This window comes from Procambarus clarkii, chromosome 6 (genome assembly GCF_040958095.1).
Source record: "Procambarus clarkii isolate CNS0578487 chromosome 6, FALCON_Pclarkii_2.0, whole genome shotgun sequence".
Lineage (NCBI taxonomy): Eukaryota > Metazoa > Arthropoda > Malacostraca > Decapoda > Cambaridae > Procambarus > Procambarus clarkii.
The window spans coordinates 40,970,555-41,042,643 of record NC_091155.1 but is presented as its reverse complement, the minus strand read 5'-3'; the positions used below and the strand labels follow the sequence as shown (position 1 = coordinate 41,042,643).

At 45.3% G+C, this 72,089-nt stretch overlaps 1 protein-coding gene across 2 annotated transcripts; it reads left to right on the top strand.

Moving 5' to 3' along the window:
* The first annotated feature begins 11,837 nt into the window (after window positions 1-11,837).
* On the top strand, window positions 11,838-46,267 carry LOC123754205 (uncharacterized). 2 transcript variants are annotated; one of them, XR_011223571.1, is made up of 6 exons: window positions 11,838-11,977; window positions 23,977-24,158; window positions 34,285-34,452; window positions 37,336-37,423; window positions 41,914-44,001; window positions 44,034-46,267. XR_011223571.1 is itself a non-coding variant. In XM_069308724.1 (5 exons), exons 2-5 carry the CDS (start codon window positions 23,995-23,997, stop codon window positions 43,054-43,056), a joined length of 1,563 nt encoding a protein of 520 aa, XP_069164825.1. In that variant the 5' UTR covers window positions 11,838-11,977; window positions 23,977-23,994; the 3' UTR covers window positions 43,057-46,267. The 2 variants fall into 2 exon arrangements, 1 of the variants encoding a protein (XP_069164825.1); XM_069308724.1 differs by having other exon boundaries at window positions 41,914-46,267.
* Window positions 46,268-72,089: the final 25,822 nt, after the last annotated feature.

The window sequence follows — 72,089 nt, the reverse complement described above, 5'->3', positions numbered from 1 at the left end:
AATGGTCCCCAGGACATATGCAACTGAAAACTCACACCCCAGAAGTGACTCGAACCCATACTCCCAGAAGCAACGCATCTGGTATGTACAAGACGCCTTAATCCACTTGACCATTTGGTAAAATGCTATGCCCAAGATAACTATCCGAGTGCCGGCGGTGGGGTGGTTCAAATAGCCTCGGCTATCACCTCATTTTGTCCGGTCGTGATGGTCAAGTGGATTAAGGCGTCTTGTACATACCAGATGCGTTGCTTCTGGGAGTATGGGTTCGAGTCACTTCTGGGGTGTGAGTTTTCAGTTGCATATGTCCTGGGGACCATTCAGGCTTGTTCGCATTTGTGTTCCTCACGTGTTGCCCCAAAGAATGAGGTGATTTGGTAAAATGCTATGCCCAAGATAACTATCCGAGTGCCGGCGGTGGGGTGGTTCAAATAGCCTCGGCTATCACCTCATTTTGTCCGGTCGTGATGGTCAAGTGGATTAAGGCGTCTTGTACATACCAGATGCGTTGCTTCTGGGAGTATGGGTTCGAGTCACTTCTGGGGTGTGAGTTTTCAGTTGCATATGTCCTGGGGACCATTCAGGCTTGTTCGCATTTGTGTTCCTCACGTGTTGCCCCAAAGAATGAGGTGATTTGGTAAAATGCTATGCCCAAGATAACTATCCGAGTGCCGGCGGTGGGGTGGTTCAAATAGCCTCGGCTATCACCTCATTTTGTCCGGTCGTGATGGTCAAGTGGATTAAGGCGTCTTGTACATACCAGATGCGTTGCTTCTGGGAGTATGGGTTCGAGTCACTTCTGGGGTGTGAGTTTTCAGTTGCATATGTCCTGGGGACCATTCAGGCTTGTTCGCATTTGTGTTCCTCACGTGTTGCCCCAAAGAATGAGGTGATTTGGTAAAATGCTATGCCCAAGATAACTATCCGAGTGCCGGCGGTGGGGTGGTTCAAATAGCCTCGGCTATCACCTCATTTTGTCCGGTCGTGATGGTCAAGTGGATTAAGGCGTCTTGTACATACCAGATGCGTTGCTTCTGGGAGTATGGGTTCGAGTCACTTCTGGGGTGTGAGTTTTCAGTTGCATATGTCCTGGGGACCATTCAGGCTTGTTCGCATTTGTGTTCCTCACGTGTTGCCCCAAAGAATGAGGTGATTTGGTAAAATGCTATGCCCAAGATAACTATCCGAGTGCCGGCGGTGGGGTGGTTCAAATAGCCTCGGCTATCACCTCATTTTGTCCGGTCGTGATGGTCAAGTGGATTAAGGCGTCTTGTACATACCAGATGCGTTGCTTCTGGGAGTATGGGTTCGAGTCACTTCTGGGGTGTGAGTTTTCAGTTATATATATATATATATATATATATATATATATATATATATATATATATATTATCGGGGTTCACCTCATTAAGAGAGGGGCGAGTAACAGTATACTCAAGGTCATTCACCATAGCCCTGCGGGTCTTCACTCTATCCTCGCGGCACCACTGTACGCCGGGAGGGTATCCCAGTCAATCCCAACCGGCCTCTGATCGAGAAAGAGTGGGAACACAACTTGTTCTCTTAACTATTGTGTGCCCGCCCCGGCATGGGCTCTACTACTAACCACAAGGTCGCCAACTGGTGTTTCCGGTGTCCAGTAACACGTCAGTGGTTTTGTTGAATTGTGGTAACAGTGGCAAGAGCACACTCAATATGTCTGATATCAGGCAGGTATTTACTTCTATCACTATTTGCTTTCAAGTATTATATAGCCACAAGAAATATGGAGGGGATGATATAAACACCAATGTACTTTGTATTTTACTTAAAACTCATTCAAAGACATCACAAGATTATATCAATAAGCAAACAGCTGTTTCAGGCGGAAGTCGCTCGTTCCCACATATAATCATGAACTCGCCAAGCTGGCAATGCTCCCCCTCACATCAATGTCAAAATCAGCTGGGCGACTCCCACCACGCGAATGTTTGTGTATTTGTTTGCCGGTGGCGTGATGCGCCTGTTTCTTTAAATTCTCAAAGATCACTAGAAGTTCGAACACACAATATTTGCGACAATAGCACGTAAATACTTCGCTTCACTGATCTTGAGCTCAATCAAACATTTCTATATTAATGGACACAATAATTCACTATCATGGTATTACACACTGCCCTTCATTTAATGATAACGTATGCAAGTATGCACTGGAGTTCTCAGTAATTCCTTTCGCGGGTGATAACACAATTAATCACTGCACACATGAATGATTATTCAATACACAAGCATAGACTTATATATATATATGGATGAATCATAGACATCAATAATGGTAATAACATAGTTACTGGGCACATAGCCTAACTCCAAATACTGGCATATTTATATATATATACTCTCTCAATAACTGATCATATTAAAGTCTCATGAAAGACATTATCAACACAGTAAATTTATCAATTACTCCGGGTGCCTGCATACACCAATAATAATCATAAATATCGTGGGTACTCTATGTAGTCCCACTCTGCACACTGGTGCCTTACTGTGACATAGGTGAGCCTTGCTCATGACATACAAAATACTCTGGCTAAATAATATAGCTGACTAAAGGGGAATTGGGAGGGAAACTAGAATCACCTACTTCCACCTATCCTCCGGTGAGAGTTGAGTTGTAGCTCCTGGTCCAGGCTCCTGCCTCGTGTAGGGAACGCCCCCACACACACCCTGTCCTGTCCTCCAGGAACTCAATCAACGTCCCACCATAAGCGCGTCGTCTCCGTGCCTTTTCACTGCAGGTCCGTGCTCCTCCTCGACTTCTTGTAGGGTTGGAGTCGGTCTCCCGGCCGTCAACTTCTCCTCCCAGCTACGGCTGCCTGCCTACGTCTCGGCTGCAGTCATTCGGATTCCCGATTAGTGTCTTCTTCACTGCTTCCCAGTGGATTGGCCCAGCCGCTACGTCGTCACTGTGAAGCTATCAGACGTCCCAGACGATACTGCCTAGACTCCACCTGCACAGCACCCGATCCTGGAGCACTTGATGCTCAATATTCCGTCAATTCCCTCTTTGGTCTACACATGGAATGAAGGAAGACCTCTGGCGTACTTGCAGACTACGGGTGACGCGTAAGATCCACGGGAGTGGCGTATTACTGTCAGATTGACAGGATCAACCTTCACACATCCGCCCACCTTGATGTGTCGTGTCAGACTGATTCCCTCCGGAGGATTGGCCCAGCCACTACGTCATCACTGTGAAGCTATCAGCCGTCTCATACGTCGCTGCCTAGACTTCACCTTGCACAACACCTGTCCCTGGAGCACTTGTTGCTCAATATTCTGTCAATTCCTTCTCTGGTCCAACACATGAACGAAGGAAGACCCTACAGGTGATGGCAGACCACGGGTGATGCGTAAATCCTCCGGAGTCGGGGTAAACTGTCCAACTGACAGGACCCCCCAGCGCACGTCCGACCTCCTTGACGTGCTGTCTTAGACTGATGGCGCCGCCGTGGCGCTCTGACCGGACCCCCCTTCCTTCGTGACGTCATATTCGCCACGGGAGGTTTTCATTGGCTCCCTGTGCCACGACGCTGTCGGTGACCAATCTGGTGTCACTGACGTCACACAGTTTTGGCGGCAAAACAGAAGAGCCAGCGCCATATTGGCTTCCTAAAGGGCCTAAACCACAGGCCAAAATACTCTTCTTTGATAAATTTCTCGGCACTCCGAGAACACTACATTCTCCCACATATACCAAACTGATGCTTGCGACGTAGAGAACGCTCGGGTAAAGTGGACATGGCTCTTACAGCAGGCGTGGGAGAAATATAAGGGGGGGAACACCGTCACATACCCCTCCCCTTAAAATAAGAGTCATGTCTGGTTAGTGTATACAGGACAGGGCATCTGCTACTACGTTGTCTTCCCCTCGGATGAGTTTGATTTCCAACCAGTATTCCTGCCGCCAATGCGAGACACTCCTTACGTATCTGTCGACCGTTCTCACGGTCACTCCTGATGTCCATTGTTCCTTTAGCATGGACAGAGGACTTTGCACCTCTCGTCCATACACCAGCTGGAAAGGTGAGAAACCTAACGATCCTAGCACTGCGTTAAGCATGGCAAACAACGCAGGGCATACTGCTTCATCACACTCAGTTCCCTGCTCTGCGCAGAACACTCTCATCAGCATGCCGTCCTGTACGTAACAATGAGTGGCCCTCTCAGGACCAACACGTCCTCCATTTGCCTCATGAACCAATTCGGGGAACTCTATTTGCTGCAACTCTCCAAGACGAGTGCGGTCCACCCCTAGAGAACTGGCGAGGGTCACCTGTACTTCGTCGTCCGGACTGCCTTCGCCCTCCACTCGTTCTCCGGGTCCCATGAAGAGGTGATCGATTTCCGGACTGTCGGACGTCTCCTCGTCAGCCCTATCAAATCCACACCCTCCGTGTCCTTCGCACTGCCTCGGCATCACAGCACAAACCGGGAACGCCGCCGTGGCGATTCCTTTCTCGTCCCCACAGGCGTCTAACACTCCGCCTGTCTCCTCATAGTGCTCTATGCACTCCTCGCCCTTCGCGAGATTCGGGAGGACATATCCTCCACATACGTCATTTCCCAAGATGACTTGTGCCTCCATCTTGGGCATTGATGCACAGACCCCCACCACAAGGGTCTGGCAGCCATAATCAGAATTCAGTCACCTGGTGTAGGGGCATCCTCACTGGGCCTCCCACAGTGGTCACACTTGCCACCCCCACACTGGTACTCTCGTAACCCTCGGGGAACAGGGTTTTGCTCACCAGGATAAAATCTGCCCCAGTGTCTCTTAATATCTTCACCGGGATGGGGTCTGCGTCCCCCATCCTTACGGTTCCCTCACACACGAATGGGTGAACTCTTTTCTCCCTACTCAGTACGGGTTCATCCCGCACCCTCTCGGCCATCTGGTCCTCGACCCTCACGAAAGCAACGTTCCCCCGCTGCTCAGGGTGTCTGCATTCCCGCGCGACGTGTCCGAATATTCCGCAGTTGTAGCAGCGGATCCTTCTTCTTCTGTGGATCTTCCTCGTGCCATTCGTAGACTCCTCCGTTTCGGCAACAACTCTTGAGCTCTCAGCTTGGGACTTCTCTACCGGCTCCACAGCATTCTTTGAGCCTCTCCTGTCTCCACTTGAGAGGTGGGACTCAGGAGAACTCGCTCCTGTCCTCCATCCGTCCGTCCTTCTATATCTTCTACCATATCCGGAGTGTATGGTCGGTCAGTGCCGTCCCTCTTGGTGTGGTCGCAGGGCTTCCTCCAGCATGTCAGCTCTGTCGGCCGCGGCTCTCAGGTCCTTAATATCCGCCTCCTTTACTCTAACCCTGATCTCAGGAGAGAGCACGGACATAAACTTCTCCATGACCATTAGCCTCTTGACCTCTTCAGCCGACCTCGCTCATTCAGACTCCAGCCACTTAAGGAATTTCCTCTCCATGTCCCTCGCCGTCTCCGCATAAGATTTTCCTGGCGAACGGGTATATTCCCTGAATCTCTTCCTGTAACATTCCGGTGTGAGCTTGAAAGAATGGAGCACAGCTCTCTTTACAGCATCGTAGTCGGAGCACTCTCCGAGGTCGAGCATGTTGTAGGCTTCACGAGCTTCACCGGTGAGCCTACTCTGAACCAGCTCCGCCCACTCCGCCCTCATCCACTTCTTCAAGGTAGCGATCTTCTCGAAGTGGTCGAAGAAACCTTCAGCTTCATTTGGTACAAAGACCGGCAGATCTCGCTCCCTCACTCGGCGGTCTTCCTGTTGCGGCGGAGCAGGTGCACCTAGCCCTAGCTCAGCTCGCTTCAGCTCCACCTCCTTCTTAGCTTCTATCTCCTGCCGTCTCAGCCTAGCTTCTCGCTCGCGCTCCTCTCGCCTTAGCTGTGCTTCTCGCTCTTGTTCTTCCCTGTGCAGCCGTGCCTCCCGCTCTTCTTTGCGCTGCTGTGCCTCTCGCTCTTCTTTGCGCTGCTGTGCCTCTAGCTCTTCTTTGCGCTGCTGTGCTTCTGCTTCTCGCTCTTCTTTGCGCTGCTGTGCTTCTGCTTCTCGCTCTTCTTTGCGCTGCTGCGCTTCTGCTTCTCGCTCTTCCCGCTTCAACTGCACTTCCAGCTGCAGCTTCATTATCTCCAGCTTGATGCTGCGCCTGCTACCGCTGGATCCTCTGCTGCTCCCACCAATGCTCAGATGTTCTCCCATACTGGCAGGTGTTTGTGGCCGTTCCTCCCCCAAAGCTTCGTCTCATGCTCTGAGCTGTGCCATGATCTCCAGTCTTCTCTCTCCCACTTTGGAAGATCTCAGCTTTATCCCAAAATGGTCTGCTATTGACTGTAACTGTGCCTTGGTGCACTCCTCTAGCACCTGCTCATCCCTAGTGTCAATGAACCTTGTTACTTTATCATCCTCCATCTTGTGCTATGAGTAATAACCTGTACCTGATACCTAATACCACTGCCAAGTACCACAACTGCAACCTTTATCTTGATCGTTATCCTGGCGAGGTCGCCAATGTCGGGGTTCACCTCATTAAGAGAGGGGCGAGTAACAGTATACTCAAGGTCACTCACCATAGCCCTGCGGGTCTTCACTCTATCCTCGCGGCACCACTGTACGCCGGGAGGGTATCCCAGTCAATCCCAACCGGCCTCTGATCGAGAAAGAGTGGGAACACAACTTGTTCTCTTAACTATTGTGTGCCCGCCCCGGCATGGGCTCTACTACTAACCACAAGGTCGCCAACTGGTGTTTCCGGTGTTCAGTAACACGTCAGTGGTTTTGTTGAATTGTGGTAACAGTGGCAAGAGCACACTCAATATGTCTGATATCAGGCAGGTATTTACTTCTATCACTATTTGCTTTCAAGTATTATATAGCCACAAGAAATATGAAGGGGATGATATAAACACCAATGTACTTTGTATTTTACTTAAAACTCATTCAAAGACATCCCAAGATTATATCAATAAGCAAACAGCTGTTTCAGGCGGAAGTCGCTCGTTCCCACATATAATCATGAACTCGCCAAGCTGGCAATGCTCCCCCTCACATCAATGTCAAAATCAGCTGGGCGACTCCCACCACGCGAATGTTTGTGTATTTGTTTGCCAGTGGCGTGATGCGCCTGTTTCTTTAAATTCTCAAAGATCACTAGAAGTTCGAACACACAATATTTGCGACAATAGCACGTAAATACTTCACTGCACTGATCTTGAGCTCAATCAAACATTTCTATATTAATGGACACAATAATTCACTATCGTGGTATTACACACTGCCCTTCATTTAATGATAATGTATGCAAGTATGCACTGGAGTTCTCAGTAATTCCTTTCGCGGGCGATAACACAATTAATCACTGCACACATGAATGATTATTCAATACACAAGCATAGACTTATATATATATATGGATGAATCATAGACATCAATAATGGTAATAACATTGTTACTGGGCACATAGCCTAACTCCAAATACTGGCATATTTATATATATATACTCTCTCAATAACTGATCATATTAAAGTCTCATGAAAGACATTATCAACACAGTAAATTCATCAATTACTCCGGGTGCCTGCATACACCAATAATAATCATAAATATCGTGGGTACTCTATGTAGTCCCACTCTGCACACTGGTGCCTTACTGTGACATAGGTGAGCCTTGCTCAAGACATACAAAATACTCTGGCTAAATAATATAGCTGACTAAAGGGGAATTGGGAGGGAAACTAGAATCACCTACTTCCACCTATCCTCCGGTGAGAGTTGAGTTGTAGCTCCTGGTCCAGGCTCCTGCCTCGTGTAGGGAACGCCCCCACACACACCCTGTCGTGTCCTCCAGGAACTCAATCAACGTCCCACCATAAGCGCGTCGTCTCCGTGCCTTTTCACTGCAGGTCCGTGCTCCTCCTCGACTTCTTGTAGGGTTGCAGTCGGTCTCCCGGCCGTCAACTTCTCCTCCCAGCTACGGCTGCCTGCCTACATCTCGGCTGCAGTCGTTCGGATTCCCGATTAGTGTCTTCTTCACTGCTTCCCAGTGGATTGGCCCAGCCGCTACGTCGTCACTATGAAGCTATCAGACGTCCCAGACGATACTGCCTAGACTCCACCTGCACAGCACCCGATCCTGGAGCACTTGATGCTCAATATTCCGTCGATTCCCTCTTCGGTCCACACATGGAATGAAGGAAGACCTCTGGCGTACTTGCAGACTACGGGTGACGCGTAAGATCCACGGGAGTGGCGTATTACTGTCAGATTGACAGGATCAACCTTCACACATCCGCCCACCTTGACGTGTCGTGTCAGACTGATTCCCTCCGGAGGATTGGCCCAGCCACTACGTCATCACTGTGAAGCTATCAGCCGTCTCATACGTCGCTGCCTAGACTTCACCTTGCACAACACCTGTCCCTGGAGCACTTGTTGCTCAATATTCTGTCAATTCCTTCTCTGGTCCAACACATGAACGAAGGAAGACCCTACAGGTGATAGCAGACCACGGGTGATGCGTAAATCCTCCGGAGTTGGGGTAATCTGTCCAACTGACAGGACCCCCCCAGCGCATGTCCGACCTCCTTGACGTGCTGTCTTAAGACTGATGGCGCCGCCGTGGTGCTCTGACCGGACCCCCTTCCTTCGTGACGTCATATTCGCCACGGAAGGTTTTCATTGGCTCCCTGTGCCACGACGCTGTCGGTGACCAATCTGGTGTCACTGACGTCACACAGTTTTGGCGGCAAAACAGAAGAGCCAGCGCCATATTGGCTTCCTAAAGGGCCTAAACCACAGGCCAAAATACTCTTCTTTGATAAATTTCTTGGCACTCCGAGAACACTACATTCTCCCACATATACCAAACTGATGCCTGCGATGTAGAGAACGCTCGGGTAAAGTGGACATGACTCTTACAGCAGGCGTGGGAGAAATATAAGGGGGGGGGGGAACACCGTCACAATATATATATATATATATATATATATATATATATATATATATATATATATATATATATATATATATATATATATAAACCTGCTCGGATACAAATGAAACATTGTGTGAAAATTTCAAAGCAATCGGTGAAGAACTTTCGGATATTATAGCGATTTTGAACAAACGAACATTTCCATTTTTATTTGTATAGATTATTATTGTTATTATTATTATTATTATTGTTATTATCATTATTATTATCAAGAGAAATGTTTATTAAAGTTATTAATGTTTATCAGCCTTGAAGTTTGAGAGTGCGAGATGGGGAATCTCAGGAGAACAAAAGGCCCATAGAGTCCCCTCATGTTGATGGTGGTCGCAGGCGGCGGCTAGTTTGTTATGCACCCCATACGTTATGTGAGCCGTAGCGCAAAAATATTTACAGCGGGCACAAAATATTTCAATCACATTAACCATTTTAAAGTCCCAGTGACCCTCAGACGTCACTATAGTGACCCTCAGACGTCACTAGTGACCCTCAGACGTCACTAGTGACCCTCAGACGTCACTATAGTTTTATTTATTTATTTATTTATTTATTTATATATATACAAGAAGGTACATTGGGTTTGTGAGAATACATAGAATAGTACAGTATTTACAATCTTGTAAAGCCACTAGTACGCGCAGCGTTTCGGGCAGGTCCTTAATCTAGCAGATAATTTTAAGTAGGTAATTTCTATCAGAATTGATAAATGAAAACAAATACATTGCAAGAGAAAAATGAGATGAGAGAGCATAGTAAGTATATTAAAGCATATTGTTATATTAAAGCTCTGATTGATTACATTGACAGCTTGATTTTTAATTTAAACAAGATTAATAGACACCATACAGCAGATTGACAGCACATATAAGACAGCAATGATCACAATGGTAAAGATGCTCAGATTGGGTGCATAAAGATTGGGAGATTGGGTAGCAATAGATACAGTGCAATTTTAAGGCAAAAGGTGAAAAACTATGAAGATGAAATTAAGTACTTTTTAGTATTGATTTTGAATGACGTAAAAGTTGGACAGCTTTTCAATTCAATAGGGAGTGAGTTCCATAAACTGGGTCCCTTTATTTGCATAGAGTGTTTACACAGATTAAGTTTAACTCTGGGGATATCAAATAGATATTTATTTCTGGTGTGGTGATAATGGGTCCTATTACATCTGTCCAGGAAGAGTTTCAGAGCAGTATTTGCATTCAGGAACAGGGTTTTGTAAATGTAGTTGACACAAGAGAATTTATGGAGTGAGATTATGTTTAGCATATTTAGAGAGTTAAACAAGGGGGCTAAGTGTTGCCTGAAAGCAGAATTTGATATTATTCTGATAGCAGATTTTTGCTGGGTGATGATGGACTTGAGGTGGTTTGCAGTGGTTGAACCCCATGCACAGATACCATAGTTGACATAAGGATAGATTAGTGCATAATATAGAGAGATGAGAGCAGAGTTAGGTACATAATATCTGATTTTGGAGAGTATACCAACTGTTTTAGAGACTTTCTTAGTTATGTGTTGTATATGGGTACTGAAGTTGAGTCTCTTGTCTAGGAATAGGCCAAGAAACTTTCCATCATTTTTATTGCTAATGTTTACATTGTCTATCTGAAGCTGAATTGCATTTGTAGATTTGCTTCCAAATAAGATGTAGTAGGTCTTTTCTATGTTAAGTGTTAGTTTGTTGGTTGACATCCATAAGTGGACTTTTTTTTAGTTCATTATTAACAACATTATTTAGTGTATGTGGGTTGGGGTTGGAGTAGACGAGGGTAGTATCATCAGCAAACAAAATAGGTTTCAGAATGTTAGAGACATTAGACAGATCATTGATGTATATAAGAAATAGAAGAGGTCCCAGGATGCTGCCCTGTGGCACTCCAACGGTTATTGGTAGAGTGGGAGAGGTTATATTATTGATGGCTACACATTGGTGTCTATTACTAAGATGGGATTGGATATAGTCCAGTGCATGGCCTCGGATTCCATAATGATGGAGTTTACGTAAGAGGTAATCGTGATTAACAGTGTCAAAGGCCTTTCTCAGGTCAATGAAGAGTCCAATCGGAAATAGTGACCCTCAGACGTCACTAGTGACTCTCAGACGTCACTAGTGACCCTCACACGTCACTAGTGACCCTCACACGTCACTAGTGACCCTCACACGTCACTAGTGACCCTCACACGTCACTAGTGACCCTCACACGTCACTAGTGACCGTCACACGTCAGTAGTGACCGTCACACGTCACTAGTGACCCTCACACGTCGGTAGTGACCGTCACACGTCAGTAGTGACCGTCACACGTCAGTAGTGACCCTCACACGTCAGTAGTGACCGTCACACGTCACTAGTGACCCTCACACGTCACTAGTGACCCTCACACGTCACTAGTGACCCTCACACGTCAGTAGTGACCCTCACACAATCTGGAGCATGGTGGGTGGTCCTAGAGCATGGTGGGTGGTCCTAGAGCATGGTGGGTGGTCCTAGAGCATGGTGGGTGGTCCTAGAGCATGGTGGGTGGTCCTAGAGCATGGTGGGGGGTCCTAGAGCATGGTGGGGGGTCCTAGAGCATGGTGGGGGGTCCTAGAGCATGGTGGGTGGTCCTAGAGCATGGTGGGTGGTCCTAGAGCATGGTGGGTGGTCCTAGAGCATGGTGGGTGGTCCTAGAGCATGGTGGGTGGTCCTAGAGCATGGTGGGTGGTCCTAGAGCATGGTGGGTGGTCCTAGAGCATGGTGGGTGGTCCTAGAGCATGGTGGGTGGTCCTAGTGCATCGAGAGAATTTCGCTGCGTACATAGTTCATGTCACTTGAACTCAAGGCTGTGTGTGAGATAACTGTTTACTTCGCAAGAGCATTGTGAGATATCATATCATAAGAAAGGTGTATCACTGGGTTTTCCTATCCATATATGAACGAGAGTTCATTACCCGGTTAGTTATTGCCCGGTCGTCCGTGGCTGTGAAAGGTAAGTTCAAGTATGTTTATTCAGACAAGAAAGAAATACATCTCAAAGGGATAGAGTAGCTTAGGCTATTTCTACTCCCCTTTATATTGCCAACAGCATTTGGTGTTCCCAGGTGGTCACCCATCCAAATACTAACCAAACCTAACGGTGCTTAACTTCGCTGATCGGACGAGGAGAGGTAAGTCTTCTCCCACACCTGAGCTGTCCGGCAGTTGGTGAACAGGCAGACCTGATCCAATCTTCGGACAAAGCACACACACCAGGAACCCAACCACAGTGCCAGACAACACCTGGTCTTCTCACAAGCTCAGAACACATCCCAGTGTCTCCATCTTTTTTTTTTTTTTTTTTTTTGAGATATATACAAGAGTTGTTACATTCTTGTACAGCCACTAGTACGCGTAGCGTTTCGGGCAGGTCCCTGGAATACGATCCCCGCCGCGAAGAATCGTTTTTTCATCCAAGTACACATTTTACTGTTGCGTTAAACAGAGGCTACAGTTAAGGAATTGCGCCCAGTAAATCCTCCCCGGCCAGGATACGAACCCATGACATAGCGCTCGCGGAACGCCAGGCGAGTGTCTTACCACTACACCGCGGAGACTAGTAAGAAACCCCCCATAAAACATGTATCATTAGCTTTGGCTGTGGGTCGTTGGCTGCTACTTGCTGCTCGTGAGCTGTCGGAGCTGCTGTGGGGAATTCTGACTCGTGGGCTTTTATTATTTATTTTAATTATTAATTAATTGATTAATTTAATGAATTCTATCTAATATACAATGGATAATTAATATATGTATCATTTGTTACGATAGTTTAGCGGAATATATGTTTAATTAAGTGGACTATATGACTTTAAATTCTGCCACAAGTCATTTATTTCCCTAAACAAGTTTGGGAGTTATTAATTGTAGCCGATCAATCGAGAACTATCGATTGACAGGAAAATGTATACTAAGTGTTAGTTGAGTAATTTACTGAAGTTAGAGTTCTCAGTCGCCCTATCTGATTGGTAGGCTTCAATTTGGGTCCTAGTGGGACACTTGGCAAACAGCCATGCAGGTATGGGCCTCGTGGCTATGGATGGCGACGAAACGTCCTCACGTGTTGTCACTAGTAGATGTTGAGATTGGTTGTTTGGCAGCCGTGCGGAGCAGTTCTGTTGTTGTTGTTGATTTAGGGGCGACGACGATCGTGGGATCGGATGCGCCTCGGCGTACTCGTTAAGGGTGAATCGCGAAGCCTGGAAAGGTGGAACGCCAAGCCAAATCACAAAACGAGTGACGCCAATCACTAGAAACTAATGTGCCATACGGATAATAAATGCACACTCAGGCAGATGTTTGGGGAGCCCCAGGAGTCCCTCAGGGTGACAAGCACCGGCCCCACTCCACACAGAAAACACCAGGTAGCAAAACCAAAACTCTACCCCCAACCAAAACGCAAAAGTCATCCAGTGTCCTCTGGCAGAGCAAAAGCCGGCCGCCCACCGCGACTGAGGGCACACCAGGAGCCCATCAAGACCCGCCAACCCCCGGCACCTCCTGGCCAAGCCGGCCCCCGAACACCGTCACCCTGCCGGGAGAACCAGCCAGTACACGTCAAAAAAAAAATCTAACAACAATCCTGTGACCCAAGGTGATATGTGCGCCAGGCGTCGTACAATCGGACCCCTGAAAAGGGATGCCAAACGGCAGTAGCAAAGCCAAAACGCGAAAACAAGACGTGATCAGGCAGAGGTGTCCAGACATCCACTCAGCTTCAACGTTGAACCAGGAGTCCGAGCAGTTCTGTTTACATTCGCTCCTCAGTCTTGGCTGGACGTTTGGCGTACACACAGCTGGTGGCGTTTTGTGTGGGCTTTGGCCTGGTGGGCCGGCGGGATAGCGTAGCCTATGCCGCCTGTGACGCGTGTGCACTCAATTGAGCTGGCTTTCTCTGGTGTGGTGGACTACTCGTTGTTGGAGGTAGCTCTACTGGATGTGCTGGGTGTTAATGCTGCAGATGTGTGTGGTGTGCAGCTGGCTGGGGACCGTCGGGCCTTGGTTAAGCTGACTGACGACGCTGCAGTGAACTGGGATGTGGTGGACAAGTTTGCTGAGTTTTACTGTACCTTTGCCTGGTGCGGCGGGTACAGCTTGTGTAACGGACTTATGCGTTCCAGTGACATTTGTATTGGTACAGGGGCTCCCATTTGAGTTCCTGGAGAGCCTGCTCCGCCGGTTCTTTGGGAGATATTGGAGTGTCCTCGCTTGTCAGGCGAATGTGGTAAAGTCTGGCAGTCTCTGTGGCGTCCTGGTTGGTACCCACACGATTACCATGATGCTGAGGAAGGGGATCCCGTCGTGCATGGTGCTACTTGGGTTCAAAGTACAATGTTTTTATGCAGGACAGGAGCGCACATGTTTTCAGTGTGGTATGGCTGAACACCAGGCTGCAAGTTGCCGTAATGGCACCGTCTGGTTGGTCTGTCTTCTGGCAAGAGGATTTCCGCCTCTACATGGCCTTGTGAATCTGGTGGATGATCCTGCCAGGTTGAACCCCCCTCCGCCTCCCCTGCCGGTGATAATGGCGTTATGGGTGTGGTGCGCCCCACCGGTGCTGATGTGCCGGTGCCGGGTCCGGTGTCTGTGGGCCCCCCTGGTGTGGGCGGTAATGCGGTGGTCACGCATGTGGAGGTGTATTCTCCTCCGGTTGCCGTCGCCATAGAAGTTGATGCTTCGGTAGGACGTGACCCTGTTTTATCACCGGTGAATAATGTCACGCCAGATTTTGGTGCGTCTGGAATGGTGTGTGCCTCTGCCCTTGGTGTGGAGCCCTTAACCTGGCTTTCAGACCAAGCGCCGGAAGACGGTCAGGAGTAGTCGCTCCAGGAACCGGAGGCCTTCGGTGTGGAGGTTGGAGCCTGATGCGAGTGTATGTGATGGTGAGGGTGTGGCGGTGTCAGTAGTGGCTCCGTCGGTGCCGGGGGGTGGAGGGTGTGTTGTGGACCCTCCTGGTGGTCTCGTGTGTGGGATGCCTGGGGCACGGAGCCCAAAGTGGGAGGTGGTGGATCAGGGGGACTGTGGCGATGATGATCGCAGCCTTGTGGTGAAGTTGCGAAAGGACTCTGGTTTTCCCCCCCTTGTGGGGAGTGCGTCTCCGATGCCTGGGGTCCCAGTGGCAGTTGCTGCTACTTCCCTGCGTGGGGTATTAGCCGGACTGGTCTGACTGTCTTGTGGTTAGATAGGGTTTTATGTTTCCCAATGGATCCTAAATTAACGTGTGCTTCACAGAATGTGAATGGTTTGCGTTCAGTGGCTGTGCAATTGGGACTTGTGTCGATGCTGCGTGAGTGTAGGGTGGATGTGGCTTTTGTGCAGGACCACAATGTGCAGGTGGGGTTGTTACATGTGTTGGCTGATGGGTTTATGGTGGTATTAAATCCCTCGCGTGGTTTGCGTGGGGGTACGTTGATCCTGCTTTCTAAGCGGGCCCCTATTTCCGTACTTCACACGGAGATGGACAAGGGTGGTCGGGTGCTGTTGGTTCGGGTCACCTTTTTGGGGTCAGAGGTCTCTCTCTTGAACGTGTACGCACCATCTGGGGCAACGCAGAGGCGGGACCGGGAGACATTCTTTTCCCGTGACGTGCTGCATTGTTTGCAGCACAATTCGAGGGAGGTGATTTTTGGGGGAGATTTTAATTGTATTACATTGGCGCGGGATAGCAATAGTCTTCATCCAGCAAATATTTTGCCGGCTTTGACTGCTACCTTGAAGAGTTGCAGGTTTCGGGATGCGACCGTGTTGAAAGGAGGTCCTTTGGAGTACACCTTTGTCTCCTGTGGGGCTTGTTCTCGCTTTGATTGTTTTTACGTGCCTACTGGGGGTGGGTCGTTTTTTTCGTTGCGGATGGTTCCGGTGGGGTTCTCGGACCATTGCATGGTGGTGTTGCAGGTGGGGATTCGCAGCCAGGTGCGGGTTGGTCGTGGCTGGTGGAAGCTGAATTGTGGGTTGCTGAAGTGCCCGGTTGTATGTGCCTAGCTCAGGGCCTGGTGGGCCGTCTTGGCTGCTGTGAAGGGGGCGTTTCCCTCGGTTCTGGAGTGGTGGGAGTGGGCTAAGGTGGAATGTCGGTCGTTTTTTCGGGGGTTGGCGAAGCGGGAGGCGGCGGGGAGGTTTGGTCTGTTGCAGGTCTTGTAGGCACGGTTGTTTCGCCTGTATGGGTTGCTCAATCAGGGTTTAGATAGGTTTCGGGAGATCTCGGTGTGTAAGGATCTAATTTGTGGGCTGAGGGGGTATGTGTGCGGGCATGTGTGGAGGAACGGTTGTGTGGTGAGAAGCTCTCGCAGTTTTTACTACAGAGGGAATGGGTAGGTCATGCCTCTGTCTTATTGGCAGATCTTCATCGGCTGGACAGTTCGGTTTTGTCAGACACAGGGGGGGTTTTGCATTATGTGCGTGGCGAATTGGACAAAAGCCCTTGTCAGCCCTTGACAAAAATGAGTTTCCGATTGGACTCTTCATTGACCTGAGAAAGGTCTTTGATACTGTTAATCACAATTACCTCTTACGTAAACTCCATCATTATGGAATTCGAGGCCATACACTGGACTATATCAAATCCCATCTTAGTGATAGACACCAATGTGTAGCCATCAATAATATAACCTCTCCCACTCTACCAATAACCGTTGGAGTGCCACAGGGCAGCATTTTGGGACCTCTCTTATTTCTTATTTATATCAATGATCTGCCTAATGTCTCTAACATTCTGAAACCTATTTTGTTTGCTGATGATACTACCCTCATCTACTCTAACCCCAACCCACATACACTAAATAATGTTAATAATGCACTATAAAAAGTCCACTTATGGATGTCAACCAACAAACTAACACTTAACATAGAAAAGACCTACTACATCTTATTTGGAACCACAAATGCAATTCAGCTTCAGATAGACAATGTAAACATTAGCAATAAAAATGATGGAAAGTTTCTTGGCCTATTCCTAGACAAGAGACTCAACTTCAGTACCCACATACAACACATAACTAAGAAAGTCTCTAAAACAGTTGGTATACTCTCCAAAATCAGATATTATGTTCCTAACTCTGCTCTCATCTCTCTATATTATGCACTAATCTATCCCTATCTTAATTATGGTATCTGTGCATGGGGTTCAACCACTGCAAACCACCTCAAGTCCATCATCACCCAGCAAAAATCTGCTGTCAGAATAATAACAAATTCTGCTTTCAGACAACACTCAGCCCCCTTGTTTAACTCCCTTAACATGCTCAACATAATCTCACTCCACAAATTCTCCTGTGTCAACTACATTTACAAAACCCTGTTCTTAAATGCAAATCCTGCTCTGAAACTCTCCCTGGACAGATGTAATAGGACCCATTATCACCACACCAGAAATAAATATCTCTTTGATATCCCCAGAGTCAAACTTAATTTGTGTAAACACTCTATGCAAATAAAGGGACCCAGTTTATGGAACTCACTCCCTATTGAATTAAAAAGCTGTCCAACTTTTGCATCATTCAAAAACAATACTAAAAAGTACCTAATTTCATCTTCATAGTTTTTTACCTTTTGATTTAAATCTGCACTGGATCTATTGCTACCCAATCTCCCAATCTTTATGTACCCAATCTGAACATCTTTATCATTGCGATCATTGCTGTCTTCTTATATGTACTGTCAATCTGCTGTATGGTGTCTGTTAATCTTGTTTTAATTAGCAATCAAGCTGTCAATGTAATCAATCAGAGCTTTAATATACCAATGTGCTTTAATATACTTACTAATCTCTCTCATATCATTTTTTTTCTTGCAATGTATTTGTTATCATTTTATTAATTCTGATAGAATTTACCTACTTAAAATTATCTGTTAGATTAAGGATCTGTCCGAAACGCTGCGCGTACTAGTGGCTTTACAAGATTGTAAATACTGTACCATGCTATGTATTCTCACAAACCCAATGTACCTTCTTGTATATAAATAAATAAATAAATAAATAAATAAATAAATAAATAAATAAATAAATAAATAAATAAATAAACCCGGCTCGTGGATTCCGCTGCAAAGACAATCATATATTCTGAAAGGTGAACTCAAAAGACAGAACTAGAATTACTTAACAAGATTTAATAAATCAAGAATACCAAATGGAAATAAACAGAGCCACTCCCTAAACTGAATATATACCTAACTTAAAGACAATGATTGAGAATTAACTGTACCAACTCTTAAGCACGTTACCGTAATATTCTAAATCCAGCCTGATGTTAGTCTGGCTTCTTGGGGGTTGATGTTCGTCTCCCAGCTGCTGCCCACTCCACACTGACTCTCTTCTCTATCTTCCAGACTGAAGGTAGCTAATATTACACCGCCAGCTTCTCTGACTATTAAATTACTAAGCAGGGCTAACTGAACAAACTAATTTTATTTACGCGTCACCCAGATGGTTGAATTCCTATTGCACCTGATGGTAATTCTATAGGCATCTTGGACCAGGCTATTTCCAATTACAATATTGAATAGTGACCTCAATTTATAATTTATGAATTAACAAGTTCAAGTATGTATATTGAGATAAGAAAGAAATACATCTCAAAGAGATAGAGTAGCTTAGGCTATTTCTACCCCCCCCCCCGATGAATTAACAATACAGGAAGTTGTGGTATGCCAGTATCATGACCCTTGACCCAGGGTAGGTCAGAGACGCCGCCGGATGAACTAGTGCCCTCTCTAACTGACGTCACTGTCTCTTTGATTGCAAACGAGCCTTGATCTTCATTCTACATTCATGCTAACCTAACATACGTACTTAAACTAGATTGGTTATTACTGTATTTATTGAGTTATTCATCACTGTTCAGTTAATACAGAGAAAACAGCCATTTTGTTTTCTAACCTCGCTAATCCCTTAATATCTGGGAAGATGACCTATCCGCTCCTAACCAGGTCAGACTACCCTCTCACTCCAAGCTTGTGTACAACCATGTGGTCTGGGATTCTATAACTTCTATAACAAGCTTAGCTTGTTATAGCACAACCAGGAATACTTTTATAACACGGAGGCCGCCGTATTCCCAAGGGGATATTAGAAAAAGAGGAATTAAGCATTCATGCCATAGAGTCAGGGAGTACAGAGCTTGAGGTGCAGCGTGGGTGAGAGGGGACGCCAGTGAGGCGACAGATAAGATCTGACCTCTGGAGTCAATCTCAACCGGTGCAATGAAAACAACAGCGATGTAGTCGTAACGTGGTCATGACGTCACTCTTTTACCGATCATGTAAGCGATCAATCTCATTGGTTCCGGCACCTTCGCTGCAACGCCATTGATTACTGGTAAACCTGGTTCTTGTGCCCCAAGGGAGCTTGCAAGCCTTTGCAAGATTATTCTCATAAAGGAACTCTGTAAGTGCTTGACGTGTCTTTCTGTCTATCGGCCAATAGACAGAACACACCGTCTATTCCTCACCATCAAGTTATACTCTGCATTCTGCTCGATATACCAGCATTCATTGGGAAACGCGGCCATGACTATATTGTTTAAAAAATCCTCTAGAGTGACAAAGTTTGTAAATCACCAGAGCAAAACAGACTGTTATCAGGTAACCCTTGGTGACAAATTGAGATCGTCTGTAAGTGACCTAGAGTGAATTAAAGAAGTGCCGCTGCCTAAATACTTTGTGTGAACTAATATACAGGCACCTGCATGGTGTAATAATTTAGCCGCTGCCACTGTCACTCGGTCTACAGCGTGTGGCGGCCTCCAAGCCGCCACTCGCCCTGCCTCACTGTACTACATTACGTCACTGCCCGTCACCACCTTACTCACCGCCAGTGCCATTAAGGGTGTGTGTGTGTCTGTTGACATACAACACGCCCCCCTACCCTCCGTGTCAAGTACTGTCGTGTTGGGAAAACTTGTCATCAGTGTTCTTACGTCGTAACAAGCGAAACCAGCTGTCAGGCCACCTATGAGGTCTTGTATAAATGTGCATGAGTGAGTGAGTGAATGGGAGAGGTAGCCTACCTGTAAGTTCAAGATCTTGTTTCTTTATTATTGTGCCTGTATGTGTGTTGATCTGAGTGGTCAACCACAGTTCTCACCTTCTTCTACCTGACACAAGTACAGGTGGAGACCGAGACACCCGACGGTGTATTCATGTTTATCTGTGTGGTATCACGACATTACACTCGTCTGTGAATGTGAGCTTCACATACACCACACATTTAGTTCTTGTGTGACATAATTATTGTGCATGATTATTGCCTGTCCTATTGACAGTGCCATTGTTGATTTATTGTGCATCATCATTACCCGAGTATCCTGTTGGAACTCCTGTGACCCTTTGCTCACCGTCAGTTAGGTTTGCCATGTTAATGATTGGCTATCAATTGTGGTTGATTGGCTGTCGTTAGATGGTTGTCAACGAGTGAATCAGAATCGATTAGTGAGACGTCAAGAGTCTCTCTAATGTGGCCAAAGCCTTTCTGACGCCAATCTAAAGTAAATCAAGCACCCATTGTATTAGTAGTTAAGTTTATAAATAAACTACTGCATTATGTGGTGTTTCCGTTGAACCACTTCTGAATACTGCCAACTATTACTTAAGCCTTCAGCTCCAGGTGTCTTCAACACCGAGTTTTCTATTATTCACAAATCTATAAATGTGATGAGGACCCTAGGAGTCCTTTAAAGTGTTGCAATCATCGAGGAGATTCCCACGACCAACGTGGACCAGGACCAGGCGAGGCTGGTCTGAGAAGAGACCCTCAAGGACTCGACCTTGCTCCCAGGCCCTGTACGGTTGCTCTCGTATTTTCTCTGCTGGATTCTGACAGCTCCGTGAAGTGTCTGTCATATGTTCAGTGGTGACGTTGCTGAGAGCTCCGTGAAGTGTCTGTCATATGTTCAGTGGTGACGTTGCTGAGAGCTCCGTGAAGTGTCTGTCATATGTTCAGTGGTGACGTTGCTGAGAGCTCCGTGAAGTGTCTGTCATATGTTCAGTGGTGACGTTGCTGAGAGCTCCGTGAAGTGTCTGTCATATGTTCAGTGGTGACGTTGCTGAGAGCTCCGTGAAGTGTCTGTCATATGTTCAGTGGTGACGTTGCTGAGAGCTCCGTGAAGTGTCTGTCATATGTTCAGTGGTGACGTCGCTGAGAGCTCCGTGAAGTGTCTGTTATATGTTCAGTGGTGACGTTGCTGAGAGCTCCGTGAAGTGTCTGTCATATGTTCAGTGGTGACGTTGCTGAGAGCTCCGTGAAGTGTCTGTCATATGTTCAGTGGTGACGTTGCTGAGAGCTCCGTGAAGTGTCTGTCATATGTTCAGTGGTGACGTTGCTGAGAGCTCCGTGAAGTGTCTGTTATATGTTCAGTGGTGACGTTGCTGAGAGCTCCGTGAAGTGTCTGTCATATGTTCAGTGGTGACGTTGCTGAGAGCTCCGTGAAGTGTCTGTCATATGTTCAGTGGTGACGTTGCTGACAGCTCCGTGAAGTGTCTGTTATATGTTCAGTGGTGACGTTGCAAGCATTGCAGTCGGGAAAGCAAAATAGAAAACCACACATCTGGTGTCCAACGTGAAAGGCTTAATTGGAGCCCAGGAGCTAGGTTGTAGAGTAAAGTTTTGCACTTAAATTTTCCCTGAAAATTTAAAAGTTGAGGAGCAGTATTGAGAGGATGTTTAACACACTGTTAGGTACACACACACACACCACTAGAATGTCTGTGTGGGGAGAGTTCAAACAGCGCCACCTGCATCTTCACCACGCTTGACCGCTCATAGACTTGACGACTACGACACTCTTACTGAGCAAGAGTGTAAGGAACGAGTGGAGCAGCACCTGAGGGCCGTGGAAGAGGTGATGCAACAAGCACACATGCAGAACAGTACTGAGGTGACGTGCGCGAATCTCATCATACTGGGTGACACTATTGGTGGTGAGACCCCGGTGAGAGATAACTTGTTGGTAGAGATCCCTGTGGGTGACGTCACTGAGAATGATGTCACTAGAATCACGCAAGCTGTAAGAGAAAATGGAGTCGTGCGGTTGTTGTTGTTTAAGATTCAGCTACTTAAAACAAAAGTTCCAAAGTAGCACGGGCTATGGTGAGCCCGTAGTGGACTTACCTGGCACAGGAGCGGGACTGTAACTGCGGTCGCGTGGGAATCAAGTCCTTTAAATACTCCCTTGGGGCGATTCCACGGTGGAGAATCTCTGCCCAAAAGGTCCTTGTTGACGACGCCAGCTCAAGGAGTAGGTATTACAGGCTCGCAATTATTCACCTTAGAGGAATACCGTGACCAGGTTTGGGAGGTTGGGATTCGAAAGGAATAAAGTAGCAGAGCAAGCTATCAGACTCTAGGCTGATCAGCAGAACAGAGATAGTACTGAACGCATAACTTTCATGCAGTCGGAAGCGAGGCAGGATCACCAGACAAATGGTCGTTCAACAGAGACTAACGTTGAACAAGGTAAGACTGTCAAACTACCCCCACTAGCTAATTTTGATGAGAAGGGCGACTCAAGGGTTTCGAAGGACACGCCGCTGATTGCGGGTGGGCAAGATGAAACTGGGCACTCGCTCTTGGTGCGTTGTTAAAGGGTAGGGCACTAACTATCTACCACAGTCTGAGTCCGCACCAGCGCGGAGATTACGAGGCATTGACAACAGCGCTGCTGAACGGTTTTGGCATCACTGCAGACCGGATGCTAGAGAATTTCCATAGGGCTCAATTGCAAAAACACTCCTCTTAGTGAGTGCTCAGGTACACACCTCTTAGTGAGTGCTCAGGTACACACCTCTTGGTGAGTGCTCAGGTACACTCCTCTTGGTGAGTGCTCAGGAAACACACCTCTTGGTGAGTGCTCAGGTACACACCTCTTGGTGAGTGCTCAGGTACACACCTCTTGGTGAGCGCTCAGGTACACACCTCTTGGTGAGTGCTCAGGTACACACCTCTTGGTGAGTGCTCAGGTACACACCTCTTGGTGAGTGCTCAGGAAACACACCTCTTGGTGAGTGCTCAGGTACACACCTCTTGGTGAGTGCTCAGGTACACACCTCTTGGTGAGCGCTCAGGTACACACCTCTTGGTGAGTGCTCAGGTGCACACCTCTTGGTGAGTGCTCAGGAAACACACCTCTTGGTGAGTGCTCAGGTACACACCTCTTGGTGAGTGCTCAGGTACACACCTCTTGGTGAGTGCTCAGGTACACACCTCTTGGTGAGCGCTCAGGTACACACCTCTTGGTGAGTGCTCAGGTGCACACCTCTTGGTGAGTGCTCAGGTGCACACCTCTTGGTGAGTGCTCAGGTACACACCTCTTGGTGAGTGCTCAGGAAACACACCTCTTGGTGAGTGCTCAGGTACACACCTCTTCGTGAGTGCTCAGGTACACACCTCTTGGTGAGTGCTCAGGTACACACCTCTTGGTGAGTGCTCAGGTACACACCTCTTGGTGAGTGCTCAGGTACACTCCTCTTGGTGAGTGCTCAGGTACACTCCTCTTGGTGAGTGCTCAGGTACACTCCTCTTGGTGAGTGCTCAGGTACACACCTCTTGGTGAGTGCTCAGGTACACTCCTCTTGGTGAGTGCTCAGGTACACACCTCTTGGTGAGTGCTCAGGTACACTCCTCTTGGTGAGTGCTCAGGTACACACCTCTTGGTGAGTGCTCAGGTACACACCTCTTGGTGAGTGCTCAGGTACACTCCTCTTGGTGAGTGCTCAGGTACACACCTCTTGGTGAGTGCTCAGGTACACACCTCTTGGTGAGTGCTCAGGTACACACCTCTTGGTGAGTGCTCAGGTACACTCCTCTTGGTGAGTGCTCAGGTACACTCCTCTTGGTGAGTGCTCAGGTACACACCTCTTGGTGAGTGCTCAGGTACACTCCTCTTGGTGAGTGCTCAGGTACACACCTCTTGGTGACCTCTGTCATGTTGTTGACAATGTTGAGGTTAAACCCATTTACATCAACAGATAACGAGTGAAGGGAAGATGGCGACCTTTCTACATCTACGAGGAGCCATGGCGCAGGGTAGAGTGTTGCGTCAGACCAGTAGCGTGTTCCGGCCGGGGCAGCAGCTTGCACAGATGCACCGGTCAACACCTGTGATGGTCCTCTCAACACCTGCTACCGGTACTCGCCTCGACTCCATCCCGTACGTTATTAATATCATTTATCATATAACTAAAATGTATTAGATTTTATATAACTTTATGTTTGTTAACAGAAGATTACCATAACTTATTATTATTTATTTTATTATTTATTTATTTATATACAAGAAGATACATTGGGCTGTGAGAGCACATAATATCTTGGTTATCTTGAGATGATATCGGGGCTTAGCGGCCCGGTCCTCGACCAGGCCTCCTTTTTGTTACACCCCCAGGAAGCAGCCCGTAGCAGCTGTCTAACTCCCAGGTACCTATTTACTGCTAGGTAACAGGGGCATGAGGGTGAGAGAAACATTTTGCCCATTTGTCTCCGCCTCCACTGGGGATCGAACCCGGAACCTCAGGACTACGAATCCGCAGCGCTGTCCACCCAGCTGAATGTTCTTAAATATAAGAACATTGGTGTTCTTATATTTTTGCAAAGCCACAAACACGCATTGCGTTTCAGGTCTTTAATCTTACTAATAAAATTAAAAGTATTAAGATGTATATTGTAGTAAAATTCGAGGTCAACATAATAAGTACAATATAAATTGATAGTATTGTTTATACTTAAGATGTCTGGGGCAGCTGAATGGTGCAAAATTGATCGGTTATTTTGTTCTCTATTACGATGATAGAACTGAGTGTACAAGAATGTTCTCTATTACGATGATAGAACTGAGTGTACAAGAATGTTCTCTATTACGATGATAAAACTGAGTGTACAAGAATGTTCTCTATTACGATGATAAAACTGAGTGTACAAGAATGTTCTCTATTACGATGATAAAACTGAGTGTACAAGAATGTTCTCTATTACGATGATAAAACTGAGTGTACAAGAATGTTCTCTATTACGATGATAGAACTGAGTGTACAAGAATGTTCTCTATTACGATGATAGAACTGAGTGTACAAGAATGTTCTCTATTACGATGATAAAACTGAGTGTACAAGAATGTTCTCTATTACGATGATAAAACTGAGTGTACAAGAATGTTCTCTATTACGATGATAGAACTGAGTGTACAAGAATGTTCTCTATTACGATGATAGAACTGAGTGTACAAGAATGTTCTCTATTACGATGATAAAACTGAGTGTACAAGAATGTTCTCTATTACGATGATAAAACTGAGTGTACAAGAATGTTCTCTATTACGATGATAGAACTGAGTGTACAAGAATGTTCTCTATTACGATGATAGAACTGAGTGTACAAGAATGTTCTCTATTACGATGATAGAACTGAGTGCACAAGAATGTTCTCTATTACGATGATAAAACTGAGTGCACAAGAATGTTCTCTATTACGATGATAGAACTGAGTGCACAAGAATGTTCTCTATTACGATGATAAAACTGAGTGCACAAGAATGAAAGAACTCTTGTATATATAGATAAATAAAATAATTACAAATAAAATTTCAGCTTTCCATTATTTTTTGTCTCTTTTTCGGCATTTTTCCTCTGTTGATTGAATATATTTTGTATATTGAAACTGATTCTCCTTTGCGTTAGAAATAATTTTTGAAGACTTTTTAAAATAATGGCGATAATTGTGGGGGAAGTCTACTGTTCGGAATATATTTATTTATTATAAATGAGCTGTATTTGATTTATTATTATTTAATGAGGACTATGAATTTATGCTTATCTAACTAGCAAACTTGCCCCTCACACATTTTGTGGGGGTTTGTATAATTACATTGGGTCACACCAAAATTAAACTGTTGATCTATTACATAATTTGGTTAGTAGTAAGCATCCTTCAGTCTCGGGAGACTATGGAGTTGTGCCCTGGTTGTCAATCCTGGTGCAGCGTCTGGTGTGACTGATGAGGCCAATCCGAGAGTGGCAGTCCATCCCACACTGAGCACAAACGAAGTCTGATTCTGGTCTGTCTTCCTGGCTATCGGCTATCTTTCTCTGTCTCTTTTCCTCCGATTTCTTGGCAAGTGACTCCTCGAACTTGGAGAGACCTCTCTGAACAGACTGCCTCCAGGCTGATCGGTCTGCGGCCAGTGTTTCCCACGTAGCAAGATCGACGTCCATGGCTTTCAGGTCGTTCTTCCATACGTCTTTGTACCGTAACTGGGGTTTGCCTGTTGGACGCTTTCCCTGCGTCAGCTCTCCGTTCAAGAGATCCTTGGGGATCCTGCTGTCGCCCATTCGCTCAACATGCCCGAGCCAGCACATTCGTCTCTGTTTTAGCATTGTGTACATGCTGGTGATTCTTGCTCTCCCCAAGACGTTGTTGTTTGTCACCTTGTCCTGCCAGGTGATGTCCAAGATGTGTCTAAGGCAGCGCATGTGGTAGGCATTCAGATGTCTTTCCTGACGGGCGCGGACTGTCTAAGACTCACTGCCATAAAGGAGAGTGCTCAGGACACAGGCTCTGTAAACCTGGATCTTTTTATACTCAGTCATCCTACTGTTGGTCCACACTCTCTTGTCAGTCTCGACATGGTTGTAGATGACTTACTGATGCTTTTGTTTAGCTCCGTGTCGAGTGTGAGGGAGTCTATTGTGGAGCACACCAGGTACATGAAGTCGTGAGCAACTTCCAGTTTCTAATCAGAGATGCCGATGTCAGGTGGGGAGTCCACTCCTTGTCCCATGACCTACGTTTTCCTCAGGTTGATGGTAAGTCCAAAAGCCTGACAGGCTTCGCTGAAACGGGTCATGAGCCGTTGGAGGTCTTCGGCTGAGTGGGCAGTGACTGCTGCATCGCTAGCAAAAGGAAGTCTCGCAGACACCTCCTTACCTTGAGGTTACCTTGAGGTGCTTCCAGGGCCTAGCGCCCCCGTGGCCCGGTCGTCGACCAGGCCTCCTGGTTGCCGGACTGATCAACCAGGCTGTTGGACGTGGCTGTTCGCAGCCTGACGTATGAGTCACAGCCTGGTTGATCAGGTATCCTTTGGAGGTGCTTATCCAGTTCTCTCTTGAACACTGTGAGGGGATTGCCAGTTATGCCCCTTATGTGTAGTGGAAGCGTGTTGAACAGTCTCGGGCCTCTGATGTTGACAGAGTTCTCTCTCAGAGTACCTGTTGCACCTCTGCTTTTCAACGGGGGTATTCTGCACATCCTGCCATATCTTCTGGTCTCACGTGATGTTATTTCTGTGTGCAGGTTTGGGACCAGCCCCTCTAATATTTTCCACGTGTAAATTATTATGTATCTCTCCCGCCTGCGCTCAAGGGAGTACAGATTTAGGCTCTTTAGTCAGTCCCAATAGTTTAGATGTTTTACTGAGTGGATTCTAGCAGTAAAGGATCTCTGCATGCTCTCCAGGTCAGCAATTTCTCCAGTTTTGAAAGGGGTTGTCATTGTGCAGCAGTACTCCACTCTAGAGAGCACAAGCATTTTGAAAAGTATCATCATCGGTATAGCATCTCTAGTGTGAAAAGTTCTTGTTATCCAACCTGTCATTTTTCTTGCAGTTGTGACGGCTACTTTATTGTGTTCTTTAAAGGTAAGGTCTTCCGACATGAGTACACCCAGATCCTTTACATTGCCTTTTCGTTCTATGTTATGATTTGCCTGAGTTTTGTACGTGGTTTCCGTTTTTATATTTTCATTTTTTCCATAGCGCATGAGCTGGAACTTATCTTCGTTAAACACCATATTATTTTCTGTAGCCCATAGAAAGACCAGATCTACATCTGACTGGAGGTTTGCCGTGTCCTCTATGTTGCCAACTCTCATGAAGATCCTAGTGTCATCTGCAAAGGATGATACAGTGCTATAGGTTGTGTTTTTGTCTATGTCTGATATGAGGATGAGAAAAAGTACTGGAGCAAGCACAGTGCCCTGGGGGACTGAGCTCTTCACGGTTGATGGGCTGGATTTTATTTTGTTGACTATTACACATTGGGTTCTGTTGGTCAGGAAATTGTATATCCGTCTGCCTATTTTTCCGGTAATTCCTTTTGAATGCATTTTATGTTCAATAACACCATGACCTCAGCCAAATCTTTGTCTTGGCTCTCAGCCTGGCAAGGTTAAAGAACTTTCCATCCGACCTGGTCCGGAGGTAGATGCCTTCTACGGCAGATCCGAAGGCGTGCTGCAGCATAACTGCGAAGAAAATCGCGGATAGAGTTGCAGCCAGGACGCAGCCCTGCTTTACTCCACTTCGGATGTCGAAGGTGTCTGATGTTAAACCGTCAAAGACCACGGTGCCCTTCATGTTCTCATGGAAGCATCTGATGATGCTGAGGAGCCTGGGTGGGCATCTTGGGGGAGGATCTGGAACAGGCCATCCCTGCTGACGAGGTCGAAAGCCTTCGTCAGATCTATGAAGGCTACGTACAGTGGCTGCATGGTTCTGTTCCCTGCATTTCTCCTGCAGTTTTCTGATGGAAAAGACCATGTCGATGGTGGATCTGTTAGCTCTGAATCTGCATTGTGATTCTGGATAAACTCTCTCTGCAAGTACTTGGAGCCTCTTCAATGTTACTCGAACAGCTTTCCGACAATACTGAGGAGGGAGATGCCACGGTAATTGTTGCAGACGCCCCTGTCATCTTTATTCTTGTACAGCATGTCGATGTTGGCGTCCCTCATGTCCTGTGGCACCTCTCCTTCTTCCCAGCAGAGGTAGAGGATTTCATGCAGCTCCATGAGCAGGTTTCTTCTACAACACTTCAAGGTCTCAGCAGGAATGCCGTCTTTTCCAGGAGCTTTGCCAGAAGCAAGGGAGTTTAGGGCCTTGCTGAGTTCTTCGAGGGTCAGTTCGCTGTCGAGCTCCATTAACACAGGCAGGCACTCAATGTCGCTCAGGGCGTCTTCAGTGACCACATTCTCCTGGTGTATAGCTCGGAGTAGTGCTCAACCCAGCGCTTCAGCTGAAGTGTCTGGTCCTGAATCACCTCGCCAGTGTCAGGTTTCAGGGCAGGCGGTCTTCTTTTGGATTGGGCCAAGGGCCTGCTTGATGACGTCATACATCCCCTTTACATTGCCTGTATCCGCTGCAGTCTGTATCTGGGAGCAGAGCTGGAGCCAGTAGTTGTTGACACATCGCCTGGCGCTCTGCTGCACTTTGTAGTGGACGGCCTGAAGGATCTATAAGTTGTGCTGACTTGGGCAGGCTTTGTAGGCTGCCAAGGCGTTTCTCTTCTCTTGGATGACAGGTGTCATTTCTTCCGAGTGAGCCTCGAACCAGTCTGCCTGGCGATGAGTAAGGTGGTGACGTCACGTAGTAGTGAGGGCGGCGGCGGCGGGCGCCTTGAGGTACTGGGGTACTGGGGTACACGCTCGGGACAAGTGGCGGCGGCTGTGGTACCATGCAGGTACGCTTGTGGTAAAGTCACACACAGGTTACTTAGGCGGCGGCACTGCCTTAGTTCGCTCGAAGTCACTCACAACGATCTTTGTCACCAGGGGTTACCTCATACCAGTCTGTTTCGCTCTGGAGATTTGTCACTTTAGGCTTCTGAACCATATATTCACACTCGTGATTCTGGGTGAGTGTGATATATTTTCCAGACGCTGAGTTAACTTGACGGTGAGGAATAGACGGTGTTCAGTCTATTGGCCGGTAGACAGAACAGAACACGTCCACTTTGCAAGAGATCCCTCACAAGAATGATTTTTCAAGGGCTGCCGGCATCTCGTGGCACCCAGCACAAAAGAGTTACAATTTGACCAATAGCATTGCAGCAAATGGGCGGGAACCAATCATATTAGCTCGTTCGATGAGCAGTAGGAGGAGTGACGTCATGAACACGTCATAGCTGTTATTTGCCATCGCGCCGGTTGACCCCAGAGGTCAGACGCTAGCCTCCTCTCTGTCCCACGCGGGCACCAGCCATGTACTCACTGACCCTTTGGTGGCAAGTATGCTTAACTCCCTGTATCTACTTCCTGCCTGGACATACGGCGGCCTCCATATTATAAAAGTGTTCCTGGTTAAGTGGGCATTCTGGAGATACCCAACATGCCAGGTCACTATCCAGGGTTAACAGAAATAGGACCTTGTGCACAAGATCGGTGCACTGTGCACAGCAATGAGCCATTCCAGTCAGCTGTGGGAGAATCTTGAGAGACTCTCACACCCCAGCTGGGCCAGGGAGAGCTTCCTCGAGTGCACGTGCAAAATCTTCCACCTTGTCCTGATTGCGGGTCTTGGTGGTGTCGATGCGAGGTCTGCCCGCCTTTTTCAAGTGGTGAATCTTTTTTGTTTGCATCTTGACCCTGCAACATACCAAGGAGTGGTTGGTGTCACAGACAGCACTCTGGTAGCTACGCGTAATCTTGACGCTGGGTAGACTTGCACGTCTGGTAAGAATCAGGTCAAGCTGGTGCCAGTGCTTGGATCTGGGGTGTCTCCAAGATACTTAGTGTTGAGGCTTTGTGCCGAAGAAAGTGTTGGTGACAGAGATCATGATGGCAGCAAAGTTCTAGCAGACGTTGCCCATTCTCATTCATCCTTCCTATGCCGAACTGACCCAGACAAGTGGGCCAAAAGTTGTGTTCGGCACCCACTCTGGCATTGAACCAAGTCGCCGAGGATGAACAGTGGCTCCTTTACACGGATTCTCACTATGGCTCTGTTGAGGTCATCATAGAATTGTCCCTTCGCCTCTGCTAGAGAAGTCAGGGTTAGTGCATTTGCACTAATTACATTGACTGGTCCTGTTTGGGAGTGCAGTTGCAGAGACAAAATTCATTCGGTTTCCCTGTCAGTGGTATAATGTGTCCCAATAGTGCATACCTGATGGCAAATCCCACACCGTGTTCTCTAGTCTCATCTGGAGGTTTTTCCTGCCAGAAGAAAGAGAAGGCCCTCTCTCTCTTTCACAGATCCTGATCCAGGAAGCCTGGTCTCTTTAAGAGCAACGATATCCATCTGCAGTTTGCTGTTTTTCGGGTGTCGTTGATTTCTTGCAGGTCGTCAGAGAAACCTGGTGTCAGTGTCCTGACGTTCCATGTGCCCAGCTTTAGGGCAGTTGATTTTTTTTTTAGGATTATTTGGTATTGCTTGATGCAAAGTTGTCGGGCCGCTTGTCAGTTTTCACCCTAAACCCCACGCACCCAGTAAAGTTAACAGACCGTGGCGAGGCAACAGTTTATTGGCTGGGGTTTACCCAGCTTGAGGCGGGCGGTAGCTGCCCAGTGAGGCGCGATGACCCCTCCCACCGTCGGAAGCAACCCCTGACGTCACACTCTTCGCCAATCGAGCAGAAGACTTAAAACCGGTAGACTGTCGCTTCCCGTGTTGGTTCGACGCTGTGAGGCAAGGCTGGAGTGTCCTCTCCAGGGCGCAAAGACTGGGTAGGTCAATATGGATGAGAAGCAGTTACCCATGCAGCAGGTGCCCTCCTCTCTACATTGCTGAAATTACCCTATGGAAAGGTAAAAGCCAATACACATGGTTTCAGCACCATCGCAGGAGCTGCCAGAACTAGGTCGAAGCCAACAACGAACTGCCTTAGGGTCTCCAACTCCGGATTTTTTTCTTGAGGTTGACTCCTGAAGCCTTTCCCAAAAGAGGGGTATGGCCGCAGGGCAGCGGAGGTTTAGAATCAGGGTTTTCCTTTCCCTAGATGAGCTGCCTTCCGAGGCTATCGAGTCCCATCTACACGGAGCAGCTGGTTTTAAGGCACCAGAGGCACGCCCTCGCACCTTCTCCTGTCAGTAAAAGCAGTTCCGCCGGACTTAAAGACGAAGCCACCTGTGCAGGCCAGGAGTTGGACTTGGTTGTCAGAAGCTATTTGAGACGCACGCCATACAGGAGCTTTTTAAGGTCATGGGGAGCTCGTCCCTCATTACCACCCCCTGGCTATGACAACCCTTGGAATTATAATCCAAGGATATAACCAAATAATTTGGTTACATCGTAATTAAACGGTTCACGTAAAACAATACATTATTGGGCTATTCTACTTCTAATTGGCGTTAGTTCAATTTATGAAACGGACTCAAGTGTTTTTGTTGAATGTGGCCTCGGTACCCCACTTCCTCAGTCACGTGTACTTAGTCCCAGACTGGGTGATAATGGCAGCCTTGTGGTCGAGTAGTATAAGAGTCTAGATATCACTTCATGTGGCGTAGTGGTAAAACACTCGCCTGACATTTCGCGAGTGCTTTGGCCTGGGTTCGTATCCTGGCCTGGGAAAGGATTTACTGGACATCAATCCTTAACTATAGACTCTGTTTACCCAACAATAAAATGGGGAACCTGGTTGTTAAACGATTTGGTGGCTCGTATTTGGGGAAAAATTAGGATTAAGGACTTGCCCGAAACGCTACGCGTACGAGTGGCTGTACAAGAATGTAACAACTCTTGTATATATAAATAAATAAATAAAAAATAAAATAAATGTAGTCACAATTTACCTGTCGTAGCTCAGTCGATTAAGGCAGTGTCTGGGTTGGTCCCGGACACAGGTTCGAATCCTCGTCACGGCCCTTGTGGATTTGTTCATTTATCCTAAAATATGCTGATAACAATTATATCACAGGAGTGTGACTCATGAACAATCAGTTGTTAACATGGGTTGATTCTTACCCTTTCGGGTGTGTGTGTGTGTGTTCCCATGCAACTTAACCGGATAACCAATCTGTGAGCAATATGGTCATACAACAAACCAAATTTAAAGGTTAACCGGGTGATTTGCACCTCACTCTTGTGTCGCAAAGTCGTGGCAGTAAATATACAGCAACTCTTTCTTGTATTGGTAAGGTTCACACTGTGTTCTTGTCTCACGGGAAGTTATTTTCTTGTGGTGATCCAAGTCTCTGTGTACCAGCCATCAGAGCAACAATGGCGGTCCCGACCCTCATCCAGCCGTCCTCCCATTATGCGTTTTCTATTAAGAATCGCAAGGAGGAGTTTGTTTTAATTTATTTTATAACTTACTATGCAATTAATTTAGGGAACTATTTTTAATCTATTTTCACCCCTAAGACTGATGATTTTAGTGTAAAATTAGTTAGATATGTTTTGGTGTGAGATGTTGACTACGCGGTAATCATTAATCCTGTTTTGTGGAACAAAACTGACAAATACTCGAGCTCTGTTATGACTAACTAATTTAAATTTGTTTAATATTTAGTAACAAAGTTTATGGTAAATTCCTTGGTGTCCTCATCGATAACATGCTGAATTTCCAGGAACACATTCTAAAAATAGCCAAAAAAGTTCCTAAGACTGTTGGCATTCTTTCTAAGATCAGATATTATGTACCCCGCCCTGCCCTGGTGACTCTCTATTACTCCCTCATCTATCCATATCTCAACTATGGTATTTGTGCTTGGGGTTCTACTACCCAAAATCATTTACGTCTTCTAATTACTCAACACAAAGCTGCTATTAGGACAATATCCAACTCTGGCCCCAGACATCACTCGGTACCCCTACTCAAATCTCTGAATATGTTAGACATTAAGTCACTGCACATTCTCTCACGTGTACTCTATATATTAAAACTCTAAACTATAATGTCAATCCTGATCTTTAAAGCTTCCTAGAAGGTTGTAATAGAACCCATGAGCACCACACCAGAAACAAATACCTATTTAATATCCCAAGAGTACGACATAATCAAACTAGAAATGCTCTACAAATCAAGAGACCCAGAATGTGGAATGACCTTCCCAACCATGTTAAAGACTGTACCTCTCTCAACCAGTTTAAGATAAAAACTAAACACTACCTAATAAACTTCATTTAGCCTACCTTACTTCTAAATGTCAACTCATGTTTTACTATTTTAAACAATGCTGTTTGTTGACAAACTTATATAATTGCTGATTTCTGTCATGTTCTCGCCTTTTTTCTTTTTTCAACTCGATTTATACATTAAGCTCAATTACTTTTAAGTTTTAGTCTAAGTGTTTTTCCCCTCACCTTGCCTGAAGCGCTATGCGTATTAGAGCTTAAGGTATTGTATGTACTAGCTCTATTTTGAAATCCAACATTATGTTTGTAACTCATCTTCAATGTATGTATTTTTACCTGAATAAAAAATCTAATCTAATCTAATTTAGTTAACACACTTCAGCAAGGATTTTATTTGCATATTGAATTAAAATGGATAGATAGTGTGGGCAATTTCCAACAATAATCTTTCTATATCTGATAAGACCTTCAAGTCAAGAACGATGTGTTCCCACAGGCGTGAGAGCCCCGAAGTCACTTGGCTCCACCCAGGCGACTACAGGGTGGCGCCCATGATAGAACACCACAAGAGGGGAGACTTGATCATTGGCCTCACCCTTGTCTTCAACTCTGACAAGCCATTGGACCGTGAACTGGTTTATGAAGCTCTTACACACTTGTACAAGTAAGCTCTCGATATATATATATATATATATATATATATATATATATATATATATATATATATATATATATATATATATATATATATATATATATATATATATATATATTTTGTGACGGTAAAGCGTTGGTGTTCGGCTGTTTCAAAAGCTAGGGGCAGGGCCTCGTCACATAAAGAAAAAAAAAAGAGAAAAGCTGGAACTTTCGTCTGTGGTAAGGTAATGGGAAGACACAAAACACAAGTAAATTTAACAATGCAATTTTAATTACGTTAGAAAAACAAGACATGAATAAAATTGAGTATAAAATATAACAGACAAGTCAACAAACAAAATAATAAGAATAATCACTGGCAAATGAAAAGTTACGTTAAGACAAGTGAGTAATAGCAAAGTAAATAAGAATGATGATGCCGGAATATTGGCTTCGAGCTGCCAACTCCCTTAGTACACGTAAGCCAAGGCTTAGTCTACCAATGAGAGGTGTCACCTGCAAGGAGCACTGGAATATTCTGCCTTCTCTGGGTCGCTGCAGCCCAGACATCAACTTGTGGCGGAGGGTGGTGGGGCAGGTGCGACTGGACACCAGCCAATCAGCGACAGGCAGGCGATGGACAAGCAGTTTGCCGGTTAATGGTGGCGGAGGCGAGCAGGTGCGCCGGTGGGCTGGATACGTTTTGCTCTCTGGGCAAAACGTTTTGGAGATTCTTGCTGGATATATCTTCTATATTATCTGTTGATGTGACGTACTTTGGAGGGAAGAGCAGGCTCAATCTCTCTTGAAAGAGATTATCGTCACAATATATATATATATATATATATATATATATATATATATATATATATATATATATATATATATATATATATATATATATATATATATATATATATATATATATATATATATATATATATAAAACCCCTTTTAGGTTTAAAAAAAATTGCGAACCATAGACCCCCAGGAGCTGAAAACTTACTGGCGAGTCCAATACTCTGACCACCTGACCACACTGACTGTACAAAAGAAATTGGTAGCCGAGGCTATATCCCCATTGAACTTACAGCCTTTGCTGGTCACAGATCACAGTTCAACTTCATCAAGCCAGTTCACTTATCTAAGGAAAAGACGAGCTTCCTATGTACGATATACTTGCATAAACTGCAAGGCAATTAATTGTATTTGGAAAACTCTTCCTCGTGAAGTCTCCAAGCCAACATGCAACCGAAAATGAGTTGCAAATTGACGACTTCCAATCTTTTTTTGACTGTCAGTGTGGCCTAGTGGTTAAAGTACTGGAAACGCTAAAGTGTATGGAGTCCTGGCTGTCTGGGGTTCGAATCCTTCAGGAGTGAGGAGTTTTCAGTTGCATATTAGCTTGGGAACCCTTCAAGCTTCTTCGCATATATATGTGTATGACAATGTCAGACCACGGAGGAAAATGAAACAGGAATTTCCTTAAGTACTTTTGTATATTAAATACATCTTCAGAAGGAATCAGGAATTTAATATACGAAAGTACTTAAGGAAATTCCTGTTTCATTTTCCTCCGTGGTCTGACATTGTCACATTCTTAATCACGTGTTTATTTTCGTGATATACACACATATGTGTGTATGTGTGATATGATCTATACTTCATATGACCTGACCAGGATTCGAACCCAAGACTTCCAAGATCACCCCCAAACGAACACAAAGCTGGAGATGCAGGCAGGAGTGGAAGGGAAGGTACTCCATTGGATAAGGGAGCACCTAAGTAACAGAAGACAGTGAGTCACTGCGGGGTGAGGTCTCAGATTGGCGAGACGTCACCAGTGGGGTCCCGCAGGGTTCAGTCCTTGGACCCATACTGTTTCTTATATATGTAAATGATCTTCCAGATGGTATAGAATCATTCCTCTCATTGTTTGCTGATGATGCAAAAATTATGAAGATGATTAAGACAGAGGAAGATAGTATAAGGCTACAAGATGACCTAGACAGACTGCACGAATGGTCCAATAAATGGCAACTAAACTTCAACCCGAGTAAGATAAGGTTATCTTACCTTACTAGGTCATGAAACTAGGCAGTGGAAACAGGAGGCCAGACACAGGATACAGAATGGGAGATGAATTCCTTCATGAAACGGACAGAGAGAGAAGGATCTAGGAGTTGAGATCACACCAACCTTGTCTCCTGAAGCCCACCTCAAAAGAATAACATCTGCGGCGTATGCAAGGCAGGCTAACATCAGAACTGCCTTCAGGGACCTGTGTAAGGAATCATTCAGAACCTTGTATACCTCATATGTAGGACCAATCCTGGAGTATGTGGCCCCAGCATGGAGCCCGTACCTTGTCAAGGACAAGCCGAAGCTTGAAAAAGTTCAGAGATATGCCACAAGGCTAGTCCCAGAACTAAGAGGCATGAGTTACGAAGAAAGGCTGCGATAAATGCACCTCACGACACTAGAAGACAGAAAAGTAAGGGGAGACATGATCATTACCTACAAAATTCTCAGAGGAATTGACAGGGTAGATAAAGATAAATTGTTTAACACGGGTGGTATGCGAACAAGGGAACACGGGGAAACTGAGTACCCACATGAGCCACAGGGACGTCAGAAAGAACTTTTTCAGTGTCAGAGTAGCTAACAGATGGAATTAATGCATTAGGCAGTGATGTGGTAAAGGCTGACTCCACACAGTTTCAAATGTAGATATGATAGAGCCCAGTAGGCTCAGGAACCTGTACACCAGTTGATTGACAGTTGAGAGGCGGGACCAAAGAGCCAGAGCTCAACCCCTACAAGCACAATTAGGTGAGTACATTACCATGACCACCGCACCATTGTGAGTGAATTGAACTGAAAATAATTAGTATTCTCTTGTGTGTTACAGCAAGACGAAGGCGCTGAGGACCTGCTTCCGTGAACGAGACAATCAGTGGTGGTATTGTCACATGCCAAAACCTGTTATAGACTTTAAGGTGATTATTGCTCATGTTTATAAACTGTTACCACCATGTCAGATATGGGAAAATATATCTAAATCAACTTATATTATTTTATAGCTTCAGGTTCTCATATGAACGATAATGTACTCATGTTATGAGAGGGAACTGTAAGGTACTTGACTGTAGATGACTGTCAAGATCTGTTCATTGTTTCTGTACTTTTACTATCATGTTTTTATTTATTTATTTATATATACAAGAGTTCTTACATTCTTGTACAGCCACTAGTACGCGTAGCGTTTCGGGCAAGTCCTTAATCCTGTGGTCCCTGGAATACGACCCCGCGAAGAATCGTTGTTACAACCAAGTACACATTTTACTGTTGAGTTAAACAGAGGCAACAGTTAAGGATTTGCGCCCAGTAAATCCTCCCCGGCCAGGATACGAACCCAGGACAAAGCGCTCGCGGAACGCCAGGCGAGTATCTTACCACTACACCACGGAGACTGGTATAAGAACAAGAACATCCTACTAAGACTAAGCTAAGGAAACTAAGAACATCCAACGAATATCACACAGCAGGATGACTCAGAAACACACATAACCTCGATGACCAAACCACACACCAATGGCCCAGGGCGACTAGATAATGGTCCAGGGCGACTAAATAATGGTCCAGGGCGACTAAATAATGGTCCAGGGCGACTAGATAATGGTCCAGGGCGACTAGATAATGGTCCAGGGCGACTAAATAATGGTCCAGGGCGACTAAATAATGGTCCAGGGCGACTAGATAATGGCCCAGGGCGACTAGATAATGGTCCAGGGCGACTAAATAATGGTCCAGGGCGACTAGATAATGGTCCAGGGCGACTAAATAATGGTCCAGGGCGACTAAATAATGGTCCAGGGCGACTAGATAATGGTCCAGGGCGACTAGATAATGGTCCAGGGCGACTAGATAATGGTCCAGGGCGACTAGATAATGGTCCAGGGCGACTAGATAATGGTCCAGGGCGACTAGATAATGGGCCAGGGCGACTAGATAATGGTCCAGGGCGACTAGATAATGGGCCAGGGCGACTAGATAATGGTCCAGGGCGACTAGATAATGGTCCAGGGCGACTAGATAATGGGCCAGGGCGACTAGATAATGGGCCAGGGCGACTAGATAATGGTCCAGGGCGACTAGATAATGGTCCAGGGCGACTAGATAATGGGCCAGGGCGACTAGATAATGGTCCAGGGCGACTAGATAATGGTCCAGGGCGACTTGATAATGGTCCAGGGCGACTAGATAATGGTCCAGGGCGACTTGATAATGGTCCAGGGTGACTAGATAATGGTCCAGGGCGACTTGATAATGGTCCCTGGATCAATTACAACTGTTCCCAGATGTAATTCATACACATTAACGACTTGGTCTCAGCAATTCCCTCCAATATACTGTGGTGGTTCTTTCCAGGTGCGTCCCCACCTCTCCCCTCCACCACAGCCTTGCTTCCTTTACCAATCACAGGTGCTCAGAACAACTACAGCTGAACCCTGATTTTACATCAGTCTAGAGACATCAGCACCAATACAGCAGTAGAGTACTTACATTAATCTGTTCTTCCTTCATGTACACAACCAACCACTCATACTGTTTCCGGCAGATGATGGAAGATTCACTCAAACTTCCTCCACGTGGCTATGGCAGAGCACGGAGTGTGACCCCAATGTTTCTACGGGGTGATGGACAGGTGAACGACGGATTCTCACGTTTCCGAGCGCTCGGCACGTACACGGACACAACGAGCGATGATGCTCGTACTAGTATGTGGTGTCGTGAGACAAATGGCCACACGGTGAGGGGGAACAATGTCCACCTTAGTGGTGGAGAGCCGGTCGGCCGAGCGGACAGCACTCTGGACTTGTGATCCTGTGGTCCTGGGTTCGATCCCAGGCGCCGGCGAGAAACAATAGGCAGAGTTTCTTTCACCCTATGCCCCTGTTACCTAGCAGTAAAATAGGTACCTGAGTGTTAGTCAGCTGTCACGGGCTGCTTCCTGGGGGGTGGAGGCCTGGTCGAGGACCGGGCCGCAGGGACACTAAAAAGCCCCGAAATCATCTCAAGATAACTTCTCAAGATAAGATAGTGGTCCGTAATTCTACGAATTATCACAGGAGGTCCAGGATCCAGGATCCAGGATCACCACAGCCGGGCTGTGGTGGGTATGTGAGCCTGCGGGCCGCTCCAAGCAACAGCCTGGTGGACCAAACTCTCACAAGTCGAGCCTGGTCTCGGGCCGGGCTTGGGCAGTAGAACTCCCAGAACCCCATCAACCAGGTATCAACCAGGAGGGTTTCACAAAACAATGAGAAACCTTCCTTATATCTTCCTCTGTCAGGTATCTCAGTCATAAGAACGGATGACTATGGATGCCGACAATCAACACGGATCACTCCCAATACAATCCTGTTGCTCCTGCGGTGATTATGTAGCGAGACTCTCTTTACTTATCTCAAAATCCAAAATTAATCTTCCACATTTGCGCAAATTGTATTCTGACGGCCATTCACGATAGCAGGAATCAGAACGGATTGATGTTAACGCCGTGAGGACGGAGATTGTGGGTAAATGGTCGTTAAGCACAATTCTCCACGTCCTGTCAAGACAATAGCGGCGCCCAGAATGCTGGGCTGGTGTGAGGCGGGATGGGAGTTCTCTGCTTGTCCCCTCTAGTTTTGGATTAGCCAATCACAGAAGAATGTGGCAAATAGCCTATGGTGCCTCTACCACTTACAGGGTTCCCTCTAGTCACATGATGCCTGGTGCCTTCACAGCATCTTGTTGTTGTTACAGATTCAGCTACTCGGAACAAGTTCACGGGCCATGGTGAGCCCGTAACTTACCTGGCACAGGAGCGGGGCAAGTAGCACGGGCTATGGTGAGCCCGTGTGCTTCACAACACTACCAGCCGATGCTGGTCCCAGTGAGGGCCGTTGGTCCCCTCCTTCCCCCCGTGACCGCAACTTCCCTCCCCTCCTGCACCTACACATTTTCATTACGGGCTTACGGGCTATTCATGCCCGTGCCACCTCTTGGGTGGCTTAATCTTTATCAATCAATCTGCCTGTAATCCAGGCAGATTGGGAGACGCGGGAGACATCTCCCGTCACGCAGGGTGCAGTCGCACCTCCACAGATCTCCAGTATCATCTCTTGATACTGGTAATGGCTCAAAAGGGCCACCACTTACGGGCTATTCGTGCCCGTGCCACCTTTTGGGTGGCTTAATCTTCATCAATCAACCTGTAATGTAAAAAAAAAAAGGACACCACTCCTGTACCAGGTAAGTTACGGGCTCACCATAGCCCGTGCTACTTGCCCCGCTCCTGTGCCAGGTAAGTTACGGGCTCACCATAGCCCGTGCTACTTGGAACTTGTTCCGAGTAGCTAAATCTATAACAACAACAAAAACTGTAATGTAAAGTCGCCACAGAGCCAAAGTAGCGGAAGGAAGATCCACTGCGATATGGTAAGAACAAGTCACTGGTTACTACTCTTTCAAGCCTGGCAAAAAGATATCCAGAGACATTGCAGTAGCCATACATAGACTCAGACTTGGTTACAAGTGCTTCTGGGAGGTAATGAACTCAATAGTTAAAGAGTGTCACATCTGTGGAACAGAAGCAGAGGCGCCACTATTGCACTACTTACTGGAATGTGAAGGTACTGAAGCCCTGCGCATCAAACACAACATTAATCCAACGACAGCAGCTGCATTAGATGCACATTCCACCGCGACTACAATGATTAGAAAAGCTGTTGAGGAATGGGACTCATTAGTGAGCATTCTGCATCTACACCCGCCACCAAGATAATGTTAATAAAACAAGACTAAAACCAGTGCACTAAAACAGAAGCGATAAATAAACAGGGAAAAAGAAGGAATCCCCACCTCTATTTTAAACTTAGACCCAAATATCACAGAAACAAGGTTATCGCGAATAACCGAACTCAATTACGGGCTCACCATAGCCCGTGCTACATGGACACTTCGTTCAGAGTAGCTAAATCTGAAACAACAACATATCTCTACTCACACATGAGCTACGACGGCCATCGTAATCTCACTGGACAGGTCTGGATCTATGCTTCACATAGATACCAAACAAACTTCTCATCTAAACAAGAGATGTTTAGTGGGAGAATTACGGAATCTAGAAAGAGTGCACTATAGTGCACAGTAATGATGTGCACTCCAACACAGTCTAGAAGCTAGCTGGTAAATCTTCCCTCTCACACTTTTCCTACATTAATTGATCTGGACTTTTGAATTAGTAGATTTTTGCTTCTAGATTAACTGATTATGAGACTTCTATTACTTGTCTCAGGCTTATTCGTTCATTTATTAAAAACTTTTGTATCGCCGATATAAAGCTTTTGACATTGTTGTCCCAACAAGTGTAAACTTGACAATTACATTAATTATGTTACATTAATATTGGAATGATTATCATGATTGTTTCTTCCTTTAGGTTTTGGAAGCTGGAATAGATCCTTATAAGACAACAGAAGAACTTGTGAAGACTCCCTTCAACTTGGCTGATGGACCTCTGTGGAAAGTCCGGCTTGTCCCAAGTCCAATAGAGGCCTCCTGTCATTGGCCGGAGGTGAAGGAGAAGTTTCCTTATCACAATTCACTGGTGTTCAGTTTACATCATGCAGCGTTTGACGGTTTTGATGTGGCAGTGATTGTTAGATTGTTGCATCAACTTCTTGATGATGCTTTGAGCGGAAAGCCAATTGATGATAAGGAGATTGGTCACCTTTTAGACCACAGTCAGACATATGAAACTACACAACGAGTAAAAGAGAATCTTGAAAATAATCCACAGAAGTTGAATTCCTTACTTAATGACAGGAAGAGTAAAGAGTTCAAACCTCTCATTATGCAGGCGTTTGGAGCTCCGGAGCCGTCTTCCGTAAGAACAGAATACCTCAAAGTTGCAATACTAAACCTTTCCCTGCTTCAAAAGTTCCATAAGAAGTGTCACTCTGAAGGAATCAGCCTCAACTCTGGGCTTGTGAGTGTAGTAAACACGGCCTTGGTAGAACTGGTGAGGGAGGGCGGGCTGGTGCAGGACGAGTATACAGTCACCAGTCTTCACCCTACTGACCTCCGCCGCTACATGACAACTGACGTCAAAACTCTCCCCATGGGCTTCCATGTGGCCCCAATGTCTCAGACTATGCCAACCCCATACAATGTAAGAGATCATTTCTGGAAGTACGCAAAACAGTTCGATAATAAATTCAAGAAAAATCTAGAGAATAAATTTGTATTTGAAGAAATGATCTTGAACAGAATGATAAATCAAGATAACACATCCCATGACAAGTTCTCTACAAATTCACACCCTATAAAATATGACTATATGTTTTCAAATATATATTCGCCTAAATATCCAATTTTGGGAGTAGGTAAAAATGTTCAACTTACCGAAATGAGAAATAATATTCCCATTGACACTGCGCATGTGGGTCACTTATGTGGAGTGGCCAGTATTCGGGACAAGGTTCGATACGAGCACTATTATTCAACACGCGCCATGACCAGAGAAATAGCACAAAGGAAATTTGAAAATGTTGTATCAATTTTTAGTGAAATGGCTCAGTAATATCTTCACTTCAAAGTTAGATGAAAGGTAACTGTGTTTACCGAACTGATAAATTGCTTACAACCCTTCAAGAACATCGAATGATTCAAGGAACGAACAGAGGTGAAGTAATTACCTAGAGAATGCATCAAGCCATCTACATAGCAGCATAAGCGTCGCTGAAGGTTCTGGACGCTGGACGCACTGAGTACCTCTAATTGAGAAAAAAACACTAAGGCAAGTGCTGTCAAAGGTATATCAAATTTATTGATACATGAATTCGTAATATCTCCTGGAAATATCCTCTTTTGGAGACGAATTCTTCGAATTCATCTCCAGGATCAAAGGATCAGCTCCTGAAGATGTAAACAAAGTGGTGAGAACCGTGACATCAGATATTAGAGTTCATGGACATTGGCATAAAAACTACGCATATTCCATTGAAAAATAAACAGTCAAAACCAAATAAAACGCTAAAAAAAAGAGGAAAACTAGGGTGAAGAATAGTGAATTAAGAAGGATTAAGATGAGGTTCAGTGACATCCGCGTTGAGAGGCGTAAGTAAATCTAGCAAAGACGGTATAAGTGGAGAAGGCGGTGGAAAAAAGGTCCGCTCATGTGCCACAACAGGCTCACCATAGCCCGTGCTACATGCCCCGCTCGTGTGCCAGGTAAGTTACTGGCTCACCATAGCCCGTGCTACATGCCCCGCTCGTGTGCCAGGTAAGTTACTGGCTCACCATAGCCCGTGCTACATGCCCCGCTCGTGTGCCAGGTAAGTTACTGGCTCACCATAGCCCGTGCTACTTGCCCCGCTCGTGTGCCAGGTAAGTTACTGGCTCACCATAGCCCGTGCTACTTGCCCCGCTCGTGTGCCAGGTAAGTTACTGGCTCACCATAGCCCGTGCTACTTGGAACTTGTTCCGAGTAGCTGAATCTATAACAACAACAACAACAGAGAAGAAGGTGCCTTCTCCCACCGACCAGTGTGGGAGAAGGCACCTGGGAGGAGCGGTCAAAGTCAGCAGCAAGCTGTGGATCAAAGACTTCACCTGGAGTTTTCAAAGCGTTGTCGGCTGACTCCCTCTCCGAGACGAGAGGAGGTACGGGGACAGTCGGGGATTGAACTGAAGCTTTCTTACCTGCTGGGAAGGAAGAAATGGAAGAACTAGGTTTGCGTTTATGGCTACAAGACACGAACAAGCCAGTAGCAACGTACTATACAACATCCTCTAGTCTCCAGTAGTGACGGAGAACAAGAGCGGACACAAGGACATCTGGGAGAACGTTGGATATTGGCCTGGACGGACAATTGTCCAGGAAAGCCAAAGGATATAGTAGTAGGCTGATAAGAATAATGAGGACTAAACATGAAAGGGGTTACAGTGGATCGAGAAAATGTTGGAGTTGGGATAGTTACACTTAGATGAAGGGCCGCAGAATACGGGAGAAGAAGGGTGGATATACCGGTCGATGAACCACAAGGAACACCCTCAGTTTGAGAGCGCAGAACACCCTCAGTTTGAGAGCGCAGAACACCCTCAGTTTGAGAGCGCAGAACACCCTCAGTTTGAGAGCGCAGAACACCCTCAGTTTGAGAGCGCAGAACACCCTCAGTTTGAGAGCGCAGAACACCCTCAGTTTGAGAGCGCAGAGGAACATAAGACAGGCAGCTGGTGGAGGTGTCACGGTCTATGTCCTGGAAATGATTGAGGGACTGATAATGGGATTAGGGTTTCACTATAGCCTGTGCTACATGGACATTTCGTTCTGAGTAAATAATGTAAAACAACAACTGATAATGGGAAGATGGTTGGGGAAGAGAGATGATATATAACTCACCAGCATACATCATGTCAGAGCAAGGGGGGTAACGTCTTGCCTCTGGGAAAGATATACGTTTATGATCTTCTAAGTCGAAGACAGCTCGTTGAAATTAATAGTGTGTGCACGTCCCGGGGTTGATCCCGGGCGCCGGCGAGAAACAATGGGCAGAGTTTCTTTCACCCTATGCCCCTGTTACCTAGCAGTAAAATAGGTACCTGGGTGTTAGTCAGCTGTCACGGGCTGTTTCCTGGGGGTGGAGGCCTGGTCGAGGACCGGGCCGCGGGGACACTAAAGCCCCAAAATCATCTCAGGATAAGATAGACTGGGCCTCACGGCAGTTAACGCAGCATGCTTGGGGAGAAGAGACCCTGGTCTTAGAATGAGACCAACAATATGTCAAGTAATTAGAACAGATGAACAAGGTGTCGCAGTAGCACGGACAATTTGAAATGGTTTAGATATAAGAAATAAAAGTTACCTGACAAACCATGTACTTGGGAATGTGTTGATGATCGTACAACTGCAAGTGCCGTCCCAACAAGTGCGAACTTCACACTTCACCCATTAAATGGGGAATACCAACAGACTGTATAGCCTATTGTAACGACAGATTGAATAGCCTATTGTAATGACAGATTGAATAGCCTAATGTGCAAGTGGACATAAGCTTACCATAGCTTTACATTTTGGGGAACAATTTGATGTTTTCTTCTAAGGAATGACAACTGACGGAGCATAATGCTGACACATACCATTATGCTGACATTATATAGCAATAAGAAGCTTTACTGGGGACGAAAGATTTTCCCAATGACGCTGTTTTCATTATGTTCTTTGACTTTTTACATTATTATGCATTTAACAATTAGTCATGCTTCTTTCTGGGGTCATGAATTTTTGTTTTATAACATATATTATCATTGACAGCTACATAAAATAATATAAACAAGATGAACATTTATAATTATGTCAAATTTAAGTCTCCCTTCAAGTTATTCTCATACACAAACAAAGCCTTATTTTTAAAATATCGTATTAATGCTTTGAATCATCCATTAAATAAATTCCTACAATCTTATCCCGAAAATTATGCAATAATGAAATCTTGTATTATGATTTGTGGCTCACTCCGGGTCATTCTATCTCTCCCACAGTGCCATTGTAAGAATTTTGGTCTGTAATAAATATTGACAATGCAGTTCACCTTTATATTGACAAAGGCATTTCACCTTTATAAACGCGCGTTAATGACACTAGGTAAACAAAAAGACATCTCTAACACTGTTTATGTAGCATAGACGTAAATCTGTTTATTTATGTATTCATGTTTGTAGGTTAGATTAGCATTTTAACAGCACTACAATCACCTTTTGTTGTTGATTGTTCAATAAATCACTGAACTATATGTTTAACAGATCTCTAACCCTGTCCATGGAGGACGGAAGAAAATGTATATATGCTGGTTAGCTTTGTACATGTGTGGCCACATCTGTGGTAGTTAATAATAATAATAATAACAAAGGTCCACTTAAAGGACCACAGTCACTCCCAGGGGACGTCTCCGACACTCAGCCTTGCAACCTGGTTACAAGGATGTAACCTTGTACCCCCGAGGCTACAAGGCTGTAACCTTGTACCCCCCGAGGTTACAAGGCTGTAACCTTGTACCCCCCGAGGTTACAAGGCTGTAACCTTGTACCCCCCGAGGTTACAAGGCTGTAACCTTGTACCCCCCGAGGTTACAAGGCTGTAACCTTGTACCCCCGAGGTTACAAGGCTGTAACCTTGTACCCCCCGAGGTTACAAGGCTGTAACCTTGTACCCCCGAGGTTACAAGGCTGTAACCTTGTACCCCCCCCCCCCGAGGTTACAAGGCTGTAACCTTGTACCCCCGAGGCTACAAGGCTGTAACCTTGTACCCCCGAGGCTGTAACCTTGTACCCCCGAGGCTACAAGGCTGTAACCTTGTACCCCCGAGGCTGTAACCTTGTACCCCCGAGGTTACAAGGCTGTAACCTTGTACCCCCGAGGCTACAAGGCTGTAACCTTGTACCCCCGAGGTTACAAGGCTGTAACCTTGTACCCCCGAGGCTACAAGGCTGTAACCTTGTACCCCCGAGGCTACAAGGCTGTAACCTTGTACCCCCGAGGCTACAAGGCTGTAACCTTGTACCCCCCGAGGCTACAAGGCTGTAACCTTGTACCCCCGAGGTTACAAGGCTGTAACCTTGTACCCCCCGAGGCTACAAGGCTGTAACCTTGTACCCCCCGAGGTTACAAGGCTGTAACCTTGTACCCCCCGAGGCTACAAGGCTGTAACCTTGTACCCCCGAGGCTACAAGGCTGTAACCTTGTACCCCCCGAGGCTACAAGGCTGTAACCTTGTACCCCCGAGGCTACAAGGCTGTAACCTTGTACCCCCCGAGGCTACAAGGCTGTAACCTTGTACCCCCGAGGCTACAAGGCTGTAACCTTGTACCCCCCGAGGCTACAAGGCTGTAACCTTGTACCCCCGAGGCTACAAGGCTGTAACCTTGTACCCCCGAGGCTACAAGGCTGTAACCTTGTACCCCCGAGCCAAATTCTGGCTCTCTGCACGTATTTTCATTTTGAAATTTTGACTTTTTATCCCGAAAATATGCCAATTACTGAAAGCGGTGATGGGTCACATTTTGCCAAAACCCCCCTGCAGTTTTCAAAATATCCCAAATTCGACGCCTGAGCCATATTTTGGAGTCAAATTCTGGCTCCCTGCACGTATTTTCAGTTTGAAATTACGACTTTTTATACCGAAAATATGCCAATTACTGAAAGCGGCGATGGGTCACATTTTGCTCAAACCCCCCTGCAGTTTTCAAAATATCCCAAACATTCGAAATTTGACGCCTGAGCCATATTTTGGAGCCATATTCTTGCTCTCTGCACGTATTTTCAGTTTGAAATTACGACTTTTTATACCGAAAATATGCCAATTACTGAAAGCGGCGATGGGTCACATTTTGCCCAAACCCCCCTACAGTTTTCAAAATATCCCAAACATCCCAAATTTGACACCTGAGCCATATTTTGGATCCAAATTCTGGCTCTCTGCACTTATTTTCAGATTGAAATTTTGACTTTTTATACCAAAAATATGCCAATTACTGAAAGCGGTGATGGGTCACATTTTGCCAAACCCCCCTGCAGTTTTCAAAATATCCCAAACATCCCAAATTTGAAGCCTGAGCCATATTTTGGATCCAAATTCTGGCTCTCTGCACGTATTTTTAGTTTGAAATTACGAATTCTTTTACCGAAAATATATCAATTACTGAAAGCGGCGATGGGTCACATTTTGCCCAAACCCCCCTGCAGTTTTCAAAATATCCCAAACATTCGAAATTCGACACCTGAGCCATATTTTGGAGCCATATTCTTGCTCTCTGCACGTATTTTCAGTTTGAAATTACTACTTTTTATACCGATACCGATTAAACTACACATAAGGGGCATAACTGGCCGACCCCTCACAGTGTTCAAGAGAGAACTGGATAAGCACCTCCAAAGGATACCTGATCAACCAGGCTGTGACTCATAGGTCAGGCTGCGAGCAGCCGCGTCCAACAGCCTGGTTGATCAGTCCGGCAACCAGGAGGCCTGGTCGACGACCGGGCCGCGGGGACGCTAAGCCCCGGAAGCACCTCAAGGTAACCGAAAATATGCCAATTACTGAAAGCGGCGATGGGTCACATTTTGCCCAAACCCCCCCCTGCAATTTTCAAAATATCCCAAACATCCCAAATTCGACACCTGAGCCATATTCTTGCTCTCTGCACGTATTTTCAGTTTGAAATTACGACTTTTTATACCGAAAATATGACAATTACTGAAAACGGCGATGGGTCACATTTTGTCCAAACCACCTTGCAGCAGTCATGTCATAGGCAGCGTAAGGGACGGACGTTTGAGGGTCCTCCCCTGCATTTGCACTCGTTATCGTGGGTGTAATTGTACCTCCGACAGTTTCGAAGCCTAATAACCAATCTGGGACACACACAAACACACCAGGTGTGTCTGAAACTTGGTTAACACCTGCACCGGTGAATTACAAGTGGCATTTGTAGCCGTGTTGCTGACCTGCGAGGGGAGGCTGTTGATCAGGCCTCAGGCGTCCACTCCTCACTCGCCTATTGGAACTAAACCACACGTGTATCAGGTACATGACAATAGCTCTTGCGCCATACTACCGCTGAGCCGTGTTTGCCTTATTCTTCATTCGAGGACGCTAGTGATCACGAAACAATGCAGCCACAGTTCAGTGGAGAAACTTTGAGTCATGCCTTAACTCTCCCACTTCTACATTAGTTGATGTGAAATAGTATTGTGAGGATTGAGTGTGGTTAGAAGCTTTAATTACAAAACTGTGTGGATAAACAAAGGAGCCGTTGGTGTAAGGGCTCTGGTGTGGCACGCTCTGTTAGGCCTAGCATCTCGCCCGGCCAGGGAATGAGGATATTATGCCAGGAACGCGTTCATGCTTCTTGCACATCTCTCCGCCAGCTCTCAAGTACTACGGTTTGTTGCCTGTGTATGTCAAGTTTTGTCGAGTGTTAAGTATCTGTTAAGCAGATACTTATGCATGTGCCACCAACTTCAAATTTTGCGCGCCAACTTGCAAGGTGCGCCGTGACCTTGAAAATAGTGGAGCCTCATATATGCAGGTTGGCCGATTTGCTTCTGCTGATCTTGTTTGATGGTTGGCGGCCCCTTCCACCCTGTGAATAGGCCATCTACTGATGTGCTGCTTTGTGGTTCACTGTGGAGCGAGTGTACCGTAATACTCTGCATATAGGTGTTGTGTCTTTAACGTCATGACAACTGCCACAGATAAGATGCCGGGCAGCACATCGCCGTTGCCAGATAGTGACTTTGTGGACCCATCGTATGCTCATCAATTGCTTTCTAATGATGGTGCCACCTCCACAGTGGTGCCCCACGACACATCAGAGGGCGGTGCAGATGATGAGGTAAAATGAGTAAAAGTCAGCGCCGTAAGCAGTCGAGAAGGGCACGATCAAACCCACCAAATTTGACTGCTGCCAGACTTGTACAGCTAGATTTTCCTCTGGGAACCACAGTAGAGGGAAAAGTGCAGTGGTTTTGTGAAGCTTCTGGTGCACATTATGATAAGGTCATTAAGTTACCTAGAGATGAAAGTGACTATGTCTTCGTTACAAACGACAATGCTTTTGTAAATGTGTTGCTAAACACAGAGTATGCAGGCATTAAGATGAAAAATGCAGCACCTAGGTGTCCAAAAGTAACCATTGTCATATGCAATGTTAATAAACTCATTAAGCCTGAATATCTATTTATTTATTTATTTTATTTATTTATTTATTTATTTATGCATATACAAGAATGTACATTGGGAATGTGAGGATACATAATATGGTAATTACAGTCTTGTAAAGCCACTAGTACGCGCAGCGTTTCGGGCAGGTCCTTAATCTAAGAAAATTTTAAGGAGGTAAATACTTGCAAAATTTATAGACAAAAAAATGACAAGTTACATAGAATGAAAAAAAGATGAGAAAATTGTAGGTACAGTATATTAAAGCACATAGGTAGCTAAGATTGATTGCAATGACAGCTTAAAATGGTAGTTGACAAAAATTGGTAGGCACAATACAGCAGAAACAATATAAGATTGATTGCAATGACAGCTTGAATGGTAGTTGACAAATATTGGTAGTCACAATACAGCATATGGCTAGCACATAAAAGAAGACAGCAATGAACACAATGATAAGGTTGTTTGATACTACATAAAAATTAGGAGATTGGGTAACACTAGGTACAGAGCAAATTTAAAGCTCAGTGTAGGAAACTAAGAAAATGAAATTAGGTACTTTTTGGTTTTGCTTTAAAATAAGGCAAAAGTTTTACAGTTTTTCAATTCACTAAGGAGTGAGTTCCATAGACTAGGTCCCTTAATTTGCATAGAGTGTTTACACAGATTAAGTTTGACCCTGGGGATATCAAAGAGATATTTATTTCTGGTGTGGTGATAATGGGTCCTATTACATCTGTCCAGGGAGAGTTTCAGAGCATGGTTTGCATTTAAGAACAGGGTTTTGTAAATGTAGTTGACACAAGAGAATGTGTGGAGGGAGTTAATATTTAGCAAGTTTAGGGATTTAAACAAGGGAGCTGAGTGTTGTCTGAAAGCAGAGTTAGTTATTATTCTGATAGCAGATTTTTGCTGTGTGATGATGGGCTTAAGGTGGTTTGCAGTGGTAGACCCCCATGCACAGATACCATAATTAAGATAGGGGTAGATTAGTGCATAATATAGTGAGAGGAGAGCAGAGTTAGGAACATAATATCTGATTTTGGAGAGTATACCAACTGTCTTAGACTTTCTTAGTTATGTGTTGAATGTGGGTGCTGAAGTTGAGTCTCTTGTCTAGGAATAGGCCAAGAAACTTGCCATCATTTTTATTACTGATGTTAATGTTGTCTATCTGTAGCTGAATTGCATTTGATGATTTGCTTCCAAAAAAGATGTAGTAAGTCTTTTCGATGTTTAATGTTAGTTTGTTCGTTGACATCCATAAGTGGACTTTTTTTAATTCATTATTCACAACATTATTTAGTGTATGTGGGTTGAGGTCTGAATAGATAAGGGTAGTATCGTCAACAAACAATATAGGTTTAAGAATATTAGAGACATTAGGCAGATCGTTTATATATATAAGAAATAGAAGAGGTCCTAAGATACTGCCCTGTGGCACTCCAACGGTAATTGGTAGAGTGGAAGAAGTTGTATCATTGATGGTTACATATTGGTGTCTGTCACTAAGATAGGATCGGATGTAGTCAAGGGCAAGACCTCGGATTCCATAATGCTGGAGTTTAAGTAAGAGGTAGTTGTGATTAACAGTATCAAAGGCTTTTCTTAGGTCAATGAAGAGTCCAATCGGAAACTCATTTTTGTCAAGGGCTGAGTAGATTACGTCAAGGAGACTAATGATTGCATCGTTGGTGCTCTTTTGGGACCGGAAGCCAAACTGGCAGGGGCTGAGTATGTCGAATTTTACGAGGTAGGAATAGAGCTGTTTGTAAATAATTTTTTCAAATATTTTGATAGAATGGGTAGATTTGATATTGGTCTATAATTGTTTATGTCCGCCGGATTGCCTCCTTTATGGACTGGCGTTACTCTTGCTTTTTTGAGGATATCAGGGAAGGTGTGACACTATAGATTTGTTGAACAGTAGTGCTATGGGTGGGGCAAGGGCATGGGAGGCTCTCTTATACACAATGGACGGAATTTCACTGGTGTTTCCTGCCTTGGTTTTTAGAGAGTGTATGATGGACACAACATCTGCTGGGCTGATTGGTGAAAGGAGAAGAGAGTTTGGATAGCTGCCTGAGAGATATGTGTTAATATGTGTCTGAATCTGTGGGATTTTACTGGCAAGAATAGCACCAACCGATGAAAAGAAACTATTAAATTCATTTGCCATTTCTAAATCAGTTGACGGTATATCCCCATCCTTGTAGAGTTTTATTTGGTTATGTGAGTGTTGTTTAGTTCCTAGGATACTAGAGATTGTTTTCCAAGTGCTTTTCATGTTGCCTTTTGCTTCATTGAATCTATTCACATAATATGCAAGTTTTGCCTTTCTTATGATACTGGTAAGCATTGATGAGTACCTTTTAGCTACTTCCTTTGAAACTAGGCCAATCCTAACTTTCTTTTCATATTCATCTTTCTTGTTGATTGAGTTGAGAATGCTACTTGTGAGCCATGGATTGTTTAATCTTTTGTCAGTTACTTGCTTGGTAATAAGGGGACAATGAAGGTTGTAGAGGCTTAGAGTTTTGGAGAGGAAGAGGTTAGCTAATGAATTTATATCATGGGTATTATTGAATTCTCTGTGATGAAAATATTGTAAACTCTAAACGTCTGAGAAATGGCCTTATAGCTGCCACATAGAAAGGTGCCACGCCTATACCTGACAGAATTTACTCTAGAGCAGCTTTAGGTCGGCACTATAACATTGCCCTCTACAACCCTCCCCCTCGTAGGTGTTATAAGTGTCAACGATGGGGACGTCACGTGGCCAGGTACTGCTCAAGCAAAAACTTTTTTTGTGCCATGTGTGGTGAACCTCATAAATCTGAGGTGTGTTTTAAACTTATAAAGGAACTGCAGTAAGTGAAAAATGCATAAACTGTGGCAGGAGCGGTGTTCAAGCCTGGCACCTTGACTGTGTCAAGCGACCAGCTGCTTAAGGCCAGGTGCCCGGCCCCGCCCACCCGGGAGGACGGTTGCCAGGTACAGCTGCCGGCTCTAATTCCTGTGCAGAGCCACCTGGACGTAGTGTTCGTAGCAGCTGGAACCCTTTCACAGACTTATCATAGACTGTGTTGGTCCTTTACCCAGGACCAGTTCTGGCAACGCTTATATACTAACCATCCTGTGTCCAACCACCAGATTCCCCATAGCAGTTCCTGTAAAGAATATTATGGCTGCTACTGTGGTAAAACAACTGTTGAAGATCTTTACACAATATGGATTTCCTCGGGAGATTCAAAGTGACTGTGGCACCAACTTCACCAGTGATCTCTTCAAGAAGACACTGGAAGAGTTCAACATTACTCAGGTATTGTCCAGCCCCTATCATCCTGCTTCACAGGGTTCTCTTGAACGTAGTCACCAAACTTTAAAATCACTCCTTAAGAAATTTTGCAATGAAACCATGAAGGACTGGGATAAACAACTTGACATCATCATGTGCATTTTCAGAAGTCTCCCCAATGAGTCTCTAGGAGTATCTCCTTATGAGATGCTCTACGGACGTAAGTGCCGTACTCCTCTCAAAGCTTTTAAAGACTCTCTACGTAATGCCACCTTCAGTGACCCTCAGAATGTGCCCCAGTTTCTTCAAAACTTAAAGCACATTCTAGAGCGAGTGCATAAATTTGCCAACAATAATTTATTAAAAGCTCAAGATAGGATGAAGACTCATTTTGACAAACGCAGTAAAATCGGTAAATTTAAAACAGGAGACTTCGTTTTAGCATATTTTCCGATCCCAGGTTCTCCATTGCAAAATAAGTTTTCAGGACCTTACCGCATCAAGGAGTACAGAAACAACCACAACTACGTTCTTGAGACTCCAGACAGGCGGCAGAGGACCCAGTTAGTAGTGAAATGTATGCCTACGACCGTGCACACCAACTGTCTAGATGTGCCTAAGAGGCTCAGGTGGACAGCTGATTGAGGTATGTAGGCCTTCCGGTATGTGGGATGCTTTTTTCGCGGGTGTTTGACGCGCGCAGGACGCGTGTGAGCGTCCGGTGTTTGGTTACGCTGTCTGGAATGATGGGGGGGGGGGGGTTCATGTTGGGGGGGGAGGGGTAGGAGAGTATGTTGGGTATGTGGTGTATGAGGTAGAGTGAGGAATAGGAGGAGAATAGGAGAAGAGTAGAATATGTGGATAAGAGTATTTGAATATGTATGGGTGTTTTCCGTAGAGTTAATCCTGTGTAGAGATAAATAGTTTGATTAATAGATGAGTCTAAGTAATGCTATGTAGAGAGTGTGTGGAGGTGTGAGGGGTCCCAACATAGGTGGATATGTTGATGGGGTGGGGGAGGTGTGAGGGAGGGTTGAGGGGAGCTTCCCCTCAGTGGGAGAGGGTTGGAGGGTCATTGTGGTTGAGAAGCGAGGGTGGAATGTGTTTGCGGTTTTTGACGGCCATTATTTTCTTCAAGCTATGCAGCTGTGTTTGGTGATGATCCATGAGGGAAATAGTTCGGCCATACATGGCAGGAAGTGTCGAGGAGGGTGAGAAAGAGAGAGCAGACACTCCTAAGATGTGAATGAGCGGAGGTAACAGTTGGCAGAGAAAGTCTGTTTTATGTAACAATGCACGGGGGTGGGGGGGGGGGTGTATAGGTGACAGACCAGGGCGGATGTGGTCCATTAGCCTTAATCGTTTTTCAAAGTCTACAGAGGGTGTGTACTGTCCACCGTTCAGTGGCTAACTGAAGAGTATTTCCAGTAGGTGTTTGGGTTATATTTTCCCCTCCCCACGCCCCACTCCCCCTCAGCTCCCCTCGTCAGGAGACAAGCAGCATCTATCATGGGTAATTTCACACTCCATGGGTCTGGAGGTTTGCTTTGAGAGAGTTTTAACATAGCACACACACACCTCAGCCAGAATGTTTGCGTTTTCTCGCTAGTGACAGAGAATATATGCTCCTTTTTTATAACATTCTTTGCTGAATATTTTAACTTTTTTCTCACACAAGCATCCATATTGACGGTGCTGCAATGACTGCCATTACTTCCTCCTACATGGACGAAAGTGGCTGGGGGATGTCCTGCCCACTGTGGTTTCGTTAAGGAAAGGGAGCTGTAGCTACTGTCAGCGGACCACACCTGTTTCACTTACCATCCCTTCATGAGTTTTGGGTCAGCTTTGATAGTGAGCAGACGTGTAGGGTCAGCGGTCCGCGTTAACCGAGGGAACAATAGGGTCAAGGGAGCTGGTGTACTGTGCAGTGAGAATCGGGACAGTGTAATTTGAACAGTGGCATTGTAAGGCAACACATTGATCACATCTCGTGGTGAATTATCTTATTGAATTTAGAGAAGATAGCTAGTGAAGATCGACTTCTTGAGGCAGCATCAGTCGCATCAGCTGGGACCCACGTGGAGACCTGAAGACCTCACAGGATTACCGACGACACGACGTGTATTCACCTAGAGTGCTTGTGGGGGGCTGACTGGTAAGTGTCTCTCATAAGTCTCCAACAGTGTGCAAGGTTTATATAGTATCATATCATAGACACTATTGCATTCCATTCAATAATACAATCGTGGTAGACAGGTAACAGGGACAGCAACTGTGAGCTCACTGGGAACCCAGATAAGCCGCTAATCCCCCCCCCCCCCGCCGTAATCTGAAGACTACACCTCACCCACCTCCTCTTAACCCCTCATCTCACTCTCCCAACACACTCCCCCCTCACCACTCCCACTCTCCCAAAACAATCCCCCCCCACCACACCCACTCTCACACTAGGACTATTCTTGCTCTCTCTCTCTCTTGACAAGGGCAAAATGGCAGGTGGACGCGACAGGGACACAGGGAACAGCCAGTGACCAAACGAAGGACATGTTAACCCAAGTTCTGGAGGAATTCAGGAAGGAGATGCAGGAAATGAGGATTACAATTAACAACCTGCAAAGTGAGATGACATCAGCAAGGGAAGAGATCAAATCCCTCACAGAGAAAAATAAAGAGACCGAGCATCAGATTATCATCCAAAGGGAGGGTAGGAATGTTACATTTGAAGGAAATGCAACTGTACCTGAAACATTTGCAGACATACTGAAAAAGAGCTCAGAAGCTATGGACACAGTGAGGGAGGTAGCAATGCAAGCAGCCACCTCACAGGAAGCAGCAAGGTGCACCACTCAACTGCTGGAGAGAAAAAATCAGTGGTAGTTGTAGGCATCAAAGAACAGGAAGGATCCAACAGGCAAGAATGGAATAGCAAGGATAGAGAGGCAGTACAGGGGCTACTGAAGGGGTTACAGATGGAAGGGGCTGAACGAAACATTGAGAAGGTTTTCAGGTTGGGCTGGTACAACAAGGACAGAAACCGACTTGTAAAGGTGGTGTTTACAAACAAAACCAAAGGAGGATATTCTCGAAAGGAAGAGTCGACTGCAGCATGTGGAGGGATACAAGGAAGTATTCCTGCAGAGGGACAGGACAAAGGAGGAGAGAGCCAGGGTAGCAGAGGCAAGGAGGAAGCCCTGGGAGAGAGAAGCAAACCAGGAAATCACAGCCCCCAACACAACAGTCCTAGAGACAAGAGGCGAACCCAAAATCAGCATCCCAGCAACACCAGAGGGGAGGGCAACACCACCACCCCCTCTCTGCATAGAAACCCTCCCTTCCCCTCACCCTACCTGCCCCCACCCAACCCTCCCTCCCCCCCACCCCATTCTTACCCAGTCACCCCTTCCCCATTCCCATCATGTCCCCCCCTCCCACCTTTACCCCCCTGTCCCCCCTCCCCCTTCATCCCATACCCTCCCTATCCCTTCTCCCCCCTCACCCCGTATCCTCCATGTCCCCCCTATCTCCTTAACCCACACCCTACCTGTTCCCCCTTCCCTTAAACCCCCACCCCCCCACCCCAAAATCCTCTGAGACCCTGCAAGCCACCTCACAGATCTTCTCACCCACGGAACAGCTTCCCACACCAGCAGAATGCTCGCCAAGAAAGGGACATGAAAATGAACAGAAGAAAGTGAGCTTCAAGGCAATGTACACTAACATAGATGGGATTACAAATAAAACAAGTGAACTCGGAGAATGGGCACTAGAAGAAAACCCAGACATAATAGCACTCACAGAAACAAAGCTAACGAAAACCATAACAAACGCAGTGTTTCCATAGGACTACTATGTAGTGAGGAAAGAGAGAGAAGGGAGAGGAGGTGGTGGTGTAGTTTTGCTAATAAGAGAAGGTTGGAGTTTTGAAGAGATGGTAATTCAGAACTGTGAAGATTTCAGTGACTACATATCAGGCACCATAGACACTGCAGGACAGAAAATTATAGTAGTAGTCATATATAACCCCCCACCGAACGACAGAAGACCCAGAGAGGAATATGATAGAAACAACTTGGCCACCATCAATATAACAGAGAGAGCAGCTTCTGTGGCTAGCAGGAACGGATCCAGACTACTAATCATGGCAGACTTCAACCATGGGAAGATAGATTGGGGGAACAGAGACCCACATGGAGGACCAGACACATGGAGAGCTAAGCTGCTGGATGTGGCAACAAGAAACTTTCTAAGTCAACACGTCAAGGGACCGACAAGAATGAGAGGAGAGGATGAACCAGCCTTGCTTGATCTGATATTTACCCTAAATGAGTCGGATATAAGGGAAGTTAAGTTGGAAGCCCCCCTGGGAATGAGTGATCATAGTGTATTGAGCTTTGAGTATTTGGTTGAGCTAGGAATTATTACCCCCAAAAAAGAACTGGGAAACAAAGGGCTGGCGTACCGAAAGGGAAACTATGAGGAGATGAATAAATTCCTATGGGATATACATTGGGACACAGAACACGGAACCAAGTCCATACAAGACATGATGGACTATGTCACCCAAAATTGTCAGGAGGCTGTAAGCAGGTTTGTCCCAGCCCAAAAGGAAAAAACAGAGAACCAAAGGAAGAATCCGTGGTTTAATAGGGAATGTATGAAAGCAAAGGAGCTGAACAAAAGGGCATGGAGGAACTTCCGTAATAACAGAACACCAGAAAGTAGAGAGAGATACCAGAGAACCAGGAACGAGTATGTTAGTGTGAGAAGAGCAGCTGAGAAAAGGTATGAAAATGATATAGCTAATAAAGCCAAGACCGAACCAAAGCTACTACACAGTCACATCAGGAGGAAGACAACAGTGAAGGAACAGGTGATGAAACTTAGGGTGGGCGAGGACAGGTACACAGAGAATGACAAAGAGGTGTGTGAAGAACTCAATAAAAAGGTTCCAGGAGGTCTTTACAATAGAACAGGGAGAAGTCACGGAGCTAGGAGAGGTGGCAGCAAACCAGGTGACCTTGGAAAGGTTCGAAATTACAAGAGATGAGGTCAAGAAGCACCTATTGGAGCTGGATGTGAGAAAAGCTGTTGGGCCGGATGGAATCTCACCATGGGTATTGAAAGAGTGTGCAGGAGCACTTTGCTTGCCACTCTCCATAGTGTATAGTAGGTCACTGGAAATGGGAGACCTACCAGAAATATGGATGACTGCTAATGTAGTACCAATATTTAAAAAGGGTGACAGACAAGAGGCACTGAACTACAGGCCAGTATCCTTAACTTGTATACCATGCAAGGTGATGGAGAAGATTGTGAGAAAAAACCTAGTAACACATCTGGAGAGAAGAGACTTTGTGACAACCCATCAACATGGGTTCAGGGAGGGTAAATCTTGCCTTACAGGCTTGATAGAATTCTACGATCAGGTGACAAAGATTAAGCAAGAAAGAGAAGGATGGGCAGACTGCATTTTTTTGGACTGCCGGAAAGCCTTTGACACAGTACCCCATAAAAGGTTGATGCATAAGCTGGAGAAACAGGCAGGAGTAACTGGTAGGGCGCTCCAGTGGATAAGGGAGTACCTAAGCAATAGAAAACAGAGAGTTATAGTGAGGGGTGAGACCTCAGAATGGCGTGAAGTCACTAGTGGAGTCCCACAGAGCTCTGTGCTTGGACCTATCCTGTTTCTGATATACGTAAATGATCTCCCAGAGGGTATAGACTCATTCCTCTCAATGTTTGCTGACGACGCCAAAATTATGAGAAGGATTAAGACAGAGGAGGACAGCTTGAGGCTTCAAGAAGACCTGGACAAGCTGCAGGAATGGTCGAACAAATGGCTGTTAGAGTTTAACCCAAGCAAATGTAATGTAATGAAGATAGGGGTAGGAAGCAGGAGACCAGATACAAGGTATCACTTGGGAGATGAAATACTTCAAGAGTCAGAGAGAGAGAGAAAGACCTGGGGGTTGATATCACGCCAGACCTGTCCCCTGAAGCTCATATCAAGAGGATAACATCAGCAGCATATGCCAAGTTGGCTAGCATAAGAACGACCTTTAGAAACAAATGTAAGGAATCTTTCAGAACATTATATACCACATATGTCAGACCAATCCTGGAGTATGCGGCTCCAGCATGGAGTCCATTTCTAGTCAAGCATAAGACTAAACTGGAAAGGGTTCAAAGGTTTGCCACCAGACTAGTACCCGAGCTGAGAGGTATGAGCTACGAGGAGAGACTACTGGAATTGAACCTCACTTCGTTGGAAGACAGAAGAGTTAGGGGGGACATGATCACCACATTCAAGATTCTCAAGGGAATCGACAGGGTTGATAAAGACAGGCTATTTAGCACAAGGGGCACACGCACTAGGGGACACAGGTGGAAACTGAGTGCCCAAATGAGCCACAGAGATATTAGAAAGAACTTTTTTTAGTGTCAGAGTAGTTGACAAATGGAATGCATTAGGAAGTGATGTGGTGGAGGCTGACTCCATACACAGTTTCAAGTGTAGATATGATAGAGCCCAATAGGCTCAGGAACCTGTACACCTGTTGATTGACGGTTGAGAGGCGGGACCAAAGAGCCAGAGCTCAACCCCCGCAAGCACAACTAGGTGAGTACACTGGGGGGAGTGATGGCAATGGGGTGTACCATCGCTCTCGCTCTCTCTCTCTCTCCTGAAACACACTGGGACATAGCATTGAGTGTGGCAATGTTCTTTCTCAAAGGTGTGCCATGAGCTCAACATACAAATTCCAAATGCAGACCTGGGCGGCTTCCCTCTTGGGAGTTTGACACACACTGATTAACAAGGTATCTGATTATTTATACAGCTTCTCTCTACATTATATGCAGGGTTGCATAGTGTGTCGAGAACTACCTACGTGTTGCTAAACAGACCAATCACACAAGGCAGTCATATGGGCAGAGATGCATAAAGGTCAAGGACTGAACCCGCAATTCATTTTAGCTAAGCAAGTTACAATCATGACGCGCTAGTTACAAAATTAAAAAATAAGTCGGCACATCGATGCTTGAGACGTGATCACTACCTAATGTCAATTTTCGAGCCCCCATCACTCTCACCCTTATAACCTTGTAACGTAACATGACCAACATGATGACATCGTTCTTTGCCCAAATATCATTTTAAGAGTAACGAGCAACTTTCTCTCCGATGTCTGAATATTGAAATGTGAACCGTGTTTAGCCCTTACATTCCAAACACAATAAAATATTAGCACAAGCTTGTTTAGTTCTTGTATCACGTAACGTAACGTAGTGTTTATTCAACAACTGGTAGACATAACATAATGTAGCTTCATATTCACTGTGGTAAAACAAACATACACTTCGCGGCCAGTCCTTGCTATACCTCAAACGCGCCGTTCATTCTCTCTCCCTTAGGTGAGCAATGTTCCCCACATACAAATTCCAAGCAAAGTAAACATATATAAGACTAATGTGGAAAAACATAGTCTTGATACTATTATTATTTTGACTTGTTCATTTTCCCGAGTTCAAGGCTGTCTCTAAGACCTACATTATCCAAATGTAAACAGCAATCGATGAGAATAAGACCGGGTGAGTCGATAGTGAAATAGCTCTGGTTTATGTCCGTTTTCAGTTCTTGTAACACAGTCAATGTAGCGTAATGTGGGAAAACAGACTTTCTGCTGCCTAAATAAATAGCATTTGAAAATGTATGTGTGTCTACTCAATCTCCATCCCTCCCCCCTCTTCATCCAACACCAAATAGTGCTGTGCAGACCTTGTAACACACATCAGCATTAGCGCTCATTTCTTGTAACACACAGTCAATGCAGCGTAATGCGGGAAAATAAACTTTCTGCTGCCTAAATAAATAACATTTGAAAATGTATGCAAGTCTAGACAATCTCCTATAGCCCTTACATTCTAAACACAAATAAAATACTAGCACACGCTTGTATCGCATTATATCCTCATTAAGTAACGTGGAAAACTTCTTTCTGTCTGATGCTCAAATAGCACTTTTTAATAAATGACGTCAGCTTGGTCTTATGGCATTAGGACTGTATTACATTGTGCGCAACAGTAGACTTGTAATATCATAGCAAGACAATGTCACAGAATGTTCAACGTTCAATACTGAAGGAGTGAGCGAGGCTCTTAGTAACGTAACATGGAAATCAACTTTCTGTCTGATGTCCGAATATCATTATTGAAATGTGAACTTCATTTAGCCAAACACAATATCTCCATTACATCTCATACCATATAAATATTACTGTCTGCCAGTTTTAGCCCCTGTAACACAGTGTAACGTAACACATTGTAACATAAGTAATATTAATACCTTGATGTCCCCCCATAGGATCATCATGAGCAGCTGACAAAACTCTCTCTATAACAGGTCGGCAACATAACCTGGTGGACTACCTCCCACTCATTTGACAAGGGAGCACTCTGTGGTCTCAATTTTCTCATCAAAATCCGATCATTGTAGTAGTACCCAGTTGCTGCGTCTACAATTTCCTCCTTAGAGATGGCTACTTTGTGGCATTCTGCAAGACTGGGGTCAGCTTTCTGTAACTCACTCAAGGAGGCGTCCAGGCCTATCCCAGATGGGGACTGGTCAAGTCGTATACTGCAATTTCGGATACCGGGCTAGAAACAACTTCGTTCACTGAGAAGTTTGTACATACAAACCATTCCGTTCGTATATGCGCTGGTTTGTGTTCGCTGTTGTTCTCGTCTGAATAAATACATGGCACTTGTTCATATAATTAGCGCTTCCATTATTAGAATTATTTATCCATTATTAGAATAACAAGGTGCAAACCATTCCCCCTTACAGTTGAAATCTATTTATTTATATACAAGAAGGTACATTGGGTTGCGAGAGTACATAACATATATTAAGAGGTACATTGTAGCAAGATTTGAGATTAAAGGATTTAAGACTAACACGTTTAGAAACAAGGCGCCCCCGAAGGAGGCTATTATTTGTTATGCACCCCATACTCAACCAGTAAGTAGTGGAGCAAAACATAGATTACATGGTCATAAAGTCTTAATCAGACCAATTCAATTATATTTCTTTCTTTATTATGCACCCCATACCTATCCCGTGGGCGGTGGTGTAAAGGATTACAGAGGCACATAATCGATTCAGGAACTGAACCCTCTAGTTCGTTTAGCTAAGCAAATAACAATTTGTGACGCTAGTTACAAAATTATTAATATTATATATACATGTACACACTCTCATACATACATGTACATATATATATACGTATACATATAGACATACACATACATATTTAATCTTCTACACAAATACACACATCAATAATCTTTGTGTCACAAGTGATCAACAAGAGGCCCAGAACAGTCACTATACAAGGCACTTTACATCTATGGTGAGTCACACAGTTACTAGTCTTGCTGCAAACCCACCCAACTGGGCGGCAGCTTTACAGTCATGTGCTCCACACCCACCCAACTGGGCGGCAGCTTTACAGTCATGTGCTCCACACCCACCCAACTGGGCGGCAGCTTTACAGTCATGTGCTCCACACCCACTCAACTGGGCGGCAGCTTTACAGTCATGTGCTCCACACCCACCCAACTGGGCGGCAGCTTTACAGTCATGTGCATGCATTACCTACAGTAAGCAAATTTTGGATACTTCGCTAAGATTTCGGGCAGCACATCATTATGAATGAAGTACTTACACATTTCTTGGACACTATTGATGGTGTTATCTCTAAATTCCGCGATTTTTTCACATTCCATTATATAATGACGCAAAGTATGCGAATAGTTCTGCTGACAGAGTTTACATTTAGTCAAATCTACATCAGCAGATGTTACAAACTCCCAGAGGTACTTGTAGCCGAGCCTAAGCCTAGCAGTGGTAACATCTAGAAGTCTGCTAACATTATTGGATGACCCATAGACGTGCGGTTCTTCCTGCATAATAGAATGATGATAGATGGAGTAACTGGTGTGAATTTCACTTTGCTTCAAGTCTCCGAAATTTAGTTGATGTTCCTGGAATATTGCTGCCCTCAGGCTGCTCAAAGGCAGTCCAAGTTGGTAATCAATTCCCTCTTTACGAGCAAAAGTCTTGGGCAACTCATCAGTTCTCAGTGGCTATTTTTACATTATCATTTACAACTAACTTAAGTTAAATAACAACCAGTAAACAGACTGCTGTTTTCTAATTCTAGTTCAGGCACTTCCTGGGATAAAACGCGAACATTCCTTGAGGAACTGTGAGGTGCTTATCTGTTTTTCCTCGTAACGGTCCCAAAGCTTCCACAAATGTTCCTCTTTCTCTTTATTGCCCCTGCGGCGACTGGACTTTAGCTTTTGATCAGAAACCAGTTGGTATTGCAAGGTTACCAGGGACGCCTCACGGTACAGTAAGGGGATTAAAATATATAAAGCCAAGTTGTCCCTCACTGCCCTTTGATTCAGACGCTGGTGCCATCCTTCTACGTCATTGTTGGTCCTCACCAGTCGTCTAAATGCACACCAGTTCCCCAATTCCCACACACTGTTGCACAGCCACGTATTTTTTTATGTAATGAGTTAATTGTGTCGTTAAGGGTGGACTGCTAGCCGACTTTTCTAATAAAGCAAACGCCTTACAATTATGTAGTACATACGTACCACATAAGTACGTGTGTTATACACGTACACATACACACACACACACACACCTTGTCAAGCACAGGACGAAGCTTGAAAAAGTTTAATGGTATGCCAATAGGCTAGTCCCAGGACTAAGAGGCATGAGTTACGAGGACAGGCTGCGAGAAATGCACCTCATGACACTGGAAGACAGAAGAGTAAGGGGAGACATGATCATATATTATGATCGACAATAATCCCAATAATATACGACATGATCGTATATTATTGGGATAATCTACTCGCTACACTACCTACAAAATTCTCAGAGCAATTGATAGGGTACATAAAGATAAACTGTTTAACACGGGTGGTAGGCGAACAAGGGGACACAGGTGGAAACTTAGTACCCAAATGAGCCACTGGGATGTTAGAAAGAACTTTTTCAGTATCAGAGTAGTTAATAGATGGAATGCATTAGGCAGTGATGTGGTGGAGGCTGACTCCATACACAGTTTCAAATGCAGATATGATAGAGCCCAGTAGGCTCGGGAATCTGTACATCAGTTGATTGCCAGTTGAGAGGCGGGACCAAAGAGCCAGAGCTCAACCCCCGCAACCACAACTAGGTGAGTATACACACAAACACACACACACGTACACACACACACGTACACACACACACGTACACACGTACACACACACACACACACACACACAAACATACACACACTAATGCCTCTATTCACCTTGCAGTAAATAGGAACCTGAAAGTGAGGAAGTTGCTAAAGGCTGCATCTTGGGGATGTGTGTGTGTGTTAGATAAAAATATATGTTGTTTAGATATGATGGAGGAAAAGAGGCCGAGAGTCGGTACATTAGACAACCGACGCTTAGAAAGGCGGGGTCCAAGAGCTAACAGCTAAATCTTGGAAATAATAAATTAAAATATTTAATGCACACACACACATGTTTCACATGAATTTGGTTGAGGGCACACTGAGGGCTGGTGGCCCCGTCGACGGGGCAGGAAGTCGGCGGTTGATCAAAGGCCTCCCACATCCTCCACATACCTGAGGATTATTCCAGCTTAATTTTAAACGGAAGTAATGTCTTGGTATTTACGGCTTCAGCGGGTGGGCGGGTCCGTGGGTTTATTACACTATGAGTGAAAACAATCGCCTATTCTCTATTTTATATTGCCGCTTGTAGAGCTAGAAGCTGTTGCCTCTTGTGTGCGTTGCACAAGGGGATTAATATCTGGATTAATATCTTTCAATATTTCCAGTATTTTTTAAGGTATCGCTTAAATACCGAAGATACTGTTATTGGACACCGCTTAATTGACAATGTCTCAACAACGCAGGCTGAAGATGTGCGTGGCTCCTGCTACTGCAATGATGCGCATTTGCTTTTCAATGATGCGCCTTAGTTGTCCCCTCTCTAACTTACCGTTCTAAATACCCCTTCTCCATCTCTCGCAAACATTCCCCCCTCATACATCTCCCCCCTTTCCTCCTGTCCCCCTGTCCCTCACTTTGTCCCCTTGCCCACATTTTCTGTCCTCTGTCCCCGATCTCTTTCCCCCTGTCCCCCGTCCCCCCTTTCCATCTCTCTGTCCCCCTGTCCCTCTCTATCCCATTGTCCCTCTCTCTGTCCCCCCTGTCTCTCTCTGTCCCCCTGTTCCTCTCTGTCCTCCTGTTCCTCTCTCTGTCACTCTCTGTCCCCCTGTTCCTCTATGTCCCCCTGTCCTTCTCTCTGTCCCCTGTACCTCTCTGTTCCCCTGCCCACTCTTTCTGTCCGCTGTCCTTCATCTGTCCCCCTCCCTTTCCTCCAGTCCCCCTATCCATCTCTGTCCCCTTGTCCCTGTCTCTGTTCCCCTGTCCCTATCTCTGCCCCCTGTCCCTCTCTCTGTCCGCCCTTTCTGCCCCCCTGTTCCTGTCTTTCTCTGTCTGTCCCTGTCCCTCCCTCTGTCCCCCTGCCCACTCTTTCTATCCCCTGTCCCCTCTCTCTTGGTCTCCTGCCCCCCTCTCCTCCCACTGTCCCTCGGTCCCCCTCTCTGTCCCTGCATGTCCCCTTCTCTGTCCCTGTCTCCCTCTCTGTCCCACTGCCCCCCCCCTCTGTTCCCCCGTCCCTCCTCTGGCCCTGTCCGTCTGTCCCTCTGTCTCTGCCTCTCCTCGTTTCTGCCATTCTCTGTGTCAGCCTATCTCTCTGTCTCTTTCCTCGCTCTATCTCTGTCATTCTCTCACTGACTTTGCATATCCTTATCTATGCGTCTCTGTGTCTAGCATTCTCTCCCTGACTCTGTCTATATCTATTTCTCTGTCTCGGTCTTCATCTCTTTCTCTCCTTACATACATACATACATACATACATACATACATACATACATACATACATACATACATACATACATACATACATACATACATTTATTTAACACATGTGGTACACGCACAAGGGGACACAGGTGGAAGCTGAGTACCCAAATGAGCCAGAGAGATTATAGACAGAACTTTTCAGTGTCAGAATAGTTAATAAATGGAATGCATTAGACAGTAATGTGGTGGAGGCTGACTCCATACACAGTTTCAAATGTAGATATGACAGAGCCCAGTAGGCTCAGGAATCTGTACATCAGTTGATTGACGGTTGAGAGGCGGGACCAAAGAGTCAAAGTTCAACCCCCGCAACCACAACTAGGTTAGTACATACATACATAAGATATAAAACAGTGGAGGATTCCCAGGTAGAACAATCAACCACAATGCCCATTACCCCTTTACCCTGTTGTCCTTAACTACACAACTATACAAGAGTCATTAACACGTATAATGGCTGATCCCCCATCACGATAGCATGAAGACCAATTGCCTGACCCGCAGTCCGTCTTGCTCCTCAAATAATTTTCGGGTTAACATGAAAACGTCTCTCGAGTTTATCTCTCTAATGTTGTTTTCCCATCTTTCATTTTATCAGCTTAGTTCCTTTATTATGCCCCAATTACTCATCCATTGAGCGGTAGTTAAACTGAACCCAAATTTAAAAAAAGTTCCTTTTGCTAAGCAAGCTACAGTCTTGATAAAGTCAGATATATTGTTTGTTAACACATTTCTCAACAATGAACAGTCAGTTTTATCAAGCTAACATATCCTAACACAACGAGTGAGAGTATTAACTGGTCTGATTATTTTATTAGACCAGTATATATTATTAGATTATACTGGTATATATATATATATATATATATATATATATATATATATATATATATATATATATATATATATATATATATATATATATATATATATATATATATAACTGAAAACTCACACCCCAGAAGTGACTCGAACCCATACTCCCAGGAGCCACGCAACTGGTATGTACAAGACGCCTTAATCCACTTGACCATCACGACCGGACATAATGAGGTGATAGCCGAGGCTATTTGAACCACCCCACCGCCGGCACTCGGATAGTAATCTTGGGCATAGCATTTTACCAAATCACCTCATTCTTTGGGGCACACGTGAGGAACACAAATGCGAACAAGCCTGAATGGTCCCCAGGACAATATGCAACTGAAAACTCACACCCCAGAAGTGACTCGAACCCATACTCCCAGGAGCCACGCAACTGGTATGTACAAGACGCCTTAATCCACTTGACCATCACGACCGGACATAATGAGGTGATAGCCGAGGCTATTTGAACCACCCCACCGCCGGCACTCGGATAGTAATCTTGGGCATAGCATTTTACCAAATCACCTCATTCTTTGGGGCACACGTGAGGAACACAAATGCGAACAAGCCTGAATGGTCCCCAGGACAATATGCAACTGAAAACTCACACCCCAGAAGTGACTCGAACCCATACTCCCAGGAGCCACGCAACTGGTATGTACAAGACGCCTTAATCCACTTGACCATCACGACCGGACATAATGAGGTGATAGCCGAGGCTATTTGAACCACCCCACCGCCGGCACTCGGATAGTAATCTTGGGCATAGCATTTTACCAAATCACCTCATTCTTTGGGGCACACGTGAGGAACACAAATGCGAACAAGCCTGAATGGTCCCCAGGACAATATGCAACTGAAAACTCACACCCCAGAAGTGACTCGAACCCATACTCCCAGGAGCCACGCAACTGGTATGTACAAGACGCCTTAATCCACTTGACCATCACGACCGGACATAATGAGGTGATAGCCGAGGCTATTTGAACCACCCCACCGCCGGCGGTGGGGTGGTTCAAATAGCCGAGGCTATTTGAACCTGTCCGGTCGTGATGGTCAAGTGGATTAAGGCGTCTTGTACATACCAGTTGCGTGGCTCCTGGGAGTATGGGTTCGAGTCACTTCTGGGGTGTGAGTTTTCAGTTGCATATTGTCCTGGGGACCATTCAGGCTTGTTCGCATTTGTGTTTCTCACGTGTGCCCCAAAGAATGAGGTGATTTGGTAAAATGCTATGCCCAAGATTACTATCCGAGTGCCGGCAGTGGGGTGGTTCAAATAGCCTCGGCTATCACCTCATTATGTCCGGTCGTGATGGTCAAGTGGATTAAGGCATCTTGTACATACCAGATGCGTGGCTCCTGGGAGTATGGGTTCGAGTCACTTCTGGGGTGTGAGTTTTCAGTTGCATATTGTCCTGGGGACCATTCAGGCTTGTTCGCATTTGTGTTCCTCACGTGTGCCCCAAAGAATGAGGTGATTTGGTAAAATGCTATGCCCAAGATTACTATCCGAGTGCCGGCGGTGGGGTGGTTCAAATAGCCTCGGCTATCACCTCATTATGTCCGGTCGTGATGGTCAAGTGGATTAAGGCGTCTTGTACATACCAGTTGCGTGGCTCCTGGGAGTATGGGTTCGAGTCACTTCTGGGGTGTGAGTTTTCAGTTGCATATTGTCCTGGGGACCATTCAGGCTTGTTCGCATTTGTGTTCCTCACGTGTGCCCCAAAGAATGAGGTGATTTGGTAAAATGCTATGCCCAAGATTACTATCCGAGTGCCGGCGGTGGGGTGGTTCAAATAGCCTCGGCTATCACCTCATTATGTCCGGTCATGATGGTCAAGAGGATTAAGGTGTCTTGTACATACCAGATGCGTGGCTCCTGGGAGTATGGGTTCGAGTCACTTCTGGGGTGTGAGTTTTCAGTTGCATATTGTCCTGGGGACCATTCAGGCTTGTTCGCATTTGTGTTCCTCACGTGTGCCCCAAAGAATGAGGTGATTTGGTAAAATGCTATGCCCAAGATTACTATCCGAGTGCCGGCGGTGGGGTGGTTCAAATAGCCTCGGCTATCACCTCATTATGTCCGGTCGTGATGGTCAAGTGGATTAAGGCGTCTTGTACATACCAGTTGCGTGGCTCCTGGGAGTATGGGTTCGAGTCACTTCTGGGGTGTGAGTTTTCAGTTGCATATTGTCCTGGGGACCATTCAGGCTTGTTCGCATTTGTGTTCCTCACGTGTGCCCCAAAGAATGAGGTGATTTGGTAAAATGCTATGCCCAAGATTACTATCCGAGTGCCGGCGGTGGGGTGGTTCAAATAGCCTCGGCTATCACCTCATTATGTCCGGTTGTGATGGTCAAGTGGATTAAGGCGTCTTGTACATACCAGTTGCGTGGCTCCTGGGAGTATGGGTTCGAGTCACTTCTGGGGTGTGAGTTTTCAGTTGCATATTGTCCTGGGGACCATTCAGGCTTGTTCGCATTTGTGTTCCTCACGTGTGCCCCAAAGAATGAGGTGATTTGGTAAAATGCTATGCCCAAGATTACTATCCGAGTGCCGGCGGTGGGGTGATTCAAATAGCCTCGGCTATCACCTCATTATGTCCGGTCGTGATGGTCAAGTGGATTAAGGCGTCTTGTACATACCAGTTGCGTGGCTCCTGGGAGTATGGGTTCGAGTCACTTCTGGGGTGTGAGTTTTCAGTTGCATATTGTCCTGGGGACCATTCAGGCTTGTTCGCATATATATATATATATATATATATATATATATATATATATATATATATATATATATATATATATATATATATATATATATATATATATATATATATATATATATATATATAGTGCCTGTTCATTACAACTATTTAACACTGGGAAGGGATCAGGATAAGGATTTGGGATGGGATGGAGAGGAATGGTGCCAAACCACTTGGACGGCGGTCGGGGATTGAACGCCTAGGACTGCTACTGTGCATTTAAATTACTAACTTACCTGAGAGTCTATATCCCTACATGTCAATGTTTGTGTATACTGGTAATGTGAGGAACATACAGAAGATATGGGTAGCTGAACACCACAAAATGCTGATGGACAACTTTATTAAAGTTGCATAATGAAATGTGTAAGTACTTTATTCATAATGATGTGCTGGCCGAAATCTTAGCGAAGTATCCAAAATTTGCTTACTGTAGGTAATGCATGCACATGCCTGTAAAACTGCCGCCCAGTTGGGTGGGTGTGGAGCACATGACTGTAAAGCTGCCGCCCAGTTGGGTGGGTGTGGAACACATGACTGTAAAGCTGCCGCCCAGTTGGGTGGGTGTGGAGCACATGACTGTAAAGCTGCCGCCCAGTTGGGTGGGTGTGGAGCACATGACTGTAAAGCTGCCGCCCAGTTGGGTGGGTGTGCAGCACATGACTGTAAAGCTGCCGCCCAGTTGGGTGGGTGTGCAGCAAGACTAGTAACTGTGTGACTCACTATAGATGTAAAGTGCCTTTTATAGTGACTGTTGTGAGCCTCTTGTTGATCACCTGTGACACAAAGATTATTGATGTGTGTATTTGTGTAGGTGATTAAATATGTATGTGTATGTATATATGTATACGTATATATATATATATATATATATATATATATATATATATATATATATATATATATATATATATATATATATATATATATATATATATATATATATATATATATATATATATATATATATATATATATATATGTACATGTATGTATGAGTGTGTGTACATGTGTATACAACATTAATAATTTTGTAACTAGCGTCAAACATTGTTATTTGCTTAGCTAAACGAACTAGAGGGTTCAGTTCCTGAACCGATTATGTGCCTCTGTAATCCTTTACACCACCGCCCACGGGATGGGTATGGGGTGCATAATAAAGAAAGAAATAGAAGAAATTGAAATTGCATAATACGGTTATTGACATTCAATAATAGTAAGATAAAGCAATGAGGACCAAATGGGAGACCAGTGATCAGATGAATATTACAGACTCAAGGGTAGCCTTCTCTTCTTGTATAGAAATGAAAAAATAAATTCGTTTGTTTAATTCTAATGCTTGTAGGCGAGAACAGTTGTGAACGCCAGCTAGCGCACAAGTACATGAGCGCCCAAAATACTTTTACACAAAAGACATGTACAGACAGGCGTGTGGCTTCTGACTTCTTTTTTATTGATTAATATTAAATATTAGGCGCTTACCTATAATAGTTATCATTTTATACAAGTATAACTCTCACATAATAAATATAAAAGGAGTTTATCCAAAAACTGACAGAAGTGTTGTGTTTTGTGCGTTGTATCGTGTTTGTGGGCATTCGGGTGTGTTGTGTTTACGCTGGCGGGCTGCGTCCTTACCAACTCCGGATTATGTCTATTACATCACTAAACTTCATTTAATAACTATATGCCTGTTAAATAGAAGATTTTAATTGTTAATAGCATTATATTGTCGTTTTAATATGGAACACGTACACATATGCGAAACGTCGAAAGCTGGTGTCCGAAGTGGTAAAAATATTAGTGTGCGATATTGTCAATGTACGGAGTGTCTTGTATCCGGTCAGATGCCATTGGCTGAGGCTCAACAGTGTTCTCCTCCACCTCCTCACTACTCTCGGTAGGCGGCGGTGGCAGGCTCTTCACAATGTCCTCTGCCACGTCATCGAGTCG

Excerpts from the sequence above, each read along its gene's own strand:
- LOC123754205 (XM_069308724.1), top strand. The coding sequence starts at position 23,995 with ATGGCGACCTTTCTACATCTACGAGGAGCCATGGCGCAGGGTAGAGTG. Across the intron at positions 24,159-34,284 it reads ACTCGCCTCGACTCCATCCC|GCGTGAGAGCCCCGAAGTCA; the intron begins GTACGTTATTAA and ends GTGTTCCCACAG. Across the intron at positions 37,424-41,913 it reads AACCTGTTATAGACTTTAAG|GTTTTGGAAGCTGGAATAGA; the intron begins GTGATTATTGCT and ends TTCTTCCTTTAG.